Source organism: Rhinoderma darwinii, chromosome 7, assembly GCF_050947455.1.
Source record: "Rhinoderma darwinii isolate aRhiDar2 chromosome 7, aRhiDar2.hap1, whole genome shotgun sequence".
NCBI classification, from domain to species: domain Eukaryota; kingdom Metazoa; phylum Chordata; class Amphibia; order Anura; family Rhinodermatidae; genus Rhinoderma; species Rhinoderma darwinii.
The window spans coordinates 41384451-41456539 of NC_134693.1; the positions used below are offsets into that span (position 1 = coordinate 41384451).

A 72089-nucleotide genomic window follows, 5' to 3' on the forward strand; every position below is an offset into this window, starting at 1 on the left:
AAAGTCAAATAAAGTGCAAAAAAATTTTCCCCCGCCAATCATTGTCATAACGGCAGCCCTGACCCATTTACCCTAAAATAGACATGTAATATATCAAAATTTGCGGTAGACAATGACGATCACAAATAAAAGGTCTATTCTAGGGTAAAACTATGTTATTACCAGATAAAAATAGCTGGAAAGTAAAAAAGAATATTTTTTAGTTACTATTATTTTCAAACTTTAAGGCCTAGAAATACTAAAATAGCAAAAAGGATGAGTACAAAAATTATAAAAAAAAGAAACCTGCATTGTCTACAAAAAAACATTGCAAAAAACACGTTGCTAGCCCAACAAATAAACAAATAAAAAACGTATAACCATTTAAGTAACGAGTGCTAAAAATGGCTAAACGGTGCTGGTCCTGAAGGCCCAACATAGCCCGGTCCTGAACTTGTTAAAGGATTTGCTAACATTAGTCTGATGCTAATTTTAACATCCAGAATAAGTCAATATGTAGAAAAAGGAAAGTAATATTTTAATTGTTAAAGTTTTTTGCTGAGTAACATAGTTATAACTTAACTGTGACTGTATAATGTGTTCTCTTTATTTTCTTAGCATAGAAAAACTATTCCACTAGAAGAAATTTATATGAAATGAAAACTGAGATTGCTGAGTTCAATGGGAGAACACTTTTTTGAAGTGGGATAAATATTGATATCAATAGCACTGATTTCCATTGAGTAATCCATGGAGCTCCCCTATATCAAGTTCTGGGCATGGTCTGCTTTTAGTTTGACCTTGCTCTCAGTAGTATGCATGTAAATGAATACTCTATCACTCCATAGAGATCAATTTTCATTATTCATGTGTTTGGAAAAATTGAGCAGATGGACAAATTTATTAATGACCATATGAAAGTTGCATTCTTAAAACAGTCCCAGAAATGCTAGTAGAGATTAAAGAGCTGTACGTCCGGACCCTATGGATGTTCCGGACAGGAATATAATTAGGCTTTCTACCCCTTTTGCTACCATCCCAACAAGACTGAGCTAACATAATTATTACATTCAGTTATTGCTACTAGTGCAGCATTGCCGTAAGTCAAGCTATTGTTTCCTTATGTTAGCTTGGTATTCTAAGGTTCCTAAATGTAGTTTTGTGGATGGTCATTTTACACCCCTCTAGGGGCTTTCCATCACCTTCTCTGGCATAGGAGAAAATTTGGATTGTAGTTTCTAGCTAGGTGGAAATCCCATCTAAGCTAAGAGCAATTTTAACTTGGAGGCTTGCCTTAGTGAATCATGGTTCCAAATTGTGAACCAATTGAGGACTGTAAAAAATTGTATTTAGGCAAATTTGTAACTTTAGTCCTGTCGCTGTATTTACACATGGATGTTTATATGTCTTAAGGGGAGCTAAACATTTAGAAGTAGGCATTGTTTAATGATATATAGTTATTGTCACAATTCTCAAAAAGCAAATTTAACGACCTCGTCTGTGTTCACACTGCTATCAGAGACCATTATGAACAAGTTATGACGTATATGTAAACAGCCTAAGGATCCTTTTCTACTGGCCAATTTGGGCCATAAAAATGATCGGCGCATCTTTGCTCCTTTCACAAGGAGCTATGATCAGTAATGTATGATGATGAGCGATCGTTACTACGATCGCTCGTCTTTGTACATTTCCATCATGTTGGCAGCACATCTCCCTGTTTACACAGTGAGATTTGGTGCCAACAACAATAATATTTTGTGCTGCATAAACAATACGATCAGCTGATGAATAAGCGTTTGCTCGTTCATTGGCTGATCGCTGCCCTGTTTACACAGGGAAATGATCGGGAAACAATCATTCATAGTAACACTCATTTGCCCGATCATTGGCCCATGTAAAAGAGCCTTAAGATAGCCTTTGGAAAAAATCCTATAAGGACACGTTAAAGTATCATGCCACGTTCAAACATGGCAGATTTGTTGCAGAAGTCCCACTGAAAATCCACAATAAATTATAGCACGATATATGTGAATAGGGTTTTTAAAACTCCTTTCCTTCAATAGAAAAAAATCAGCGTACACTTTGGGGCATGCTGCGAATTTTAAAACTGGAACACTTCCGTGGCCAGAAGGGGCATTTCTGATAATAGCATTATGTTAGTGAATTGCTATTTTTCCAATTTATTTCTATATTATTAAAAGTGCCTTCAAAGATTTGGACTTCTCTTTAGACTAGATGTAAAAAGCAGAATGCACAGAAGAATGCCGTACATCATAATTTCCTTGTTTTGATGCAAAAATGTTGAGATATCCGGGTATACAAAATGGTATTAGATTCACTCATAACGCGGTGAATTGGCAGCGATATTACCACATATCCAATGTAGAAATCAACAGGTACTTTCAATAAAGAGAAATCATTGGAAAAATAAAAAAAGGCCCTTTACACGTATCTCTCCCGTGTAACTTCATAAATACCGCATGGCAGAATGTTGTTCTCTCTGTTAAATTATGTGGTGATATTTGAAATTAACACCATCCTTCAAAGCCATACATTTTGTGATATCCTGTGCAACAATTCAATATGTGTTATCTGGGGACTAGGACTACATCTGTTACCTAAATATGAATACAAATGAAAAATTTATAGTGAACAACTTTTCTATAAATGAAACCATTTTTAGTAAAATAGCTTACAATATATTACCGGCCCCTTCAGCTATACCTTGATCTATTTATGAGAGAAATACAATTAAAGTCTGGAGAGAGTATGTTCTCAGCAGAACTACTTGCATCTTCTTTAGTGTTTAATGACATACTTGTCAAAATTGTCTATTTTTGTCCTTGCGGTATAGTTCTACTGAGTGTGTCGGAATCGCACAAAATGATACAACTTCAGCATACATCTTAAAAATGGCACATTTACCTTCTAAGTCTCTGACACTTCTGAGCATCCATCTTGCCCATGCCAATAGAAACAGAGAAAAGAGGCCAAACTGTGTCCTCCACTAAGGTAATTCCAAAATTGTGGCATTCGGAAGATATATGGTCAGTTGTACTGTGCAGGAGACCATGGGAGGACTAATAAACTGTACCCATTGTTATAAGAAATAACAATCCCTTTTTAGGCAGCTGTAGATATACAATTTTTTGCAGCATTTTTTGCCCGCGGTCCTTGCATTAGCTTCATGGCCGCGGGCAAAAAACACCATGAAAACCGCAGCAAAAAAGCGCACGCAGGGCAAAATCTACTGTAAGGCCTCATGCACACGACCGTGGTGTTATTCTGGTCCGCAAATTCCAGGACCGTGTTCCGTGGAATGTCATCCGCAGTTCATCCGTATGTAATCCGCAGTTCATCCGTATGTAATCCGCAAAAATGCGGATGAAAAAAAAAAAAAAAAAAAGGACTTTTAAACAGGATGCCAAAAGCTTGGTCAAACCCCCTTTAGAAGGTCACATGATCCGCAAATCCGCAAACTGCGGATGACACACGGCGGTGTATCCGCAATTTCCACGGGCCCATTGACTTCTATTGGCATGTCCGCAACGCATTTGCGGCCCATAATAGGACATGTCCGGAGTTTCTGCGGCACGGATGTGCGGACATGCGGAGAACCGTGAAAACACGGATAGTGGGTATGGCCACATAGAAATGAATGGGTCCGCAATTAACCCGTGGATTTGCGGTTGAATTGCGGACGCAAAAACACGGTCGTGTGCATGAGGCCTAAAACTCCTGAGGTAATTCTGAGGCAGAAGTGTGAATAGAGACATTTTCCGTTTTTTTCGTTTTTCACTCTCCGCTTTCCAAGGACCATAACTTTTTTATTTTTCCGTCAATGGAGTGGTGTGAGGGCTTATTTTTTTGCTGGAGGAGTTGTCGTTTCTATTGGCTCCATTTAAAGTACCATATAATGTACTGGAAAACTGAAAATAAATAATTTGTGGGGAGGAATTGGAAAAAACTGTGATTTTTTTTTTATTTCCTTTTTCACGGCTTTCTCTGTGTGGTAAAAATGCTTTTTTTAAATGTTTTGGTACATACGAGTTTTAATAATTTTTTCTAACATTTTTTTTAGAGCTAAGTGACCAAAAAACAAAGATTCTGGCGGTTAATTATTTTTTTTATATACGGCGTTCACCGTGTGGGTTAAATAATGTTATATTGTAATAGTTCTGAATTTTACCTACGCGATGATACCATTTTTGTTTATTTTGTTATTTTTTACATGACTTTAGAGGAAAAATTGAAAAAGGGGGGTTTTTGAACTTTTAATATTTTTTGTACACTACTAAAAACTTTATTTAACAATTTTTTGCATTTTTTATTAGTCCACCTAGGGGATTTGAACCAGCGATCATTTATTGTCATTTTTACAGGCTGCTGCCAGAGGCAGGGCTTAACAGAGGCAAGGCCTTCATTAGGCCCCTGGACTGCCATAACAACCTTCGACACCCTGCGATCGTGTCGCAGGGGGGGGGACGACGAGCTGTTGGAGAGGGTTGCCCCCTCTTTCTAACAGCTTAGATGGCGTGGTCACTATTGACCGCGGCGTCTAAGTAGTTAAATAGCCAGGATCAGAGCGCTCTCTGTTCCTGGCCGTTAGTGCGAGGTGTCAGCTGTAATACACAGCTGACACCCACAGCGTATGGAGCATGCTCTGCGCATGAGCCTGCCCCATACTTTACACCCACCCCATGACATATAATTTAATCATGAAGCGTTAAGGAGTTAAAAGCTAGCATGTGTGAAAAGCAAATACTGTAAAGAGTGCGTAACTTTATTAATTTCAGAGGTCCTCTCATACCTGGCACAGGGGCAGACAGAAACACAGCTGTGATCTTATAGCAGCTTTTCTGACTGAAACCCACCTACGATGTCACAGCAGCTTCTAGTTGTGATGTCACAGCTACTTACCTGACTCAAACACTCTTAAGCTATGTTTACACGGGTTGGATTTCCCACATCAATCGTAGGAAAAATGTTTGAGGGGCTATTGAGGGACTATATACAGAATTGTGTGACAATAAATAGTATTACAAGTGACAGCCAGCACGGTTTTACTAAGGACAGAAGTTGTCAAACCAACCTGATATGTTTTTATGAAGAGGTGAGCAGAAGCCTAGACAGAGGGGCCGCTGTGGATATAGTGTTTTTGGAGTTTGCAAAGGCATTTGACACTGTCCCTCATAGACGTCTAATGGGTACATTAAGGACTAGAGGTTTAGAAAGTATAGTTTCTAATTGAATTGAGAATTGGCTCAAGGACCGTATCCAGAGAGTTGTGGTCAATGATTCCTACTCTGAATGGTCCCCGGTTATAAGTGGTGTACCCCAGGGTTCCGTGCTGGGACCACTATTATTCAACTTATTTATTAATGATATAGAGGATGGGATTAATAGCACTATTTCTATTTTTGCAGATGACACCAAGCTATGTAGTATAGTTCAGTCTATGGAAGATGTTCATAAATTACAAGCCGATTTGGACGCACTAAGCGTTTGGGCGTCCACTTGGCAAATGAGCTCTAATGTAGATAAATGTGAAGTTATGCATCTGGGTACCAACAACCTGCAAGCATCATATGTCCTAGGGGGAGCTACACTGGGGGAGTCACTTGTTGAGAAGGATCTGGGTGTACTTGTAAATCATAAACTAAATAACAGCATGCAGTGTCAATCAGCTGCTTCAAAGGGCAGCAAGACATTGTCGTGTATTAAAAGAGGCATAGACTCGCAGGACAGGGATGTAATATTACCACTTTACAAAGCATTAGTGAGGCCTCATCTAGAATATGCAGTCCAGTTCTGGGCTCCAGTTCATAGAAAGGATGCCCTGGAGTTGGAAAAAATACAAAGAAGAGCAACGAAGCTAATAAGGGGCATGGAGAATTTAAGTTATGAGGAAAGATTAAAAGAATTAAACCTATTTAGCCTTGAAAAAGACGACTAAGGGGGGACATGATTAACTTATATAAATATATGAATGGCGCATACAAAAAATATGGTGAAATCCTGTTCCATGTAAAACCCCCTCAAAAAACAAGGGGGCACTCCCTCCGTCTGGAGAAAAAAAGGTTCAACCTGTAGAGGTGACAAATCTTCTTTACTGTGAGAACGGTGAATTTATGGAATAGTCACCGCAGGAGCTGGTCACAGCAGGGACAGTAGATGGCTTCAAAAAAATGCTTAGATCATTTCCTAGAACAAAAAAATATCAGCTCCTATCTCAATGCGTAGAAATTCTTTACTTCCCTTTTCCCGTCCCTTGGATGAACTTGATGAACATGTGTATTTTTTCAACCGTATTAAATATGTAACTATGTAATAAGCAACTGCATGATATCCAGAACGTGTGATGTCACAACTGCTTACTTGAATAAAACTGTCTGTGATGTCACAGCATTTTACCTGTCTGAAACCCACTTGTGATGTCACAGCAACTTCGCTCACTGAAACAGTTTTGATGTCACAGCAGTTACCTGCAAAAACACAGTTGTGAGTTTTTTTTTTATTTAACCCATGAAAAATAGACACTAGAAGCAAGTGATTGGCTCCAAAATTAGCTTCAAATGGGGTTTTATTCTGCTGGACCCATGTGGCCCTGTTCTAGTAGGGGTCCCTTTATTGTGTTTGAACCAGGGCCCAACAAAGCATCCTCTATACTGTGGTGTGCCAGTCCAACCTTGCTTTTTTTGCATACTAATACTGATTGGATGCTATACTTTTTTGTTTGAACTAGTTTTCCTGGATAAGGCCCAACATAAGTAATTTGTAACACCATTCAATGGCTTGAGGCCCTTTAACACCATCGAATTATCGGACAAAGGAGCATTCATATAAAGGCTCGCTCCCGATCATTGTCCTGTGTTTACAGGGCAATGATTAGCCGATGAACCAGCAAACGATCGTTTATCGGCTGATTATATCATTTATATAGCACAAAATATTATCATTGTCGGCAACACATCTCCCTGTGTAAACATTGAGATGTGCTGCTGACATGATGGAAATGTATGGGGGCGAGGGATCATAGTAATGATTGCTCGTCCCCATGCATTTAGCGCTGATCAACGAGCTGTCTCGTTAGCCGACACTCGTTTTTACACGGCCCATGTCGGGCCATGAACAAGGACCCTAAGGCCTCATGCACACGACAGTATTTTCATCTATCCTGAAATCAGTAGTCATCCGTATTTCATCCGTATATATGGAAAGGGTGTTCGTATATACGGATCCGTACAAAAAGAGGGAGGTTGCAAATGATGTCATCAACATGTTGCCTAGCAATGCTTCCGCAAATACGGACGGTTTACGGATGCAAATCAGTAGCCGTCCATATTCACGGAAGCTCCCATAGGCTTCTATGGGAGAGTCCTTGCCGGAATTACGGACAAGAATAGGACAGGTTCTATAATTTTTTTCAGCACGGACACCCATCAGTAAAAATACTGAAAGGTGTCCGTGGCCAATAGAAATGACGGGGTCCGTAATTACTGATCAAAAATACTGTCATGTGCATGGGGCCTTAGGCTACATTCACACGAGCCTGTCCGATTTGCGTGCGCAAAAAATGGACCGTATTTCCTGCACTAAATGTCCGTGTGCCATCAGTGTGCATTGCGTATGGCAACAGTGTGCTTTGCGTGCGGCATCCGTTTTTTACGTCTGTGGTTACCCTCTGCAAGCACTTCCTTTTTTTTTTTTTTATTCTCTGCATTACTGTATTAACTGATGCCTAAAACACAGACACAGATGTTGTCCGTGTGCTGTCCGTGTTTTTCACGCACCCATATACTTCAATGGGCAACAACGTCTTCAAAAACGCACCAATATAGGAAATGCAGTGAGTTTCACGCAACGGACACTCACTGCGTGAAAATTCACACATGTCTGAATAACCATATTGAAATACATGAGTCCGTGTGCTGTGAGTTATTTCAACGCACAGAACATGGATGAGGAGCACGCTCGTTTGAATGAGCCCATATGCAGAGGATCTATCGTAGAGCATGATACAACCTTATCTCATAGGAGCAACAGGTAACATTGGAGTTATCTTAGGATTCGTTCACATCTGCGTCAGGGTCCCATTCTGACATTCCGTCCGAGCTTCCCATCAGAACGAGACCCTGCCTGAAGCAAACGAAAACCATATGTCATGTGACGGAATCAGTACTGTAGTCGATTACGCTATTCATTCCGTCAAAACAACGGAACCCTTGCACAACTGACACAAACGGAAACCATTGGCACCGGATCAGTCACTATTGAAATCAATTGTGATGCAAACGGAAACCTATGGTTTCTGTTAGTTTCGGTCAGGGTTCCGTTCTGACGGGAAGCTCCGATGGAACGTAAGAACGGGACTATGACGCAGATGTGAACGAAGCCATACAGAAGCTCCATCCTCTCTCTTTCACACAATGGGAAGGAACAGTAACATGAACCATGTGACTACATACAAAGTTTAGCAACTGAAACTTTTTGATGATCCTATTGTTTCTCAGAGCAAATATTATCGGGAATGCCTTTATTAGTACATCTCTAATAGAGATGAGCGAACTTATGAAAAGTTCGGTTCGGCTAGTTCGCCGAATTTCACGAAAAAGTTTGATTCGGACCGAACTAGTTCGGACCGAACCTGTAATTTCTGTGCGCCGAGCATGGTACTGTCCAGGGTGCTGAAAGAGTTAATGGGCTGCACTAACTCTTTCAGCAACCTTGACAGTACCATGCTCGGCGCGCGGAAAATACAATTTTAATGTAATAAAAAAAAATAATACGTTCATACTTACATTCCTCCAGTCCGGCCTCCAGCGATGACGTTTCATCCATGTAGCCGCTGCAGCCAATCATAGGCTGTAGTGGCGGTCACGCACATCACGTGACCGCCTCTGCATCCAATCACAGGCTGCAGCGGCCTCTGCAGCCAATCACAGGCTGCCGCGGCCGCTGCAGCCAATCACAGGCTGCCGCGTCAGGAAAAAATGTCGGACTGGAGGAAGAAGAGGGACTCGTCACCAATACAACAACCGGGTACGTATGAAATGCTTTTTATTTTATTTTTAATCAGCAGCCCTTTTTCTCTATCAGTGATTGATAGAGACAAGTGGCTGCCGATTAGTATAATATTTTTGTAATGTTTTTTCTGCCCGCCCGGGTTCGGTCAAAACGTGTTCGGCCGAACCCGGTGAAGTTCGGATTCGCTGCGAACCGAACTTTTCGCGATGTTCGGACCGAAACCGGGTTCGGTTGTCCCGGTTCGCTCATCTCTAATCTCTAATATAAATTTTTCATTAGAATCAAAATTACAGGTGGAAGTGATCCAATAATATTCCCATTAATGGGGAGTTCAGATTACCCGCTGTTACTTTGCAAATACTGTCAGCAGAATAAGGGGTTGGTAGGTGAAAACGCATCAATATAGAACAGGCAGTGAGTTTCACGCAGCGGACTCTCGCTGCATAAAAACGCCTGCATGTGTGAACCGCCCCATTGAAATCAATGGGTCCATGTGCTGTGCGTGATTTCCGTCACAGCACACGGACGAGATTCACGTTCATGTGAATGGGCCCTAAAGGTAGTGGCCTACAAAGAAAAGAAGGGTCCCTAGCAAAGACTAAAGTAAGGCTACATTCACACGAGCATGTCCGATTTGCGTGCGCAAAAAACGGACCGTGTTTCCTGCATTTCATGTCCGTGCGCCATCAGTGTACTTTGCGTGTGGTACAACTTGATAGGTTCGTTTTCGTTCTGTTAAATTATAAATTTACTGCCTGGTATGAACGATTAAAAACAATTTTAATAAGTATTCATTAAAATGGGCTCTTATAGCCAAATATAACAGGCTCAGTTATGAGGTCAGCAGCAGAGATATGGCCTATATGGTAATAGGTATCATTCACCCCTAGACCCTTCTCTCCTCTTATTTTATACTTGCTGATCCAAATTAACTGAATGGTTGTTGCGCTGTACCACGCTACTCCTGGCGCTACACCGCGCTACTCCTGGCGCTACACCGCGCTACTCCGGCTTTCAAAGCCAAATACAACAGGCTTAGTTATGTAACCAGCAGCAGAGACAGGGCCTATAAGGTGATAGGTAGCATTCACCCCTTGACTCTCCTCTACTCTTGTTTTAAACTTGCTGATACAGACTAACTCAATAATTGTTTGCGTTATACCACGCTCTTCCTTGCGCTACACCGCGCTAATCCAGGATTAGATTAGATTGGATTTGGATTAGCGCGGTGTAGCGCCAGGAGTAGCGTGGTACAGCGCAACAACCATTCAGTTAATTTGGATCAGCAAGTATAAAATAAGAGGAGAGAAGGGTCTAGGGGTGAATGATACCTATTACCATATAGGCCATATCTCTGCTACTGACCTCATAACTGAGCCTGTTATATTTGGCTATAAGAGCCCATTTTAATGAATACTTCTTAAAATTGTTTTTAATCGTTCATACCAGGCAGTAAATTTACTTTGCGTGTGGCATCCGTTTTTCAGTCCAACAGGACTGAAACATCGCATTGGGTGAATAAAAAGTTCCTATTTTGGATGTGCTGCCTCGCTTCTCGTTTCATCCCATGTGACTGCTGCAGCCAATCACAGACTGCAGCAGTCACATGGGATGAAAAGTCATCCCAGGCCTGCAGGACATCAGGACGTCGGAGGGATGCGTTGCCATGGTAAGTATCCATTTTAAATTTTTTATTTATTCATTTATTTTTTTATTTTTTTCAGTGCAGGATTTCGCAGCAGGCATTCCGGACGAAATACTGCACCACAAATTGGTGCTATTTTTCAGCCAGAATTCCCTGCGCCGCTGTGTGATTTTACGCAGCATATCTGCCCTGTGTGAACATACCCTTATATGGCACGATACGATCTGTGAAAACTACCGCCTATCAACGAGGCAGCTCGCTGATCGGCGCTCGTTTGCTCCTTTCACAAGCGATCGTTACTTCGATTGTTCGTCCCTATACATTTCCATCATGTCGGCAGCACATCTCTCTGTACACAAGTATATATGCTGCCCACAATTAAAATATATATTGCTGCATAAATGAGCAGATCAGCCAATGAACGGGAATTTTCTCGTTCATCAGCTGATCGTTGTCCTGTTTACACAAGGCAATGATCAGTAACGAGTGTTTATATGAACGCCCGTTTGTCCGATCATTGGCTTTGTAAAAGAGCCTTTACTCTGGAGGGAGGAGTCCTGGACAGGTTCTTGCCAACCAGTGCCAAAGGAGATGGAATTAACCAGGGCTGTGCCCCTTCCCTATAAGGCCCCCATAGAATCTGCATGGACTTCTTGTGTGGTATCGGTGGCATCTAAACAATTTGCCAGCAGACAAAGCAGGGAAATGTTTTTCTGTTTTTCCTCTGCTGGTACTCAGTCAAACAATATAGTAAAGTAACACCAACCGCAAACAATGGCGTATGTATCTATGCCTATTAATTGTTCTAGCCCTCCCTAAGCTTCCTCCCTGAGTCAAGGGCCATATCTGAGGCCCCATGCTTTAGTCAACAGCCTGACTTTATTCACAGCCATTGGGGGACATTTATAAAGCTTTTGCTCATTTGTCGGCTAATCACATTTTTAATGCCAATATCAAAATAGTATTTTGTCGGCAGCACATCACCCCGTGTAAACAGGGGATGTGCTGCCGACAAGATACACACTGAATGAGATGAACGATCGTAGTAACAATTGTTCATCCCCATACCCCCGATCATTGCACCATGTAAATAGAGAAGACGAGCGCCAAACTTCTGTAAAGCATATCTGTGAACGCTGTGGAGGAGGTGAGTATTTAGATCTCTTAAGTGAGGTAAAATAAAAATGTTCTTTAGGCCAGGATCACACACGCAATTTTGATGCAGTTTTTGGCTCAGCATTTGGCTCAGTTTTTTTAGTCAAACACCGGAGTGGATACAAAAGAAAGCATCATTCTTTGCATCAGTCTTTTCATTATACCTTTTCTTCCTATTGGATCCACTACTCGGTTTGGCTAAAAAATCTGAGCCAAAAACTGCACCAAAACCTGTGCGTGTGATCCTGGCCTTAGGCCACGTTCACGGCAGTATTTTGGTCTGTATTTATAAGCCAAAACCAGGAGAGGGCACAAAACACAGAAGAGGTAGAATTTTTTAAATACTGTATTTTTCGTACTATAAGACGCACCCAGGTTACGCTGTTTCCGTAATACCCATAGTAGTGAATGGCAGTTACAGAAGCAGTGTAGTATGCTACGCTGTTTCCGTAAGTACTATTCAGTTCTATATGAATTACGGAAATAGCGTAGCTCAGCGAGTTACGTTGTTTCTGTAGCTCGACAATGTACGCTGTTTTCGTAGCTACTGAGTTACGGAAACAGCTTAGCTTGTGGTGCTGTGCTGTTTCCGTAACTCCTATACACTTCTATGAGAGTTCCGGAGCTCAGCGAGCACTCGGCTGTTTCCGTAACTCCCAACCACCTAACCAGGAAGTGGCCGGGAGACAGAGGTGGGACCTACATCTATCTGACATTTATGACATATCCTGTGGATATGTCATAAATGTCCTTCATGGGAAGACCCCTATAAATGCTGCGGTCGCTGTTGACCACGGCCAGGAACAGCATCATCACTGTTTCTGGCCGTTAGAGCAGCGTGTCAGCTGTAAAACACGAAGAAGAGAGACGAGGCAGCACATCCAAAATATAAAGGGAATTTTATTCACCCAAATATGCAACGTTTCAGTAAGCAGGACCTTTCCAAAGCATGAAAAACACAGCTGACACGTGCAGTGCATGGAGCGGGCCCAGTGCGTGATCCCGCTCCTCTCCAAACATCATCCCCTCCCCGCTCCATGATGTGTCGGCACATCATGGGTTGGGAAGGGGTTAAGTAAGAAGCGGTCAGGGAGCCCGACGCTGCCGGGTCCCTTGACTGCCGACTATAAAGATGCAGGGACTTTTTAGCAAGATTTATTCTTGCTAAAAACTGCGTCTTAGGGTATGTACACACGTAGTGACCAGAAACGTCTGAAAATACAGAGCTGTTTTAGGCTATGTTCACACGGAGTATTTTGGGGGAGGAATATCTGCCTCAATATTCCGTTTGGAACTTTGAGGCAGATATTCCTTTCCCTGCACGCCGATTTTCGCGGCAATTATCGCAGTTTTTCGCCCGCGGCCATTGAGCGCCGCGGGCATAAAACAGCGAGATATACGCTTTCTCCTGCCTCCCATTGAAGTCAATGGGAGGTCAGAGGCGGAAGCGCCCGAAGATAGGGCATGTCGTCTAGGGAAAAAGACGCCGACGCCTCCCATTGAAATCAATGGGAGGCGTTCTCGGGCCGTTTCTGCCGAGTTTTGCAACGCGGTTTCCGCGTCAAAAAACTCGGCAAAATACCCCGTGTGAACATAGCCTAAAAGGGAAAACAGCCCCTGATTTTCAGACTCGCGTTTTTCGCGGCGTTTTTCGCGCCGTTTTCGCTGCGTTTTTTACGTCCGTTTTTGGAGCTTTTTTCATTGGAGTCTATGAGAAAACAGCTCCAAAAACGTCCAAAGAAGTTTCCTGCATATAATGTATATAAGTGTCCTGCACTTCTTTTGACAAGGCTGTATTTTTACGCGTCGTCGTTTGACAGCTGTCAAACGACGACGCGTAAATTACAGGTCGTCTGCACAGTACGTCGGCAAACCCATTCAAATGAATAGGCAGATGTTTGCCGACGTATTGTAGCCCTATTTTCAGACGTAAAACGAGGCATAATACGCCTCGTTTACGTCTGAAAATAGGTCGTGTGAACCCAGCCTTATAGTCCGAAAAATACGGTATATTTTTCTCTGTTTGGCTGGGTTCACACGACCTATTTGCGTATTATGCCTCGTTTTACGTCTGAAAATAGGGCTACAATACGTCGGCAAACATCTGCCCATTCATTTGAATGGGTTTGCCGACGTATTGTGCAGACGACCTGTAATTTACGCGTCGTCGTTTGACAGCTGTCAAACGACGACGCGTAAATTGACTGCCTCGGCAAAGAAGTGCAGGGCACTTCTTTGCCACGTAATTTGAGCTGTTCTTCATTGAACTCAATGAAGCACAGTTCAAGATTTACGAGCGTCTCAGACGCCTCGTAAATTACGAGGAGCATTTACGTGTGAAACGAGGCAGCTGTTAACAGTCTGTCTTTTCACACGTAAATGCCTCTCATCGTGTGAACATACCCTTTAGGTTCCTCTGCTGGTTTTGGCTTACAAATACTGACCGAAATACTGCCGTGTGAAAGAGGCCAAAAGGTGTTGCGAACTAAGAAAAAAAGCGTAATATAAGAAATTATGGGGGGAATTTATCAAACGTTTTACGCCTAGAATAGTCGCAAATGCTGCAAAAGTTGCAATTTGCGCAATATAATGTCAGTATTAATATGTTCCTCGTATGTGTTTTGGATGGAATTGCCTGTCTACTTTGTAAAAGGGATGATTATACCTCATTCTATACAAATCATAACATTGAGGGGTATCACGGCGATAATAATGACATGTTGTAGGTGCCGGTTTTCCAGTTGGTGTCTGTCATCTGTACTGACATTGCACTGGTGTTCTCTGCCATCTGCTGGTAGTGGAAACACATTGCAGCCTTCTGCAAATGAAAAGTGCTGGAGTCTCACATTACATCCAGTTCAATGGCTGCTTAAAATTTCCAAGCTGCACTGAATAAATTGCAACTGTTATCTAATTTATTGCTATATCCAGCATCACTCCTAACCAAAAGAAAAAACAAAAAAGCTTCTGTAAAGTAGAATCTACATAGCCACCCTGTTAGTCATGGTCTCCCTCCAGAAGGAACATAATTTAGCAACTATAAATGCAAAGTGAAACAAACCCCTCTTTGAGAAGACGATCCCTGATCTACACCAGATTTGTATCTATGTAGAGAGATTTCCCCATTATTCTGCACTCAATAACACATAATGACAAAGTGAAAACAGAACGTTAGTAATCTTTGCTAATTTATTGAATAGGAAAAACTAAAATATTGCATTGACATAAGTATTCAGACATTTTACTCAGTACTTAGTTGAAGCTCCTTTGGTGGTGATAACAGCCTCCTGTCTTCTTGGGTATAATGCCACAAGGTTTGCACACCTGGATTTGGGTATTTTCGGCTATTCTTCTCTGTAGATGATAGATAGATAGATAGATAGATAGATAGATAGATAGATAGATAGATAGATAGATAGATAGATAGATAGATAGATAGATAGATAGATAGATAGATAGATAGATAGATAGATAGATAGATAGATAGATGATAGATAGATAGATAGATAGATAGATAGATAGATAGATAGATAGATAGATAGATAGATAGATAGATAGATAGATAGATAGATAGATAGAGATAGATAGATAGATAGATAGATAGATAGATAGATAGATAGATAGATAGATAGATAGATAGATAGATATGAGATAGATAGATAGATAGATAGATAGATAGATAGATAGATAGATAGATAGATAGATAGATAGATAGATAGATAGATAGATAGATAGATAGATAGATAGATAGATAGATAGATAGATAGATAGATATGGCAAATTATTATTCATTATCAAGCTAGTCAATTAACCTCCACATGCTATACAGAGGTGTAAAAGCCTTCACGTGCTGCTGTACAGGCTCTGTCGGATGCCATATATACATAGATATTCTCGGATGCGATAGATAGATAGATAGATAGATAGATAGATAGATAGATAGATAGATAGATAGATAGATAGATAGATAGATAGATAGATAGATAGATAGATAGATAGATAAATCAAGACAAATGATAGATAGATAGATAGATAGATAGATAGATAGATAGATAGATAGATAGATAGATAGATAGATAGATAGATAGATAGATAGATAGATAGATAGATAGATAGATAGATAGATAGATAGATATGAGATAGATAGATAGATAGATAGATAGATAGATAGATAGATAGATAGATAGATAGATAGATAGATAGATAGATAGATAGATAGATGATAGATAGATAGATAGATAGATAGATAGATAGATAGATAGATAGATAGATAGATAGATAGATAGATAGATAGATAGATAGATATGGCAAATTATTATTCATTATCAAGCTAGTCAATTAACCTCCACATGCTATGCAGAGGTGTAAAAGCCTTCACGTGCTGCTGTACAGGCTCTGTCGGATGCCATATATACATAGATATTCTCGGATGCCATATATACATAGATATTCTCGGATGCCATATATACATAGATATTCTCGGATGCCATATATACATAGATATTCTCGGGTGCCATATATACATAGATATTCTCGGATGCCATATATACATAGATATTCTTGGGTGCCATATATACATAGATATTCTCCACTAGAAGTAATGTTTTATGAGTCCGACCTAACATGTCACGTTTTTTTCTGTCGAATTTGTATACAATCCAACAGAAAAAGCTCTGTATGTTTCCGTATGGATTCGGACGCATACGGAGCTACAGAAGAAGCCTTATGGACCTCCATTGCAGCCCTATTACGGCTCTTTACAAAACTGAGCCACAATACAGTGGTGCGCTTCAGCCCTTAAAGTAATATTGTTACCACCATGATACAAATATTTACTGTAAACTATTTCTCCCTTTATGTAGAACACTAATGAGATATTAACTGGAATAACTTATAGTGTTACTGTTAGAATAAAAAAAGTACATGTTTAGCACTATGATTACTTCCTTTCTGTAGTTGTCTGTTACAAATTGAATTATACATAATTATGTAATTAACCATGCATTGAATAACACATTGGCTAAATGGCAAACATTTTCTTTATATTTGAAAACAGGTGAATTAGCCAAAAAGAGACTATAAATAAGTTTCCAATAATCATGGGTTGCTGCTGCCCCCTGCTGGATGTTTTCTGTTCCTGTAGTTATTTTTATGAAGCTGTCATACACAGGTAGTAAGATAGTTTGCTTTATAAAACTAGATTCACCTTTAATGAAACAACACTTTTAACCCCTTTGAATCTACAATCTATATATTAAAGTTGAATGGCTGCTTTTAATAGCACACTGACATTCCCTGGAACATACTGTCATGTGACAAAGAACTGAACAAGTCATGTCCTTATCTCTCAAGCTGCAAAAATGGTGCCGATGGTAAGCACTATGTTCCTAAATTCAGAAATAAACCCTTTTCTGCTTCACATAAAAAGAAAAATCATAAAATAGAAAAAATGACAACAAAATCAAAGCTTCACACTTTCCAGTCCAGGCACACATTTAGGGCAGGGCCCCACGTGGCGGAATTGCTCTGGAATTCCGCTGCGGACACTCCGCAGCGTTAATCCGCAGCGGACCCGTTTCTCCATTGCCTTCCACTGCTTTTAGTAGTGTTCGTTTAGACGATGCGGAAAATTCCGCTGCGGAGCATAGGCTGCGGTGCGGAATTTGGTGTCCGCAGCATACAATGGTTGTTGCGGACGTGTGGCGGACTGGTTGCGGACTCATTGCGGAAGTTCTCCATTGACTTCAATGAAGATTCTAAATTCCGCAATGAAGTTCGCAGATGTCATGTAGATGTTATGTGTGCTGCGGAGCGTATTGGTTTTTTAACATGACATTTCTTCATTCTGGCTGGACCTATGTATTTCTAGGTCTACAGCCAGACTGAGGAAGTCAATGGGGCTCCCGTAATTATGGGTGACTACGTGTGTGCACCCAAAATTACGGGTGACTACGTGTGTGCACCCATAATTATGGGTGACTACGTGTGTGCACCCGTAATTACGGGATCGTTGCTAGGCGACGTCAGTAAATAGTCACTGTCCAGGGTGCTGAAAGAGTTAAGCGATCGGCAGTAACTGTTTCAGCACCCTGGACAGTGACTACCGATCACAATATACATCAACCTGTAAAAAAAATAGAAGTTCATACTTACCGAGAACTCCCTGCTTCTTCCTCCAGTCTGGCTTCCCAGGATGACGTTTCAGTCTAAGTGACGGCTGCAGCCAATCACAGGCTGCAGCGGTCACATGGACTGCCGCGTCATCCAGGGAGGTCGGGCTGGATGCCGAAAGAGGGACGCGTCACCAAGACAACGGCCGGTAAGTATGAAATTCTTTTACTTTCACTAGGGAAAGTGCTGTCCCTTCTCTCTATCCTGCACTGATAGAGAGAAGGGAAAGTGCTTTCACCTCAATACGCAGCAGCTAGTCCGCAACAATTTACTGCACATTTTGGGCAGATCCGCAACAGAATCTGCAACGCAGATTCTGTGCGGCATTGATGCGAACAGTTGCGGAAGAAATACACCACGTGGGGCCATGCCCTTATCATGCATCCATCATGGGTGCCCTGTCCAAAATGCCATTGTGTTTTGCCATATTATGCCCATAACATGCTCACATCATGCAAATCCATTGAAAATAATCCTTGTCCCCTATTTTTTCACTTGCTAGAACCCCAAAAAATTGTACACCCATGTACAGGTGCCACATACATTAAAAGAAAGGGGGACATAGGTAGAACCTTAATAGGGATCTCTGTTGTGGACTTTAATGGCTACGTCAGGCGCCAAACATCATGCACATATTTAGTAGCTTTCTAATTAGGATAATTACCATTATTACCACAACTACCATTTTGTGTATACAGCCCCTATGAAAACCTATGTGTCTCCAATCTTTTGGGGACACATAGGTTTTCATAACACACCCTAAGTGTAGTTTGATCCTGCAGCTGTGTTGTGCCACTTCCTCTGCCCCATCTAAAGCTCTGTCAGGTGTTCTGTCTGCATTGTCAGTATTTTTGCTATATTGCCATTTTTGCCCTTAAAACTACCAGAACCCCAACAGAACCTTGATGGACCCCACTAAAGTCAATGAGTTCTGTCAGAGTCAATTTGATCTGTTAGAAACTGAAGCCATGACCAGGGATGCCAACCTCCACTTCAGTAATTTCCAGACAATTGAGCTAAAAATCACGGACAGACTAAATTTTTTACGGACACATTACAAAATCATTGCCTGTGCACGGTGCAGTGTCCTAGGAGTGACTCACCAATCACAGCCTCGCTTGTAGCTTTCCCACGCTAAGTTAGTGCTTGAAAGCTGCAAGCGGGGCTGTGATTGGTGAGTCCGACTCACTCACCACTCACTCACTGACGTGAGGCCAGGTCCACTCCCAGCACCGACCTCACTCAGACCATCATTCACCTGGCTCCTTCACCCTCCTGCTGCTCCAAAATGCATTTGCCGCGGGCCGCAGCCTTCTCTTCCCTTGTTTGCACTGCACTTGTACATTTTGGAGCATGCGCAGTGCAACGTTTCGGGGGATGGAGACTAAATCATGGACAGCGGTTTTTTTCTGCCAGACACTACGGACGGCAGAAAGAACACGCGTGAACAAAGCCTTACTTATAGAGAAGCAATGGAAAGGGAGCAACACATAGCACAGGCAATGGTAGCATTTATTTCCTATGTAAGTGTAGGTATGCATAGCAATAAAAGAAAAGTAGCAACTTAGTGGCCAATTGACTTTACTCTAATATGCATTGACTTTATGAACCTCCAGTAACATTCTAAACTATATATCCCCAGCCGCACTACTAGCCCTTCTTCCATAACTGACAGGGGCGTAACTATATGGGGTGCAGAGATTACAGTCACACCCATGCCCTTGAGCCTGAAGGAGCCCAAAAGGTCACTCTGCCCCATATGCTGACGCCAACACTGTAAATTACACTTTTGAGGTGGGGGGGCCGTGTTACAGATTTTGCATTGGGACCCAGGAGCACCGCTCTTGTCTTTCTAGCAATCTACCAGTAATTGTGAACTATGAAATTCATAAGCTCAGTCCCTTATATACAGCCTAATAGATACTAGATAGCTGCCTTCAATGTGTCAGAGGCCCCCCTTACTAGATAGATATGAGATAGATAGATAGATAGATAGATAGATAGATAGATAGATAGATAGATAGATAGATAGATAGATAGATAGATAGATAGATAGATAGATAGATAGATAGATAGATAGATAGATAGATAGATAGATAGATAGATAGATAGATAGATAGATAGATATGAGATAGATAGATAGATAGATAGATAGATAGATAGATAGATAGATAGATAGATAGATAGATAGATAGATAGATAGATAGATAGATAGATAGATAGATAGATAGATAGATAGACAGATAGATAGATAGAATTATTATTTTTATTTATTGGTCCCTTAGTCTAAACAACATGCTGAACGCAGACTTTTCATTCTGAATTTATAAATACAATGTATCACATTAAACTACTTTTAATGACTGTGAGAGAAACAATAGAAAACAGACAGTTTGCTTCTTCAAAATACTCAAATTTATCACGGCTTCTGGGCATATAGCTAGACAATATGTTCCATGTTAGGGGATGTTTGCAATTGTAGATCTGGGACCTCATTGTCATATCCCAGATGTTTCATGAGGCTGGAAGAGAAAGGGAAATTTACGACAATTGCAGAAACAGAGAAGCGCGTACCAGGTATCTGTACTACTGGGACACTGTTGACTTTAAATCTGCGCGCATAATGCAGGCGGAAAATGCAGACAATAATGTCAAGGGAACGCTGTAAAAGCAATAGGACATGTTGGAGAAATCTCTGAAGATTAGATGTAACAGTTATTAAAGAAATGTACCCTGTTATTGTAGGCACTGAACTCCATCACAAGGAAAGATGTAAGGGATTTCCAGCAAGACATCTGTCATTTAGCAGTGACAGTAACCCTGCAACTGACAATTCAAATCCCTGATGATGGAATTAATTAACCTGTGGACACAAGCAGTTCCCACACTGATTCAAAGGCAGTTTTCTTTTCTTCTACCCCTTTGTGGCTCCTGGACCAATATGACATGAAATACTGGTAGATGGAATACAGATCATTCATATCTCATCGCTGTCTCCAAACCTCTTACTAATGTCTTCAAGGAAGCTTTGAGTCATTCTAATTATTACTCTTATCAAAATGACATACTACACATGTAAAATGTAAAAGTTTATCTTAAACTATCCAATATATTTAACGTATTTGGTGAATTTGGAATATAAGATTGTTTTGTTTCTAGGCAGAAAAGTGGGATTATACATCAAGTAAATTTTTTACTATGACATACATATGTACTATATTTTCTAATAGAAGATTTGGACAAGGATTGTTTTATTCTGAGACAACCTTTTTAATTAAAGGCTATGTCCACCATTGGAGCACTTTTTAAAATTTTTTTTTATATATATACACACACACACACACACACACACACACACACACTACCGTTCAAAAGTTTAGGGTCACTTAGAAATTTCCTTATTTTTGCAAGAAAAGCACAGTTTTTTTCAATGAAGATAACATTAACCCCTTCTCCCTGCTGGCATTCTGGGCCCTAATGTCCAAGCCATTTTTTAGATTTTTCCATTGTCACATTCGAAGAGCTGTAACTTTTTTATTTTTGCGTCGGCATAGCTGTATAAGGTCTTGTTTTTTGCGGGACGACTTGCAGTTTTTATTGGTACCATGTGAGAGTAGATGCGACTTTTTGATCACTTTCTATCACATTTTTTTTAAGTCAGGATTAACAGAAAACAGCAATTTCTCCATTGTTTTTTATTTTATTTTTTACGGCGTTCACAGTGCGGGTTAAATAATGTAACAGCTTTATAGTCGGGGTCGTTACGGACGCGGCGATACCAAATATGTGTAACTTTTTTGCTTTATTGTAGTTTTTTTTAATAGTAAAGCATTTTGTAAGGGGAAAAGCTGGGTTTTTCATTTTATTTTTTTTCACTTTTTTTTTTTATTAACTTTATTCAACTTTTTTTACTTTTTTACTAGTCCCACTAGGGGACTTCACTATCCTCCGATCGCTATTATAATACACTGCAATACTTTTGTATTGCAGTGTATTACTGCCTGTCCGTTTAAAACGGACAGGCATCTGCTAGGTCATGCCTGCGGCATGATCTAGCAGGCATTCGCTGCAGGCAGACCTGGGGGTCTTTATTAGACCCCCGGCTGCCATAGAAGACAGAGACACTCGGCGATTTTATCGCCGGGTGTCAGTGAGATGAGAGGGAGCTCCCTCCCTCTCTCCAAAACCATTCAGATGCGGTGCTTGCTATTGTGCACCACATCTGAAGGGTTAAACAGGTGAGATCGATACTAATATCGATCTCACCCGGCAGAGCAGGGACGCCCCCAGCCCTCAGCTGCTTCTGGCAGCTGAGAGCAGGGAGATTTCACGGCTCCCTGCTCTGTTTACTTTATTCTACAGCAGCGACGTAGTTTGGCGGCGCTCTAGAATAAAGCCCACTAATGACCGCCGTAAAAAGACGTATCGGCGGTCATTAAGGGGTTAAATTAATCAGAAATACACTCTATACATTGTTAATGTGCTAAATGACTATTCTAGCTGCAAACGTCTGGTTTTTAATGCAATATCTACATAGGTGTATAGAGGCCCATTTCCAGCAACCATCACTCCAGTGTTCTAATGGTACATTGTGTTTGCTAACTGTGTTAGAAGGCTAATGGATGATTAGAAAACACTTGAAAAACCTTGTGCAATTATGTTAGCACCACTGTAAACAGTTTTGCTGTTTAGAGGAGCTATAAAACTGACCTTCCTTTGAGCTAGTTGAGAATCTGGAGCATTACATTTGTGGGTTCGATTAAACTCTCAAAATGGCTAGAAAAAGAGAGCTTTCATGTGAAACTCGAAAGTCTATTCTTGTTCTTAGAAATCAAAACCTAAAGTTTGGAGTCTGACACACCAAAGTAGTATTAAAACAAAGTAACTTTATTAAATCAAATAAAAAATAACACATATATATATATAAAAACAGAGATGATTTCCACAGTGCGGAAAGACAACCAGATTAAATAGACATATTAACTACAATCACATAGGTAGTGGGTGACACAGTATGATCCCAAAAATAATAATTTAACAGCACATAGCAGTTATATAATGTATATACTCGAATGCATGAAAACAGCAAGAGAACCTGTTCAGCAGTAAATAAATGGATGGTAAATCAATACTCATAGATAGAGCCAGATGAAAAAGCACTGATAATATAGAGAGAAAGGACATATATAGCACAATTTACTAAGTAAAAACATATATCACATGGTAAAAACAGGGTAATACCTGTATTATTAGCCAAAACGTTCTTACTCTATAGGTTTGCCAAGATAGAGGAACCTGTATACTGAAGAGAATTTCCTATGCTGAAGAGGGACTCTTACCCATCATGACAGTCACCGTCTCTGGGAAGAAGCAGGCAGCTGGTATTCTATCTGTAATGGAGTGGCCAGCGCAGTCACCAGATCTCAACCCCATAGAGCTGTTGTGGGAGCAGCTTGACCGTATGGTACGCAAGAAGTGCCCATCAAGCCAATCCAACTTGTGGGAGGGGCTTCTGGAAGCATGGGGTGAAATTTCTCCCGATTACCTCAGCAAATTAACAGCTAGAATGCCAAAGGTCTGCAATGCTGTAATTGCTGCAAATGGAGCATTCTTTGACGAAAGCAAAGTTTGAAGGAGAAAATTATTATTTCAAATAAAAATCATTATTTCTAACCTTGCCAATGTCTTGACTATATTTTCTAGTCATTTTGCAACTCATTTGATAAATATACACTACCGTTCAAAAGTTTGGGGTCACCCAGACAATTTTGTGTTTTCCATGAAAACTCATACTTATATTTATCAAATGAGTTGCAAAATGACTAGAAAATATAGTCTAGACATTGACAAGGTTAGAAATAATGATTTTTATTTGAAATAATAATTTTCTCCTTCAAACTTTGCTTTCGTCAAAGAATGCTCCATTTGCAGCAATTAGGGCGGGTTCACACATGGCGGATTTTCACTTAAATTCCGCTGCGGACACTCCGCAGCGTTAATCCGCAGCGGAGCCGTTTCTCCATTGACTTTCACTTTAATTTAGCAGTGTTCGTTTACACGATGCGTACAATTCCGCTGCGGAGCATAGGCTGCGGAGCGGAATGTGGTGTCCGCAGCATGCTCTGTCTGTTGCGGAGCAGTGGCGGACTGGTTGCGGACTCATGGCGGAATTTCTCCATTGACTTCAATGGAGATTCTAAGTTCCGCAATGAAGTCCGCAGCTGTCATGCACATGTTATGTGTGGTGCGGAGCGTATTGGTTTTTTAACATGACATTTCTTCATTCTGGCTGGACCTATGTATTTCTAGGTCTACAGCCAGACTGAGGAAGTCAATGGGGCTCCCGTAATGACGGGAGCGTTGCTAGGAGACGTCAGTAAATAGTCACTGTCCAGGGTGCTGAAAGAGTTAAGCGATCGGCAGTAACTGTTTCTGCACCCGGGACAGTGACTACCGATCCCAATATACATGTATCTGTAAAAAAACATATAAGTTCATACTTACCGAGAACTCCCTGTTTCTGTCTCCAGTCCGGCCTCCCAGGATGACGTTTCAGTGTAAGTGACGGCTGCAGCCAATCACAGGCCAAGCACAGGCTGCAGCGGTCACATGGACTGGCGCGTCATCCAGGGAGGTCGGGCTGGATGCCGAAGGAGGGACGCGTCATCAAGACAACGGGCGGTAAGTATGAATTTCTTTTACTTTCACTAGGGAAAGTGCTGTCCCTTCTCTCTATCCTGCACTGATAGGGAGAAGGGAAGCACTTTTCCCGCAGTCCGCAGCAGCTAGTCCGCATCAATTTTCTGCACATTTTGTGCAGATCCGCAGCCGTAATCCGCAACCCGGATTAGGTGCGGCATTGATGCGGACAGTTGCGGAGGAATTCCGCCATGTGTGGTCATGCCCTTACAGCATTGCAGACCTTTGGCATTCTAGCTGTTAATTTGCTGAGGTAATCGGGAGAAATTTCACCCCATGCTTCCAGAAGCCCCTCCCACAAGTTGGATTGGCTTGATGGGCACTTCTTGCGTACCATACAGTCAAGCTGCTCCCACAACAGCTCTATGGGGTTGAGATCTGGTGACTGCGCTGGCCACTCCATTACAGATAGAATACCAGTTGCCTGCTTCTTCCCTAAATAGTTCTTGCATAATTTGGAGGTGTGCTTTGGGTCATTGTCTTGTGTGTAGGATGAAATTGGCTCCAATCAAGCGCTGTCCACAGGGTATGGCATGGCGTTGCAAAATGGAGTGATAGCCTTCCTTATTCAAAATCCCTTTTGCCTTGTACAAATCTCCCACTTTACCAGCACCAAAGCAACCCCAGACCATCACATTACCTCCACCATGCTTGACAGATGGTGTCAAGCACTCTTGCAGCACATTTTCAGTTGTTCTGCGTCTCACAAATGTTCTTCTGTGTGATCCAAACACCTCAAACTTCGATTCGTCTGTCCATAACACTTTTTTCTAATCTTCCTCTGTCCAATGTCTGTGTGCTTTTGCCCATATTAATCTTTTCCTTTTATTAGCCAGTCTCAGATATGGCTTTTTCTTTGCCACTCTGCCCTGAAGGCCAGCATCCTGGAGTCGCCTCTTCACTGTAGACGTTGATACTGGCGTTTTGCGGCTACTATTTAATTAAGCTGCCAGTTGAGGACCTGTGAGGCGTGAGCTCCATAATTTGTCTGCTGTATGTTACGGCTCTCAGAATATGGCTTCATAGATTATAAAAGGTGAAGTTGACGGCCGCATTACTTTAAAATTTGATACATTAAAAAATTATTGTTAATCAATGTTATTTGAACTACTATAACAATACTACATTACTATAATGCTTTCTCCACGTGCTTATTTTAAAAATCCAGTTTAAGTGTCACTAAATGCAGTACAGTGGCTCAGTTGGCAGCGTTTTGGCAGACACACGAATGTCAAGATTGGGCAGCCCCTTTTTAGATACTGCCACAGTGCCCTCTGTAAATACTGCACACACCCACCCGTAGATAATGCCACAGTGCCCTCTGTAGATAATGCCACAATGCAATCTTTAGATAATGCTACGCCCCCCTAGATAATGCGCCAGTGCCCTCTGTAGATAATGCCACAGTGCCCTCTGTAGATAATGCCACAATGCCCTCTAGATAATGCTACACCCCTTAGATAATGTGCCAGTGCCCTCTGTAGATACTGCCACACACCCACGTGTAGATAATGCCACAGTGCCCTCTGTAGATGCCACTATATATGGACAGTGTTGTCAGGGCATCCCCACAGCCGGAGTCCCAGGCAGAGCGCTCCTAGTGCTCTGCCTGGGACTCCAGCTCTGCTCCTGACATCACTGTCCCTATATGCACAGTGATGTTAGGGGCAACCCCAGAGCCAGAGTCCCGGGCAGAGCGTTACTGTGGGACTCCGGCTCTGGCGAAGCCCCTGACATCACTGTCCATGCATGGACAGTGATGTCGGGGGCTTCCCCGACTCCTGGAGCAGAGCCTATACTAGCTCTCTTCCCGGGACTCCGGCTCTGGGGAAGCCCCTGACATCACTGTCCATGTATGGACAATGATGTCATGGGATTCCAGTCTCGGAGCACAGCCTATACTAGCTCTCTGCCCGGGACTCCGGCTCTGGGGAAGCCCCTGACATCACTGTACATATATGGACAGTGATGTCGGGGGATTCCACAGAGTCCCGGAGCAGAGCCTATACTAGCGCTCTGCCCGGGACTCAGGCTCTGGGGAAACCCCAGACATCACTGTGGAATCCCCTGACATCACAGAGTGCCGGAGCAGAGCCTGTACTAGTGCTCTGCCCGGGACTCCGGCTCTGGGGAAGCTCCTGACATCGCTGTCCATATATGGACAGCGATATCAGGGGATTGCACAGAGTGCTGGAGCAGAGCCTATACTAGTGCTCTGCCCGGGACTCCGGCTATGGGGAAGTCCCAGAAATCACTGTACATATATGAATGGAACAACAATACTGGGTGGAACAATCTGCGTTAAGAGCCTCTCATATGAGATGACAATCACCCAAACGATCGTTAGATCGAACGAACGTCCCCAATCATTGTCCAGTGTAAACAGCAGCGATTATTTGCTCGTTTGTCATTGATCGCATCTTTTATTTTGACTTAAAAATTGTTGTTTAGTAGTAGTACATCCACTCGTATAAGCAGGCATCTACCGGTTTGTAATGGATACTGCTTAAGAGAAAGAAAGACAAGCGATCACACAAACGACTGTGGTCACAAAAAAAATATATTATTGTAACATATGAATGCAAGTCTTGGGAACATTAATGACTTGCTAATATTTGCGCTTGTTTTAGCAATCTTTCTTTCCGTGTATAAGGACCCTAAGTGTCATTTGTAATCCAGAATCTATTGACTTTTTAGACTGTTAAATACTTCTGAAATCACTATGTGTCATGCAGTTCTAATTTATCTGTGTGTTATATTGAATGACAGTAAGGAAATATGCATACACAGTTAAATAAAGCGTAGGGAAAGATTGATTTTCCCAAATGATACACCTGCTAACTATGTTTTGCTAATTTCCAAGATGAAAAAGTCAAAAGATATCGGTGTTACTGGATGATATGTAACACCCTTTTGTTTGGAATTTTGTTGAATAATCTCCAGTGATGAGTAGTGACAGTAGGGTAGTTTTGTCCAGACTCATAGACTACACCAATATGAAAAATAATTTGGACCAGAAAGCAGTGCACAAAGCTCCGTGTTAACAGTATTATATGCAGGATGCATGCAACGGGAAGTCTGTGTGATGCAGCTTCAGCTCATAGCTGCAGAGCGCTGACTGTACAGCCCAGTAACGTACTACAGTAGTTGTTGTTGCCTGTGGGAACATAAACATATAGGGGGAATTTCAAAATACTGCTTCGCACGCCAGTCTAAATATAGAGAAAGTGGTCATAAAACGCTTCTAATTCATTAAGAGCCACACGCCTCTTAATATATTAGGCTTATTTCTAGTCATCCGTGTGGCACAAAGTGGAATCTATGCAAGGCATGAGATTTGCACCGTAATTCACCAAAGTTTCTGGTGTCAATTATTAGAAATTTGTCTTTTGTGCCGTTTGTGACTTTTCTATGCCAGAAAATAGTGTAAAAAAGGTAATAAATGGGACTACTGTATGCAACACATTTCTACCAAGGAAACACCTTGACTAGAAGGAAACACCTTGACTAGAAGGAAGCTGGGATGTGTAGGTTCTAAGAAAGGTATGCTGGGGAAATCAGGTGACTATCCATTTTGGTATTAGCTGAATGTCCTTTAGTGGGACCCCAAAACTAAACTAGAAACTGGGCACACTTTCCCCAATCCTTAGTGGCCTCCATCTAATGGATGAGACACCTCATCTTAACAATATAAAGGACCTTTTTTCATTTTTGGGGTTCTAACAGAAAAAGCGGAGAACCATCTCTTGTTAGCGATGAAAATTTGACACGGCTTTAGGTAGAAAAGAAAGATCTAGTCTAATTATCATCCAGTATGTTAGCGTATGGTTGCTTGGTATCTCCCCCATTATCCTAGGGGAAAAATTCCATCTTGAAATAAACATTTAAATGGTAAATCATACATGAGCCCCCTGAGGGCAATAATATATATGCAAACATTGTATAGTTAAATATAGTTTAACGAGCATGTTCGGTCCGTAAAGGACGGAATGTATTTCGGCCGCAAGTCCCGGACCGAACACACTGCAGGGAGCCGGGCTCCTAGCATCATAGTTATGTACGACGCTAGGAGTCCCTGCCTCGCTGCAGGACAACTGTCCCGTACTGCAATCATGTTTTCAGTACGGGACAGTAGTTCCACGGAGAGGCAGGGACTCCTAGCGTCGTACAGAACTATGATGCTAGGAGCCCGGCTCCCTGCAGTGTGTTCGGTCCGGTACTTGCGGCCGAAATACGTTTCGTCCATTACGAACTGGACATGCTCGTGTGAATCCAGCCTTAAAGGCCTGGGCTTCCATAACACCTCAGCAGTGCCACAGGCTGATAACCTCCATGCCTCGCCACGTTGACGCAGTGCTTTATGCACAATAAGCCCCAAAAAAATATTGAGTGCACGTACTGTACATACTTTTCAGTAGGCCTACTTATTGGTATTAGAAATCAATTTTGACATAGCGAGATCATAATATTTTTCCGAGACTAAATGTTGGGTTTTTATTAAGAGTATGTTCACACGGCCTATTTACGGACGTAATTCGGGCGTTTTTGCCCCAAATTACGTCCGAAAATAGCGCCGACAAACATCTGCCCATTGAAAGCAATGGGCAGACGTTTGTCTGTTCACACGAGACGTAATTTACGCACCGCTGTCAAAAGACGGTGCGTAAATAGCCGCCCACGTCAAAGTGACCTGTCACTTCTTTGGCCGTAATTGGAGCCGTTTATTCATTGACTCCAATGAATAGCAGCGCCAATTACGTCCGTAATTGACGCAGCGTTCAAGCGCCTGCACAGGCGGTACGGCTGAAATTACGGGGATGTTTTCAGGCTGAAACATCCCCGTAATTTCAGACGTTACGGACGCCCTCGTGTGAACATACCCTAAGGGTATGTTCACACGCTTAACAAAAACCGTCTGAAAAATACAGGCGCTGATTTCAGAGAAAACAGCCTCTGATTTTCAGGCGTTTTTGAAGCGGAGAATTAAATTTGGAGCTTCTTTTGAGACTTCTTTTCAGACGTTTTTTGAGGTGTTTTTCATAGTGTTCAATGGAAAATCAGCTCCAAAAAACACCTCAAGTGACCTGCTACTTCTTTTTACGCAGCATCTTTTTACGCTCTGTTTTTTGACAGCGAAGCATAAAACGACAGCTCGTCTGCACAGAACATCGTAAGACCCATTGCAAGCAATGGGCAGATGTTTGCCAACATATTGGAGCCGTCTTTTCAGGCGTAATTCGAGGCGTAAACCGCCTCCATTACGTCTGAAAATAGGTTGTGTGAACCCAGCCTAAGAGTTAGCTGTAATCAACATTAGATTGAGGGAGAAAAAAAAAAAAGCTGACAATAAATCACAATGCCCATGGCACTCAACCGCCACAGCTGTAAAACGTGGCAAACGGCACGCAGGTCAAAATCTGCCTCAAAATTGCAGATTCTTCAGCCTGCAAAAACCGGTGTGAACAGGGCCTAACTAAACTTCCGACATAATTCAGAAGTTGATTGGTGGGTCTAAGCACTGACACCCATCAATCGCTAAAAACAAAGTGGCAGAAGTCCCCGTGTGAGCGCTCAGCCGCTTCAGCGTTTTCCGGAAATTAATGTAGCGGCGTACGGTCTCAATAATAAGTCTTTGAGCCCGCACTCTGATAAATCAGCTTTCCGGAAAGAGCCGAACAGGAACGAAGCGGCTCGGTGCTCACACTGGCGTTTCTGCTGCTTTGTTTAAGAGATTGGTAGGGGTCTCAGTGCTTGGACCCCCACCAATCAAAACTTCTATGGCAGAAATTTGTGGAACATTTAGTTATCCTTTAACAGCTTGAGGTATTAGTCTTCAGGGACACAAACTGGGCACAACATATTGTGCACTAAAATGGCATCAGTTAGGGCTGGGTCATTAATTGTAAAAAAAAAAAAGAGGGACACAGAGTGATGCTGCATCTGACAGTGGAATGGCGGTAAACTGACAGCCATTTAGAGCTCAATTCTTTCCAAAAGGAAACGGAAAAATGAATTTTGAAACGGCACGTAGCTGGTTAGGGTACTTACATCCCTTGCACGAAATCTCCTTACTCATTTTGGTTTGGGCACCATGAGCTCCATAAGGGTGCGGCTTCCAGAGAATGGGTGATAAGGTCACATGTTACAAACTATATTTCTGATAGAATGCATTAAATTAACACCTGCACGGTGTTTGTGGTAATTGCAAATCCTGCTCTGGTTCTGAACCAGATATAGCAGAATAGTGTGACTGATCCTAGAAGAAGTTTCTCCATTGACCATGCTAACAGGAACCCTAGATGGGCACTTAGTTTTTCTCTGGTATTTCTGCACTTCACAGGTTCTAAGCAGATTGTGTAGTATCCATGGCAAAGGGCAGGACATTGAACTAAGTCGCTATCTGGGAAAGTAGGCATTTCAACCATGGTTTTGGCGAGGCCAGAAACATTACCAAAGACCTGAGCAAAGGCTCAGTGAAGGGGTGCCACTTCCAGGGGAACCAGGGTTTGCTTGGAAACCAGGAGCAAGCAAATGGAGTGAGACTCAAGACGGATGTAAAGACAGTGGAGTAATTGCTCAAAGCAACCAATCCGGTTGCTGCTTTCATTTTTCAAAGCCTCCCCAAAAAAAAAAAAAAGTTATCAGATTGGTTGCTATGAGCAACAATTCCACTTCTCCTTCAGGCCTCGTGCACACTTCCATCACCGTTTTCACGACCATTTCTCACAGATCAGTGTGTCCATGATTGGAAGTGTGCTTGGTATACACTTCCGCGTTTCAGTTTACAAGAGGAAACAAACCCGTTCACACTATGTACACGATATGGTGGGTGCCACACATGCTATTCCCTGTCCAGCGGTACTCACTGTCCAGGTTGCTGAAAGAGTTACTGCTGACCAGTGCAGCCCTTTAACTCTTTCAGCACCCTGGACAGAGACTACTGCTGGACAGGGAATACCATGGGTGGCGCTCACAATATAGATTAATGGTCCATTTTATATATAAAAAAAAAAAAAAAAGAAGTTACTTTTCCCTGCTTCTTCCTCAGGTCTGGCCTCCTGAGATGACGTTTCAGACCATGTGACCGCTGCAGCCCATCACAGGCTGCAGCGGTAACATGGACTGCCGCATCATCCAGTGAGGTCAGATCCCATATTGCTGCGTTCCAGCCGATTAGGGCAGTGCAGTATCTGTCTGTATGTGTACCTCTGTCCGCCCGGCTGTTGCTAGGCACACGGAATCTCGGACCAAAGTAGGACATGCTCTACTTTTGTCGCAACACAGCATTGGGACAGGACCGTCAAAAAAAAACAAAAACTGAAGTGTGCATGGTCCCATTGAATGGAATGGGTCAGGGTGCTAGCCGTCTGAAAAACAGCTAGCTCCCTGAAGACTGAAGTGGGCATGAAGCCTTAAACCGATTGAGAAATCTCCTTTGCATTTCAATTACTCACCATTTTCATGATCTGTTTGTGCTCCGAAAGAACAGTGTTGGGGCACAAACCTTTGAACACAGTAATATTGCAGGGTACCAGGACCTTATTGTTTGGAGGTTTTTCCCCATAGGGAAACGGTCATGAGTAGAAATAGTTTCCACCATAGGAAAACCCTAAATTAATGGTAGCACATGACCTAAGGAACCCTAGACCAGGATGGACTTCAGGCAGAAACATGGCTTCAGGACGAGAGACCAATTGTACAGGTTTATCTCAGAAGATTGACTAAACTGAATGCCATTTTATCCACCTCAGCTAAGAGTAGGACGAATTATGTATGGGTTATTAGCCTTTATGTAAAAACAAACATTTTCATCCAATAAGCAAATAAAGATCTGAAAAATGGCAAGGGATTGAAACTGAAAAGTGGACATCAGCAAGCAGCATCATTTCTTTACACAATAATTCAACTTTATTTACATAAAAGCCCTTCAAGTTCTACAACACAGGTCGAGGTCCCAAAGATAGAAAGGACTTTAGACACAGGAAACTGCAGACCCAGAAAATGCTGGTTTTAGGATTTTTATCAAAGGCTTTAAGATAGTGAACAGTTTGAGATTTATTCAGTTATCTGAGACAAGGATGTAAGAAGCAAAACAAGAAAAATAAAAAAAATAAAGTTTACAATGCCACAATATTTTGGTGTCACAAACTACAAGATAAACACTAACTGTCCAACATTGTACAAATACATTCCAAGACTTCACAGCATTTTTAGGATAAAAATATAACAACCTAGAATAGAAGACTGAAAATAAAACTGACATGTTACCAGGATGGGTCCTGATCAATAAACATAAAAAAAGATTACCAGTTTAAAAAAAATCATGAGAAGATAAACTCCTTGTATGAAGATACAACATTTGAAATTTTTTTTGTTCTCTTTTTTTTTTTTCAACTTTTGCAAATACCAAACTTTAAATTTATTGCCCACAAAGCCAAGGTTTAAAAATATGATGGCACAACAGTTTTAAAAAGAAAAAAAGATCGCTATGCCTTTGTGCCTACTGGCACAACTAGTTTTCATCAGTAGAGGCAAGAGGGTCTGCGGTGAAATCTTCTGAACAAGAAGCTGCTGCAGAATCATCATTTGCACTAACACCACATTCCTCGGCAGCAGGTACTCCAGTTGCGTCTTCAGCAACAGTTTCTGGGTTAGAGTCTTCAGGTTGAGCCTCAAAAGGATTTTCACCCTTAAAAATAAAAAAATATGTATATTAAAAATAAATAAAAAAACAGACATAGTAAACAGGTGAAAAGACAATTTTCTTAATCACCTGCTTGTAGCAGTTCTACCAACCACCAGAACGTTTCAAAAACTCGATATCTAGTCCCCATATACACAGGCACATTTCTTTACAAAACACCAAGGATTACTATCCTGACCATTCTGGTCACTTAACTGGTTCCTGACCGCTGGCTGTGTTTTTACGGCCAGAGGTCAGGTTCCTTAAAACCCGCGCCATAGACTTTACGGCACAGGTTTTAACTTGCTGCCCGAGCGATCGGGCAGCTGAATGTCGGGTCTCCGGCTGTCAGTGACTGCCGGGGACCCTGAGGAGGATAGAAGCAGCTTTCGCTGCTTGTCTGCTCCGATCTTTTACACAGCGCTTAATGAACACCGTGTATAGGAATAGAGGCAGCGGCCACACCGCTGTCTCTTTGGTCCCGGTGTTCATGTGACTGGTCACATGATCGCCGGGTGCTGTTAGTGGCAGACTGCTGCTGGGTCTTACTAGACCCAGCACAGCCCTATTCGTGACAATCGGCTGATTTCCCCTGTAACAGCTCCAGCTGTGCAGCGCCAGTTACAGTGGAAAAGCATGGTGTAAAAGAAAAAATATATATAAAGTTCCCCAAAGTAAAGTGCAAAAAAAAAAAAAAAAAAAAAAAACACAAAATACCCACCCCAAAACCATTCAACCCCTGCCAATCATTGTCATAACGCTAGCCCTGAGCCAATTGCCCTGATATAGACAGGTAATATATTAAAATTTACAGTGGACAACGACCACAAATAAAAGGTCTATTTTAGGGTAAAAATGTTATTACCAAAAAAAAAATTGCTGAAAAGTAAAAAAGCTTTTTTTACTATTGTTCTCAAACTTTAAGCCCAAAAACGAAAAAAATAAATAAATTGAAAATCGCAAAAAGGATGTGTATAAAAATGATTTAAAAAAAAAAAAAAAAAAAAAAAAAAAGAAACCTGCATGGTCTACGGAAAAACATCGCAAAAATCATGTCGCTAGCTCAAGAAATAAAAGTTAGCCATTTAAAGAGGCTCTGTCACCACATTATAAGTGCCCTATCTCCTACATGATCTGATCCACGCTGTAATGTAGATAACAGCAGTGGTTTTTCTTTTGGAAAAACTATCATTTTTGAGCAAGTTATGATCTAGTTTAGATTTATGTTAATTAGTTTCTCAATGGACAACTGGGCGTGTTTTTACTTTTTACCAACTGGGCGTTGTTCAGAGTGTATGACGCTGACCAATCAGTGACTAATCAGCCTAATACACTTCTCATTGTTCCAGCCCAGCATGATCCACAGCACAGTGTGATTGTGCAGTGACAGAAGTAAACACGCCCAGTTGCTAAAAACACAAAACACGCCCAGTTGTCCATTAGAAAGGCTCATTTGCATAAATATAAAATTGCTCATAACTTAGCCAAAAATGATCGTTCAAAAAATAAAAAAACGTTACTGTTCTCTACATTGCAGCGCCGATCACATGCAATAGGAGATAGGGATTTGATAATTTGGTGACAGAGCCTCTTCAACTAACGTGTGCTAAAAATGGCTAAACTGTGTCTGGTCCCGAAGGCTCAAAATAGCCCGGTCCTGAACTGGTTAATTCACCATATAAAAACGGCATGAGCAAACTCAAATGTCTGGAACAAGAGACTGGAATTCAACATAAGAAAATGTGTGGTTTTTAAAACCCACCTGCTGTTTTTCAATTACAAAGTAAGGGCCTGTTCACATCAGCATTGACTGTTGAGGGGTACCTCCGACGGAACCCCTCAACGGAAAGTCAAACGGAAACTTTTGATCTCAATGGTGATGGAAACATTGCTAATTGTTGCAGTTTGTCACCGTTGTGACAGGGTTCCGTTGTTTTGACGGTAGCGCATTCGGTGATTCAAACGGAAGCCAAGAATTCCGTTTGACTTTCCGTTGAGGGGGGTTTCCCCTGACAGAAACCCCTCATCGAAAAGTAAATGCTGATGTGAAACAGCCTATAAACATTGCATATTTTTTTTGTTTTTTTTAAGAGGTGTTTCAACATTTAACACCTGCATACAACATTCGAAACTATATACCCACCCATCGTGGCAAAAGAGCCAGGGGAACTCTGCATAGCATGCAACCAGTTAAGGTACTGCATGACCGTTTAAAAAAAAACAAAAAAACAGCCAAAGACAACATTAAGGCCGGGTTCCCACAGGACAGATACGCAGAATAAAAATCACGCAGCGTGTCTGACATCGCACCCGCAGCACATTCCATCTAAAAATGATAAATGGCACCACATTGTGGTCTGGTTTTTCAAACTGAATTTCTACTGTGAAAGAAGGCCGTTCATACTACCCCCTCGTCTTCTCTGCACGTAGTCTGGCCTCCTACAATGACATTGCAGGGCATGTGCTGCTGCAGCCAGTCATTGGCTACAGCGGTCACATGGTATGGAAAGTCATTGTAGGAGGCCAGACTGCAGGAAGAAAGAGCATTCTGGGCAAGTATGATTTTTTTATTTTTATTTTCTGGAGTTGCAATTCTTGCAGCAAAAGTTGTAACACTTTGCCGTCTGTTGCTTGGAAAACCCGCAACTGAAGATATGCTGCATTCTAGTTTAAGTTTACATGCTGCAGATTTAAATCCTGCACCGCAGGTCAATTTATTAACGTTTACGCTGCGTTTTTTCGGCAGCGTGGGAATGAGGTTTTCTAATTCTCATTCACTTTGCTACTAAGGTAAACGCTGTGAAATTTCTGTACAGAATTTAATTGCGTAAATTCCACAGCGTTTACACTACGTGGGAACCCGGCCCAAGTGTCCACTTGCACGTTGCGGTTGAGTTGCACCGAAAAAAAAATAAAAAAAATGGATGTGTTTTGTTTAGGGTATGTTCACACGGCCTATTAACGGACGTAATTCGGGCGTTTTTGCCCCGAATTACGTCTGAAAATCGCGCCTCAATAGCGCTGACAAACATCTGGCCATTGAAAGCAATGGGCAGACGTTTGTCTGTTCACACGAGGCGTATATTTACGCGCCGCTGTCAAATGACGGCGCGTAAATAGACGCCCGCGTAGAAGAAGTGACCTGTCACTTCTTTGGCCGTAATTGGAGCAGTTATTCATTGACTCCAATGAATAGCAGCGCTAATTACGGCCGTAATGGACGCTGCGTTCAAGCGCCTGCACATGCCGGTACGGCTGAAATTACGGGGATGTTTTCAGGCTGAAACATCCCCGTAATTTCAGCCGTTACGGACGCCCTCGTGTGAACATACCCTTACAGCGATTTCTTGCATTTTTTTAATGCGGCAAAAAATACCTGCCAAAGTGTGGTAAAAATGCATGTGGTTTTTCTGGATGCGGTTCTAACCGCATAACAACCACAACGTGTTCATGGACCCTTAGGCTGGGTTCCCACGTAGTGGAATTTCCATAACCGTATTCTGTGTGGAAATTCTGCATCATTTAAAGTAGCAGCAAAGTGAATGAGAAAATCTCATGCACACGCTGTGAAAAAACAAAACACAAAAGTAGAGTGGAAAGTGTTCTGTGGTGCATTTTTCAATTCCGCAGCATGTCAATTCATGCTGCGTGTTCTGTGCGGAGATGCTGCGGGTTTTGCCCATAGACTTCAAAGGGGAGCAGAAATTCCGCAACAGATTTAGGTTTTGGTTTTTACGCAATGGAAATGCAGTAAAAACTGCTGGAAATCAGCATGTGCACGCTATAACCAATGTTTAACACCACAGGTAAAAACAGTTGGGGGAAAGAAAAAAAAAAATTGAACGTTCCTGCAGCAATGAGCATGGAAAAAAAAAAAACACCCATTTGGTATGGAAAATCTGCAGCAGAATCTCTAGAACACTGGCAAATCTGTTGCAGAAAATCTGCAGAGTATCCTGTGTGTGGGAACATACCCTTAGGCCGGGTTTTCATGTAGCATAAACGCTGCAGAATTCCTGCAACTGAATTCTGTGCGGAAATTCTGCAGCATTTACAGTAGCAGCAACGTGGATGACATTTAGATAATCTCATGCGGCAGAAAAAAAAAAAGCCGCACTGTAAACATTAATACATTGACCTGTGGTGTGGAATTTAATTCCGTAGCAGGTCAATTTATGATGAAGAAATGAAGGGAGGAAACCTCCAGCTCACCAGTTAAGTGCGTCTCCTGACTCTCCGCTCGGATTCCCGCTACGGCTGGCGGTGTGTAATGGAAAAAACAGAGGAAGTAATCCAGCGCTGAGTCCAGTTGTGAATTAAAAAGGAAGCGTTGTTCCCATCTTTATTCGAGTAATATAATTAAAAATCGTAGGGAGACGCAGTCCCAGAAAGATTGTGAGTAGGCGGTATGCCCTGGCCTATGCGTTTCGAGCAGCTCCTGTGCTCTTAATCATGGCAAAGAAGTTCGCGTAGGCCAGGGCATACCGCCTACTCACAATCTTTCTGGGACTGCGTCTCCCTACGATTTTTAATTATATTACTCGAATAAAGATGGGAACAACGCTTCCTTTTTAATTCACAACTGGACTCAGCGCTGGATTACTTCCTCTGTTTTTTCAATTTATGATGCATTTGTTTATGGTCGTGGGTTTTCCCCGCAATTGAAAGCCAAGTGTTGTGATTTTTGCAGCATAATCGCTGCAATTCTGAAGCAAAAGTCACAACTCCGGAAGATATTCCTACTTACTTGGAACGCTCTCCTTCCTGCAGCCCAGCCTACTAGAATGACATGCTGCAGTGTCACATGGCCTGCAATGTCATTTGTTGGAGGCAGGACTACATGCAGAGATGAGGGAGGGGGTAAGTAAGAACAGCTTTTTTTTTCCCCACAGCGGAAATTACATATGAAAAAAAAAAAAAACGCACCACAATGGCCATTTTTTCAGACTGATTGTACTGAGGGTTCCAGGACTGATATGCTGCGTGATTTTTACACAGCGTATCTGAGCTATGAGAACCCAGCCTTAAACTACATAGACTAGCATTAGCCATCATCTTGGTGGTTTTACATGAATGCAGGGGAGAAAAGACAAAAAAACATGGTCACGTATGAACTACGAATACAATATTTGTATCCTCTACTTGTTTAGCTTACCTTCAAATAGAGCTCATATCTTGCCTTTACAAGGGGATTATTTAAGATGCTTGTAGCTGTCAAAATGCTCTCTCGTTTTATTTGATCTTTATAGGCCTGGGAAAAAAATAAAAATTTTGCTGTTGACCATTTAGCACTGAATGCTTGTTACAAGCGATATCTGTAAAGTGTTTCCATTGAGAACACAGCCATAACAATGATTATTATTATAATACAATAGCTTTTAGACTCACAAGTGTGGTTGTTCAGTTGAAACTATACACACTTTTGAAGGAATTTTTATTTTATTTTTTTCAAAGGAACACTCTGGCCAAAACAAACTAATGAATCGAAATGCTATAATCGTATAAAAGCATAGAAGCCTTCATTCCAAAAGCTTTTGATTCTGTCATAGAGGGGTTCCCTAACTGGGTGACTGGACAGGGGCTGTCCAGCTGGGGCAATCCCTTTAACAGTTGAATAAAACAGTTTAGATTATATATAGAGGAGGCACATTCTTACCAGTTTACTCTTTGAATGATCAGAAGACTTCAGATGCAGTTGAACAGAGCTATGCAGTGCAGGAACATACACACTACAAGCACTGCAATGCACAGTTTCGACTTTTATCATATGGTCATCTGGAGTAACTCCTAAAAAGACAATATTCTTTAAAATATATACAAACAAAGTGCCACACATACTTTAGTAGCAGCTGAGGAATTTACTTCTCAAAATCAAAATTGTTGAATCATATAGCAACAAGGATTTGAGAAGAGTTGCTGACTGAAAGGGTTGCCCTACTGATGCTTTCTAGGACTGTAGGTGCAGTGAACAGTACTAAATTGGATTTTAGTTTCACGCCTGCTTTTTTCACCCCTTATGGTCATTACATAAAACAACCTTCCAAAAATTCTGCTGCCATGGATATGGACAATACCAGGGGGTCAAGCAGCAGCCATTAGCTATTGTCACATGACAAGTCATTTTAACCTTAGAGGGAACCTGTCCGGTTAAGCATGCTATCGAATCTAGTTAGCATGTTAAAGAGCAGTAGGTGCTGAGCAGATTGAGAAAAGCTTCATTATAAATAAAAATGTATTCACTTAAATCAATGCTCATTCTAATATTAGGAGTACAGTGCACGGTCCTACCCAGTGATTAACATCTATCTTTGAATCCACGCTCACATGGAAGCCAATCACTGATTAAGACTACTGACTGTACTCCCAGAAGTAGCAAGGTACAAGTAATTATTAATCTGGTGTCACAAAGCTATATATCAATCTACTCAGCTCCTCTTGCTTCAGAGATTGTGAATAGACATCCCGTGGAAGGTCTATTCACTGTCTAAACACTTCAGTATTGTTAATGTATTAGTATAAGACAGCACATAGTGATCTAGCAGGATCCCTATGCGCTGTGTAAATGAATGGAGAGGAGTGCATGACGCTGATTGGTCAGCGTCACACTCCCCAGCACAACACCCACTTGGTCTAAAGTAAAAATACGCCCACTTGGGCATTAAACAACTCATTAGCACAAATCTAAAAATCGCTAATAAAGTGGTAAAAATGTCTTTTTTTAAATAAAAAGCATTACTGTCACCTACATTATAGCGCCCATCTCCTTATGTAGGAGATAGGGCACTTATAATGTGGTGACAGAGCCTTTTTAAGAAAGGGCCCTGTATCCCCATAGGGTCACAGAAGAGATTACAACAGGCTGTAATCTTTCTGCCGTCACTTGCATAAATAAAAAGTTAAATTAAAGGGGCACCAAGACAGCTAGTCAGCCAATTCAAAACAAACTCTTCAGGTCAGCCCTATTAGCTTTACATCTAAAAATAAAATACAACACACGACATTACCTTCCATGATATCCTTCTCTGGAGATTTTGCAGCTTCAGTTTGGACAGATTGTGCTTTACGTGCAGCTGTTTTCTTGTACTTGTTAACTATGCATTCCTTTAAAAAAAAAAAAATTAAGAAATCAAATGCTATACCAAGAACCCAACAACTGCCCCATAAACATACACGTGTTTTGAATAGTGATAAGGGAGCTGAGAAAAGTTTGTGCCAGACTTCTGGCAGCAGCTCATTTCCAAGTGAACAAAAGGGTCGGCATGTTGAAACTCAACATGCTCAACCCACCCATCTCTCCATCTGCAATCACGGGGTGGAGGAGGCAGAACGCAATACATATTAGATGGTCAGCCAGTCCAAACGAAATAGGCGGGTTCGGTGACATCGGTGTATGGCCAGGTAAAGTAATTTCTAAGATAGTTCAGATTTACTTCAATGAACACTCCTGAAAATTTTCCAATGCCAATCATAAATAAAGTGGAAAAATCTTGCACCTTGACTTTACATATTAGCTCTGACAAACGAGGGTCAAGGTCAGTGCTGTGTAACTAGCCTCAGGTAGACCAAGTGCCTAAAAACTTGCCAATGCCACATTTATGTTACTTTCTATTGAAGTCTGTTAAACTAAGCATTTATATTCTACTTACATGCAAGAACTCCATGACTGGTTTATCAAATTTAGTTTGTTTCTGAATATGATCCAACATCTCTTGATGAGCTGGACTTTCCAAGTGTTCTTCAATACCTTTTTCATCAAAAGATCTGAACTTGCAGAAGGAGCATGTGAAGGCCATTCTAAAAAACAAAAAAATAAATAAAAAATATGTCAAGTTAAAAATCAATCTCCAGTAAACATGGAAATATTTTTGCAATATGGCTAATAGGAACAAGGAAAGACTACACCTGACTCCCACATAGGATTCTGTGGTCAGTACTATTTTCAAATACACCAGTCACCACTGGGGAGTACAGAGAAATCGCTTTTCTCATGAATACTCTGGACTTCTAGTAGCATCACTGGCAAGTTATTTGACCACTTCTATTAGCCAATATATTTATTTTGTGCCTTATGGAAGAGCATACCTATCCTTGTAATATGCTGCCCTTGCATAGGGCAGCATAGTCAGGTGACAGATCCATGTTAAATAAAAAAAAACTCACAAGTGACCAAAAGTAGACCCGTACCCATCTCCGTATTTTTCACTGTTCTTCTCTCTTCTGCGCCTCTGTTTTTCTCTTCTAGCCTCTGTGCGGCGTTTCTCTTCCTCTTCTGGATCAAGTGGCTCTGACAAAAAAAAAAAAAACAACATAAGTAGAGCACACAATCATAGCAATATTCAGTCGGGCAAATTTACTAAGCTGTCTAAGATTTAGACCGTATAAATCTAGACCAGGCAATCTGAATGTACACCAAATCTATCAGTGGCTAAACCTTTAGGATGAATTTGACACATATTGCTATGCACTTCTTTATACTAACTTAGTCTGTTTACTTAGTATATAAAAGGGACGTCCCTTTGAAATGTTTCACTTTAAAAAGTATCTGAGGAGCAAAAACCTTTTAAATTCATAGGAAATGCACTAAAATTGTATGCATTTTTTTTTTTACACATCCTAGATGCAAACCGTTGTCAATCTGCCCAAGTGACTTTAAAATAACCCATTATAACGGAAGAGCCCCACTTAATAAAATTCAACTGGTTCTATTTGCCAGTCAGGATAAAAAAAAATGCCCTCCTTAAAAAGGGGCAGTCTAGTTTAGAAAGTCTTTTCTTATGGTCCCCACTCAAGACTCCTCTAGTAGCTAAAACTGCTACAAATTGAGTGAGGGGCTTGTGTTCCAGGCACATCTTACTTAGGAAAATGGAGTCCTTCGCAGGCAACTTCTACAATCACCACAAAAGAGGAAACAATCACAGTAAAGGAATTGTTCAAAGCGAAAAACCAAATCGTACCATCTATTCTATTTTCTCCTTGGTTGAACTTGGACCCTTGTCTGTAGATTAAACTACAAATCCTCATTGAGATTTCTTAACCATACCTGAACATTTTACAACATTTACAGTATTGTACTAATTACTATATGGCAAGTTTTACATTCAATGACAGTACCTGGTACGGGAGTATTTTTGGCATTTTGGTTTCCTCCAGATTTAGCCAGCTTTGCTTTTTTGCCAAAACCTACGGGTGACTTGAAAGGTTGGCCCATTTTTCTCTTAATTCCTCTTGACATACCACCAGGCATAGGCTGGTGCTTAAAGTCCACCATTCCAGGTCTGCGCATACCTCGGCCAAGCTGCTAAAATTAGTGTAAAGAACAAGTTAAACTACTGAGAATACCCAAAGCTTTTTTTAAAATAAATGTATCCCTTTACAAACCAAGCAGCATTAGGAATGTACAGAACCACATTGATCAGTAAAGAGCTGTGGTTCAAACGTAATATAAATAAAGCCCAGAATGTAATTTCAAAACATGCCCCGCCAAAATATAACAAAGAAAACTTAACACATTACAAATTTCGCAAATACTCATTAAAGGTGCAATGCATTTTTTCAAAATTAAAGGTATTAGTAAGAAATACTATATATATCTACGCTTAAAACTAAAAGCTACCTTTGTAAAAAAATAAAAAATAAATAACTTAAAGGGGTTGCCCGAGATTTAATGACTAGAAAATGTAAGTATATTACAAATGTATTTACATTTATAAATTGCAAGCATTAACAACGTGGCCCCGTTTCCAGATCCTGCCGTGGGGAACTTGACGGGTGACGTCACACTGCACTGGCCGCTTTGTTGAGCTTGAATGATTTCTTTGCTGAGTATACGACACGTCACTTGTCACGTGGTGTATATCGGCTTGTTCTGCTTCACAGCCCGTAACGTGCATGCACTGTCCCTGCTGTTCTCTAAACAGCAGGGGGCCGCGCATGCGCGTTACAATAGAAAAAGCCGATATACACCACGTGACAAGTGATGTGTCGTATACCCGGCAAAGAACTCAAGATCAACAAAGCAGCCAGAGCAGAGCGTGACGTCCCCGTCAAGATCAGAAAACGGGGCCACTTTGGAAAATTTATTTACATTTATAAATTACAAGCATTAATAAAGTCATTAAATCTCAGACAACCCCTTTAAGCACTTGCTACTCTGGAAGGTTTTTGAATTAATTTATTCTAGGTTGAGTAATTACTGTAAAGGATTAAGGGGGTTTTACAATTATCGGGCAGATGAGCGCTCATAGGGGGGGAGTTCAGAGTTTGACGCGGAAACCGCGCCAAAAAACTGCTCCCATTTCAATGTGTAAACAGGGAGATGCGCTGCCGACACGATAACGTATGGGGACGAGGTGTCCGAGTAACGACTGCTTGACCTCATACATCGCTCCTCGTGAAAGGAAAGAAGAGCGCTGATGAACGAGCTGTCTTTTTCCGCGCTCGCTGCAGAGGCCAAAATCGGCCAGTGTAATAGGGGCTTTAGTAAGAACTAAGGAATTTAGAGCAACTAATAGTCATTTAATGTGTGAAAATTCCTGTACAGTGGTCTCCCTCCAGTAATGAAACATGGATAAGTTTTCTTTAGACCGGTGACTGTCAGTCAAAAAAATCATGTGTTACAACACTCAGTGTTTACCTACAGAGAAAGACACAGGCAATGACCACAAGAAATCGGATGTCGGAATTCTTGCGATTGTGCACAAATTAAATTCTATGCTGTAGCAATAAATATGTAAAACAGCATAGCAAATCAAGTAATGGCTCATAGCGCCACACAGAATTCACACCTATTACCTATGAAACTAACTGGGCAATTAGAAAGCTTATTGCTTTTAGAGGGGAAATGGTCTTAAGTACAAATGTGACTCAACCAACTGTACTAAACAAATATTAAATTATGAAGATACATTTGACTAATACATTGCACCTTTAACCTACTCAGAACTTCAAAAAGGTCTTCATGTAACCTTTTGCAATTTGTTTATTTTCTTTAGTTATTGCTTCAATAAGGCCAAGGAAGACTATTTCCTTATGAACAGAAAGAACATGCCATTTAAATTATATCATTACTTAAATTTTCTTTCACATGGAAAGAATTTAGAAAAATGGGCAAATCCCCAGTTGAACTTTTAAAGCATTACTTCTTTAAAAGTTAGTTTTCATACTGGGAGTACACAAACCTCCAAGCAATATAATATGATGGACAGTATGCCATTTTAAAGTTCTGGTCTTTAAATAATTCAAAGTGACTATCAAAAAGAATCTGAGAAGATTCTGTACTTACTCCTCGGCCACGGCCTCTGCCTGTTGCTGGTCCTCCAAAAGCATCATTGCTTCTGCCGCCATATGCACCGTCGGGGTAAGCAGGCATTCCTCTTCCCCGAGAGCCTACTGCTGCAGGCTTCATATAGGGCGAAGAAAAACCGCTGTAGGAAGAGTAAGTGTCTCTTCCTCTGTCCTCCATAAACCCAGTCCTCACTTTTGCTCGTGTGAAAGACGGATCCCAGCTAGACCCGCCCTGGTTTCTACCTTCATAAGAGTCAACGCTATTCCGGTATGGGTTCTCATATCGACCATCATAACTATCTCCGTAGCCTTGATCGGATTCATTATAACCATAGCCAGATCTGTACAGATCTCGCCCACCCACAGAAGACCTGGAGTCAAAAGACTCATAAGGTCCAAACCTGGAAGAATTGACGTGAGGAGAAAAATAGAGGTAAGCTTTCCAGAAAAAAAAATACAAAACAAAACATCAAGCATCAGTTGACATTTATCAACTTTACATTAAAATTTCAGACAATAAGTGCATTAGCTAACCGAATATATTATAGTAAGATAGGTTATAAAAGGAAAACCGTCCATAAAGCTGGATGGTTTGGTCAATAACATTGAAATAATCAATAAAATCTGGCATGCCTGGATGTACCTTCAGCTCAGGCAGCTTTGTCTTTTTTATTTAACTGTTTACTGATGTTAATAGAATGCTCAGGTTTTAACCAGTTGGGCCCTTTCTAAATGTACCAGCGGTATACAATTTCAGATATTAGTTTAGTTTGCATTCTATCAAGAGCACTAGAGGCTCAGTTTCCCTAACAGTAAAAAACAAACATTACATTTTAAAATAAATTTTGTTAAACATATAAAACCAGTCTTAAAGAAAAAAAAAAGTTTTAAACATTCCTTCTATAACTAACCGAACCAGGGCCAAGTGTTGCTTCAATTTTCGGATAACAATTAAAGTGTAGCTAAACATTCAAACTTCTGACATGTCATAACTTTGGATTGGTGGGGGTCCGAGCACGGAGACCCCCACCAATCGCTAGAACAAAGCACTCGTGTGAGCGCTCAGCTGCCTAGTGTCTGTTCGGCTATTTCCGGAAATAAATGTATCGGTGTACGAACTCAATACAAAGTCTATGAGCCTGTACTCCCATACATCGGCTTTCCGGAAAAAGCCAAACAGACACAAAGTAGCTGAGCGCTCACACGAGTGCTTCAGCTGCTTCGTTCTAGCGATTAATGGGGGTCTCAGTGCTCAGGCCCCCAGCAATCCAAACTTCTGACATGTCTCTATGGCATGTCAGAAGTTTGTCGAACTAAACTACACTATAAGGATATCAAAAAGGCCACTCGTGGCCCTGTTCACACTGCAGAATCTGCCGCAAAATTCCACCTCCCATCCATTTCAGAGTGAGTCGGACAGCGGGAGTAATTCTGCAGCGGATTTTGTGCGGGGACAATTTTTAGGAGATTAAGAATATCAAAAAGGCCACTTAAAAAGTTAAAATATTTCAACCTCAGCCTTTGATTAGCAGGCTGCCACAATTTACATGACTGAACTGTGCTGAATGTCTCAGCACAAAACTAGGGTCTCACATTTACAATTAATTACAGTAAAGGTTTACATGTGATTAGAACTGTAAAGTTAAAGAGTGGGTATATATAAGTGGGGGGGGAGGCACAGTTCAGTTTTTTTGGAACCAATTTTGACATGGAAACCGGGCAAAAAAAAAGCCAAAACCACCTTCCGTTTTATTTCAATGGTAGGCGGTTTATTCCATTGACTCTTTTAGCCAGAACAAAAAAACAAAACAGCATGTTCTTTGAGGTTCCGCCTCTGACTTCCCATTGATATCAATGGAAGGCAGAGAAAGTGTTTTCACCCGTGGCCACAGGCAAAAGACACCAAAGGAAGAAAGAGCAGGCATGTCAAAATCTGCCTCATTCATTAAAGGAATGTAAGATTTATTTTTTTCTGCCTGCTAAATCAGGACCTAACAGTTTAAAAATAAACAAAAAAAAAACAAAACACTTTTGCTGCTATTTTTTATTTTTAGCCAAAATCAGGAATAGTGAATTAGACTAGGGCACCACAGCAATTTATGCCACACCATGAGACTAGCACGGTGTACAAAGTAAATCGGCATATTTGGTGGGATCAATAGTTTGGCACATTTTGTATCGCAACTTAAACAACTCAATGAATTCCAGTGGATGCTTATGTTGCATGACAAGTCCCTGTGGCCCTAAAAAGAGAAGTCTAAGGGCAATAGACGTGCATTAGGCCTCTTCTGTACCTCTGTATGCATACAGAGGCTTATTGTGAGAAAAGAAAAATGGCGGCCTGTTCCATCAGATGCCATATGTAGGGAGCTGTTCTTCCATAGAAAATTTTCTTCTAGGGTAGAATGTGCATGAGCCTTATTTGGAAAATGTATATTTATAGCCAGTCTGTTGTGAAAAAATGTAACTACATAAAAAATATAATCTATTGAACACAGCCTTATAGCTTACGCAGCCTATGATGAAACTTGCATTTAGTTATCAAAGAAATCTATAACCCAGTTAGACTGCTCTTTTTAGCTCTATGCTGCCACAAGATAAACCGTAATTTGCCATAAAAACTTTGATCGTGTGGCACACTACTGGTAACCATTGAGGTTTTTGGAGAGAGGAAACCACAACAGGGGAAAAAATAATATAAATAAATATATATATATATATATATATATATATATATATATATATATATATATATATATATATATATATTACATGTGTGAAGATACCATGGCTAGTAGACTTGGTGAGTTGACAAATAAAACAGTCATGAATAAGACCCCAAAAACAGACATTAAGTCGTTAAAAAAATAATAATTCGTTAGATGGTCATTTATATTTTATGCCTGGAGAGAATGACTGATACGCCAGTAATACCTCACAGTGCACCCCTGGTGCCACGTAGGGTATTACATAAGGGATCACAAAAGTATGCCGAAAAGCTCAACTTCCTAGATCATTGGAAATGTAAGCTCTATATACTCAACTGTAGATCTATTTTCCACTTTGTCCAATGCAGAAAAAGCTGAACTACTGCATATACACTCCCCTAGAGGGTTGGGCTGAGGTAAGCAGGGCATTATTGCAAACTACAAAGCTTGGTACTTTAAAAACTCAAGGAATCACTCAAAATATTTAAGTAACCAAGCTGCTACAAAAACCGCTTATAGGAGGATGGTGAGATTATATCACATGCAAGCTCAAAAAGTGTACAGAATAAGAGCCAAATAAATATAATGGAGGAGTTACAAAGCAGTTATTTTTTTGGGGGGGAAAGTAGTATAATCCATCACCATGGTTGAGTGCTTTCCTAGCAAAACAATTAGAAAATGGTGCCATATTTGGCGTATTAAAGAGAACCGAGTGCAACGATCAGTAATTCAATAGTTTGTTAGTTGTAAAACTTGTCAAAAAAAGTTTTTTTGTTTCTTTTTCTTTTAAAAAGAAGATCAATATGCAAGTAACTGAAATGTCAAACATAAAACGTAGACCATTTACCTCTCGCCAGCACTGTCCATCGCAAAGTTCTCCATTCCACGACCATATGCTCCATGCCCATAATCTCGTTCCATGCCTGAAAGATTTGATTAAGAAATGCAATGCAGTTAAATATGCCAGGTTCTTAGGCTTCGTTCACATCTGCATTAGGGTCCCATTCTGACGTTCCATCTGAGCTTTCCGTCAGAAAGGGAACCTGGACAAACAAAAAACAGAGGTTTCCATCACCATTGATTTCAATGGTGACTGGTCTGGTGCCCAAGGTTTCCATTTGTCTGCTGTACACCGGATACGTAGTTTGGCCAGAAGCAATAGAATAGTCTACTATATAAGCATAGAATAGGTATTGGTTTTTTATTTAATAGGAAATTTCATTGTAAAACTACCTCCATTGGAAAAAATATAAATAAATATGGGTATAAAATTAAAGCAGCACTCTGGAAAAACGCTATATCTTTGCAGAGTACATCTGTAAAATGTTAGTGCAGTCAATCCTCTTACAGGTCAGTCAAATCCTCTATTCTGGTGGCCGTTTTGTAACAGGACTCATTCGGACTAAATGAAACAGCCTTTTCTGCGTGGACTAGAAGTCTCTCTCTCTATGCATTCTCATGAGCCGCTCAAGGCAAGTCTCAAAGGAATGCATAGAGAATGACTTCCGGTCAACACAGAAGATGCTAGAAGATTCAAAGTCACAACTTTGGTCAGGTTACAGAATGGCAGACCACAACATTGAGTATTGGACAAAGCACCCTGTAAGCGGATCGACTGCACAAACTTTCTCCAGATGTGCTCTACAAATGGATGCAAAGACCACAACATTTTCCCAGAGGGCTGCTTTAGTGCAATTCCTGATCAGCATCTTGGTTCCCCTTCAGCAGCCTTGCTCTGATTTATACACTCTGCAGTGATATAAACCGCATATGAACAACCAAAACACCATCAACTAGCAGAGTTATGTATGGCAGAGGCATAAAGTGGAGGTCTGCCTTAGACCCCTTTGTGCAACACCTGCTGTCCTCCACCCCTGGTAGTTCCACAAGGTGAATGTAAAAAAAAAAAAAAAAAAAAAAAAAAAAAAAATGCTCTGTGCAAGACTGTTTCACAGCAGGGGGCTTAATTTTATGCTATAAACAGCAGAGTAGACCAGATAAATAGTAAATAGGATAATTTCTAATGGAGTACAGTAAAATTGCTTTCCCTCCGCCCGCTTTTTAAGGGAACTCACATTCACAATAAGTTATTTTCTGTCTCAATGGATCTAACATGAAAAAAAACTTGACAGTGTTAGGAATATTCTACGGATTTGTGTCTAGTTTCTATACATACATTTGTTTACATAACAGACTAAAAACCAACGCTGTAGTCTGCTCCTGTAGTTTTGCTCCCTTCCATGTATCCCCTATAGTTGTTACCCAGTTACATTAGGTAGGTTAGCAGTACGTAGGGGAAAAGGCAGGTGGCAAAACGACTGCAGGGACTACACAATCTGTTACCATAGAAACTACAAACCCTCAGGACACAGCAATAGAGATCTTTAGGACTATTTAACAAGTTTCACATTAGATTAAACAGAATAAAAAAAAAATATAATCTGAACAAACCCCATTGATTTTTATTTCTAAATTGACTAGGCCAACCATACACATTCCTATAGGCATAGGGTCAACTCCCCAGAAACACGTTTATTTCCATAAGAAAAACATACATAAGAGCATTGAAGTCAAACGTGCCCTGGTGGCAATTGTGGAGCTGCTGCCATACACATTGTATATAGTCAGCAGATCCCACCAGTAGACTGAGATTGTGCGCATGTACAGCTTTAGGGTATTTATTAGCTGGAAACAGCACTGTGAACCGGGCCTAAAATGTTTAGAGGGGCCCTCCCTAGTTGTTAGAAAGGTCCCTGGACAATAATCTGATCACAAGGCGTTCCTCAGCAATCGATAGGGAATCCCGGTAGTGATACATTTCCCTGGAGCGCCCCCACAGGAAAAACTAAGAATTACAGTACTTATTGATGTAATGCAGGTCTAGAAATAAGCAACAAAGGCCATTTCCTGTTATAACTATGTTACGTCCCCCACTCTACAACAAAAGCAGACGGCTGAGGAGGGTCAATAATAATTTTATTTATAGGAAACCGTTAATAAATGAATAGGGCCTCTACCCAATAATAACAAAAAGCTCTATTACCAGCAGACTTATGAAAAAAACCGCGGGTTAAACCAAGAAAGCACTGAGGAAATAAAGCAGCAACATGACCGAGGCCTCCAGAATAAACCTAGGCAAGGCATAATGAAAGAGAAAGGAAACATGCTAATTGCGCAGCGATGAAAAAAAAAAAAAAGTCGCCATCTTGAGAGCGAGACACCGCCCGTCACGAGGAGTCGTTTGTTAATGAAGAAGGCCTCAGCAGTGGCTGCGTCATGGCGGGGCCTCGGTACATATCGTTCGCAGCAAGTCGAAACATTGCCTCGCTTTCGCTTAGGATACGCGCAGAGCGGCTCGTATACAGAGAGGCCCGTATAAAGGCAACGCGCCAAAACGAACAAAGGAGCGGCCGCCATGTTAGGAAAGACGAGCCCGCCACAAACAGCGCTGATGTCACACAGATTAACTGATCGTTCACGGATCAACAAGTAACTCGTTCTCCTACCTGCTGTTAACGTTGAACTGGACGACTGTGAAATAGAATGTGAACAACCGGCCGTCTGTTCCTTCCTCTGCGAATGTCTGCGAAGACTCAAATGGAGAACTCCTCAGTGCTTCAGAAATGGCCGTTGCCGGGAGTGACGCCTCTTGGTTCCGCCCTTGTCGCTATTGGCCGGTTGCTAATAATTGCGTGCTATTTCTTTCCACGCCCCGCCCCCTGAGCGCTTCTCTTTTGTCATTGAAAACTCACCGCTGCCTCTCCCTGAGAGATGAGTCATGTGAGAGGAAATGGCTGCGCCGCCATAGCCACACTATGTGATAAAGAAGGGAGGATGCAGCTCTGTGTAGAAACACTGACACCAAAAACCTACATCTGGAGATCTGTAGTGTGGTCTTAAAGGGGAGCTCCACTTTTGGCACCACGTGTAAACACGAGCAATTCACAAAAAACACTGTTTAGAATTGTGAGCAATTCAGATATAGGAGAAAAGCAACTGAGCCATGACAAGAACACATTTACATTTCTTGCATTCTGTAAATCCAGTCATAAAGGGCCATTACCATAGTCCTCTCATAAACCTGTATAATACTGATGGCGGCAAGAAAGCAGCCACACGGAATTTCAGTCCTGAAGAGTCCGTGAAGTGACAGATGGTCCAAGTGTCCGAGAGAGATCTGCTCAGTTGTAGTACAAGTGTATGTGCCCTTACTGTATCTCCGCATGCTCCCGCTTTAATACAGAGGTTTCTTCCGTCCATAAACCTTCATTCTAGGGGGGAATCATCTGTTTGCCTAAGTATGAAATTAGGGGCATATGGGGGTACAGTATGGTATTATAGACTTGTATGGGTCTAGTGCCATATTACAGCTCTGTACAACTCCGAACTTAAAGAGGCTCTGTCACCAGATTTTGCAACCCCTATCTGCTATTGCATGTGATCGGCGCTGCAATGTAGATAAGAGTAACGTTTTTTATTTTTAAAAAACGAGCATTTTTGGCCAAGTTATGACCATTTTCGTATTTATGCAAATGAGGCTTGCAAAAGTACAACTGGGCGTGTTTAAAAGTAAAAGTACAACTGGGCGTGTATTATGTGCGTACATCGGGGCGTGTTTACTACTTTTACTAGCTGGGCGTTCTGACGAGAAGTATCATCCACTTCTCTACACAACGCCCAGCTTCTGGCAGTGCAGATCTGTGACGTCACTCACAGGTCCTGCATCGTGTCAGACGAGCGAGGACACATCGGCACCAGAGGCTTCAGTTGATTCTGCAGCAGCATCAGCGTTTGCAGGTAAGTAGCTACATCGACTTACCTGCAAACGCCGATGCTACTGCAGAATCATCTGTAGCCTCTGGTGCCGGTGTCCTCGCTCGTCTGACACGATGCAGGACCTGTGAGTGACGTCACAGCTTGATCTGCCAGAAGCTGGGCGTTGTGAAGAGAAGTGGATGATACTTCTCGTCAGAACGCCCAGCTAGTAAAAGTAGTAAATACGCCCCGATGTACGCACATAATACACGCCCACTTGGACTTTTACTTTAAACACGCCCAGTTGTACTTTTGCAAGCCTCATTTGCATAAATACGAAAATGGTCATAACTTGGCCAAAAATGCTCGTTTTTTAAAAATAAAAACGTTACTGTAATCTACATTGCAGCGCCTATCTGCTGCAATAGCAGATAGGGGCTGCAAAATCTGGTGACAGAGCCTCTTTAAGGGGGTTTCACACTGGACGATTATCGGGCAGACGAGCGTTCATAGAACGCCCATTTCTGATAATTGCCCTGTGTAAACAGAGAAACGACTCGCAGATGAACAAGCAAACACTCGATCATCTGCTGGTCGTATCGTTTTAAAAAAGTGAAATATTATAGTTGTCAGCAGCGCATCTCCCTGTGTAAACAGGGAGACGCTGCCGACATAATAATGTATGGGGACGAGGGTTTGGAGTAACGATCGCTCATCCCCTTCCATAGATCCGTGTGACAGGAGCAAGCGAGCGCCGATCAATGATGTCTCGTTGATCGGCGCTCGCTGCACCGGCCGGTGTAAAAGGCCCTTTATACAGGGCAGTGTATATTGCAGGCACTCCTGCTCTGTTGGATGCCGTATGTTGTGGATATTCCCACATATGGAGCATGACACGGAAACCAACAGAATACAACCTCCATATGAAGTTGGAGGCCTATAGAGGTAAAGTAATGAACTTTGGATCACCTATAAAAAAAATGCTGCGTATACGTTAATAAATTGACCTGCGGCGGAATTGAAATCAGCAGCATGTCATTTTATGCTGCGTTTTCTTGCGGGTTTTCCCCATTGAATTCACAGGCTGCAGCGGTCACATGGGACGCAGCGTGATCCAGGGAGACCGGACGGCAAAGGAGGGACACGTCCCTCCTTCAGAGGAGCAGAACAAGGGAAAACCGGAAGCGACGGTTCTGTTGCGCCATGGACACCACTGGCGGCCGCGGAACACATTGACTTTAATGGGTCCCATCGAGTTTCCGTCTGGGTGTCCAGGGTTTTACCGGAAACAATAGCGCAGCATGTTTCGGTATTGTTTCCGATATTCTTGGCCTCCAACGAAGATGTGAACCGGGCTTTAGGGTGCATTAACATGGGTAGTTTTTTGGCCGCATTGTAAAAAAAACATAAAAAATCTAAGCAGAACTGTATGCAGTTTTACAGCGATTTGACGTGGTTTGCAATGCGGTTTTCGTTTGTCTAAAAACGAAATGTGTTTCACTTCTAAACACCGCGTGGCCAAAAGTCTTAATTAAATGCACCCTAAGGGTATGTTCACACGCACTAATTACGTCCGAAAAATGCGCCTCGATAGCGTTGACAAACATCTGCCCATTGAAAGCAATGGGCTGACGTTTGTCTGTTCACACGAGGCGTATATTTACGCGCCGCTGTCAAATGACGGAGCGTAAATAGACGCCCGCGTCAAAGAAGTGACCTGTCACTTCTTTGGGCGTAATTGGAGCCGTTATTCATTGACTCCAATGAATAGCAGCGCCAATTACGTCCGTAACTGACGCGGCGTTCAAGCACCTGCACATGCCGTTACGGCTGAAATTACGGGGATGTTTCCTCCTGAAAACATCACCGTAATTTCAGCCGTTACGGACGCTGCCGTGTGAACATACCCTAAGGGCTCATGAACACGACCATAGTGTTTTTACTGTCCACAAATATGGATCCGTAGTCATCCGCATCTTTATATACGGCACGCTGTCCACATATACGGTCAGTAGTGTATCCGTAGTGCGTCTGTATTTACGGATCCGCAAAAAAAAAGCCACAAATGATATGAAACATCTGGAAACCCAAGACACATGTTCACTAGGCGCCACTTTCTCTGACATTTCTGCTTTGTGAGCGCTCTGTTGGATTCCTCGGCTGATCTAGCTTTGGTCTCTGGTGTTTTTTTCTCTGCAAGGATGTCCTACAGTCATGTGGATCATGTTCTTCTGGTCAGGCTCGTCTCTCGGCAATTCGGATAGCAAGCTATGCTGCAAAAATAAACGAAGAGGAGGTACTGGGGTCATCCAATTGTGCCCCAACGGACCAGGAAGGGCCATTTGCACACTCTCTACACTGACCTGCACCCGGACAAGTTTTACAGCTTCTGACGCAATCCATGGCGGTGGATAGTTTTTTTTTTTACAGTTATCATTCCGGTGATTTATTCTGGACTGTAGTATTCCGTAGCTAGTGGGTTTTTCATGGTTTTACTTATTAGTTAGGGACTCGCAAGAGAATGAGAACCCTTGACGTGGTTTGCAAGCTTAAATGGGTTTTCCCATGAGAGACATTTATGACATATCCACAGGATATGTCATAAATGTCAGATAGATGCGGGTCCCGCACCTATCTCCAGAACGGGGCCCCCTAAACCCCCCGTTCAGCCGCTCTGTGTTGCGGCTGAATGAGGTGAATTCCGTCCATGAAAAAGGTTATATGGCCGTGAGTTAGTAAACAGCGTAGCTCGCTGAGCTACCCGGTTTCCGTATGTCCCATAGAACTGAATGCTAGTTACGGAAACGCGTAGCTCGCATGCTACTCTGCTTCCGTAACTGACATTCACCACTATGGGAGTTACGGAAACAGCGTAGCTCAGCGAGCTACGCTGTCTTCCTATCTCTCGACCATATAACCAGGAAGTGGCCGGGAGTCAGCGAGACCACACAAAGCTAGACCGGGGTTTAGGGGGCTGCAGATAGTTGCGGGTCGCAGAGGTGGGACCCACATCTATCTGACATTTATGACATATCCTGTGGATATGTCATAAATGTCTCTCATGGGAAAACCCCTTTAAGTTTATCAGAATTTTTTTTCTTCTTTTAAAATAGTTTTTTTTCTTTACTTTTATATTTTTAAAAAGGGGTTTTGTGCAGAAATGCAAACCAATACCTCATTATATATGTGCATTTCATTCCATGTTTAGTGAAGGAAAATACTAAAAAATGTGGGTTGTTGTTATTCATGTCTCCATACATCCCACATCTGCCACACGTACCCATGCATTCCACATCCGCCACACGTACCCATGCATTCCACATCCGCCACACGTACCCATGCACCCCACATCCGCCACACGTACCCATGCACCCCACATCCGCCACACGTACCCATGCATCCCACATCCGCCACACATGCACACATATTCCACATCTGCCACACATACCCATACATTCCACATCTGCCACATACCCATATATTCCACATCCGCCACACATACCCATATATTCCACATCCGCCACACATACCTGTGTATCCCACATCTGCCACACATACCCATAAATTCCACATCCGCCACACATACCCATATATTCCACATCCGCCACACATACCTATGTATCCCACATCTGCCACACATACCTGTGTATCCCACATCTGTCACACATACCCATACATTCCACATCTGCCACACATACCCATGTATCCCACATCCGCCACACATACCCATGTATCCCACATCCGCCACACATACCCATGTATTCCACATCCGCCACACATACCTATGTATCCCACATCCGCCATACATACCCATATATTCCACATCCGCCACACATACCTATGTATCCCACATCTGCCACACATACCCATACAACCCACATCTGCCACACATACCCATACAACCCACATCCGCCACACATACACACACATATTCCACATCCACCACACATAGGCCCTGTTCACGCAGTTTTTTTGCCGTGGTTTTTGCCGCGGTAAAAACTGCGGCAAAAAAAAACAGCCGAAATTGACTCCCATTGATTTCAAAGGGAGGTGGAGGCGTTTTTATACCACAAGCAAAAAAAAGCGCTCGTGGGAAAAAGCAGCGACATGCCCTATCTTGAGGCGTTTTCCGCCTCAAAAACCCCATTAAAATCAATAGGAAACGCGTTTTTTGCCGCAATTTTTCAGCAAAAAACTTTCGCGGTTATCACATCTTTCTGTTGAAGAGATAGCTAAAAAAAAAGCCTAAAAAAACACAGCAAAAAACGCATAACAAATTGCGGCAAAAACCGCATCAAAAACCACGTGTGGTGCAAAACCACTTAAAAACAAAAACAGAGCTGATTTTTCCAGGCAGAATTTTCTACCTGCAAAAATCTCTGTGTGAACAGGGCCATGCACACATCAGAAAAAGCAAAGACTCGTTTAAGCTTTAGAAAATATTTGAATGAATTCTATATTTTCTTTCACAATAAATAAATAACAATATAAATTTAACATAAAGAAAACAAGAAATAAAAAAAATAAAACAACAATTCCAATAAGTCCTGTGACATAGCACCTCCAACATTCGCGCCTGCATGTCCCCCCCCCCTCCCCCCCCATGCCCTTAACTGAAGTGTGGGTATGTGTACTGGACACTGGAGAAAGACTGGCTGGGGGGCTGATGCATGGCCCTGTCCTGTGAGTACAGGGGCTAGGAAGGCTCATAGTATCCCATGTACTGTGGTGGCCTCGCTGGTGATGTTGGAGGGTGGGATGGTGTTTGGCCACACAATCTGCTCTGATGGAACTCTGGCATTACAGAGTTCTACCGGAGCGGGATTGGAGGCAAAAACCTCCACGAGCCCAAGAATTGCTGTCTCACATATGATGAGGCTGCCCCGGAGCACCTGCCTCAAATGCATGGTGAGGGTTTTAGCAAACAGGTCTTCTACTGTTTCCTCGTTACGGCATGTAAGATGAGCCAGCACTTGGGCATTAATCTGAGCCCTTGTATCTTCCTGCCTTCGTTTTCATCCTCTTGATCTGGCCGGTTGTATGTTAATTGGAGGGTCATCTTGCCATTCTTCCTCCACCACAATAGACTGTGATGCTGGCTGTAATGGTCCGGCAGATGCTGATTCTATGGTGGTGTCATCTGACTCCTCTTTTGGAAGACAGTCGCATGTTCTAGGATTAAAAACATAATATATTATTAAGAACAGTTAAAGAGGCTCTGTCACCACATTATAAGTGGCCTATATTGTAGATGATGTGATTGGCGCTGTAATGTAGATTACAGCAGTGTTTTTTATTTAGAAAAACGATCATTTTTGTCGGCGTTATGACCTATATTAGCTTTATGCTAATGACTTTCTTAATGGACAACTGGGCGTGTTTTACTTTTTGACCAAGTGGGCGTTGTACAGGAGGAGTGTATGACGCTGACCAATCAGTGACCAATCAGCGTCATACACTTCTCTCCATTCATTTACACAGCACATAGCTATATCGCTATGTGCAGCCACATAAACACACTGTAACGTTACTGCAGTGTCCTGACAATGAATATACATTACCTCCAGCCGGGACGTGATGTGTATTCAGAATCCTGACCACTTCTCTGTGATTTACAGCATAGCAGGCGTAGTCTCGCGAGATTACGCTGTAAACTGTCATTCACAGCGAGATCTCGCTGTGCTGTAAATCACAGAGAAGTGCAGAAAAGTGGTCAGGATTCTGAATACACGTCACGTCCTGGCTGGAGGTAATGTATATTCATTGTCAGGACACTGCAGTAACGTTATAGTGTGTTTATGTGACTGCACATAGCGATATAGCTATGTGCAGTGTAAATGAATGGCGAGAAGTGTATGACGCTGATTGGTCACTGATTGGTCAGCGTCATACACTCCTCTGTACAATGCCCACTTGGTCAAAAAGTAAAACACCCCCAGTTGTCCATTGAGAAACTCATTAGCATAAGGGCAGATACAGACGAACGTTGCGTTTTTGCGCGCGCAAACAACGCTGCGTTTTGCGCACGCAAAAACCATTTGACAGCTGCGTGTGTCATCCGTGTCTGATGCGCGGCTGCGTGATTTTCGCGCAGCCGCCATCATAGAGATGAGGCTAGTCGACGCCCGTCACTGTCCAAGGTGCTGAAAGAGCTAACTCTTTCAGCACCCTCGACAGTGAATGCCGAACACAATATCGAAAAACCTGTTGAAAAAAAAGAAAAAGTTCGTACTTACCGAGAACTTCCCGGCCGTTGCCTTGGTGACGCGTCCTTGGTGACGCGCCTCTCGACATCGGGCCCCACCTCCCTGGATGGCGCGCCAGTCCATGTGACCGCTGCAGCCTGTGCTTGGCCTGTGATTGGCTGGAGCGGTCACTTGGACTGAATTGTCATCCCGGGAGGTCAGACTGGAGGAAGACGCCGGGAGTTATCGGTAAGTCAGAACTTCGTTTTTTTTTCTACAGGTTCATGTATATTGGGATCGGAAGTCACTGTCCATGGTGCTGAAACAGTTTAACTCTTTCAGCACCATGGACAGTGACTATCCTGACGTAGCGTACCGATAATTTTTTTGCCGGGTTCGGCCAAAACGAGTTCAGCCGAACCCGGTGAAGTTCAGTTCGCTTGTCCGGCTTCGCTCATCGCAAAGACACTCCGTTTGGATGTTCGGAAACAGAAAAGCACGTGGTGCTTTTCGGTTTACATTCATCCTTTTGACAGCTGGTGCGCTGTTTCAGTCGGTTCGCAGGGAAGTGCTTCCGTGCAACCTGCGTGGTTTTCACGCACCCATTGACTTCAATGGGTGCGTGATGCGTGAAATACGCAGAGTTATTAAACCTGTCGCGCTTTTTGCGCAGCAAACGCTGCGCAAAAAGCACGGACTGTCTGTACTGCCCCATAGACTTGTATTGGTCCATGCGTGCCGCGTGAAAACCACGCGGCCCGCACGGACCGAATACACGCTCGTGTGAATCCCCCCTCAAGCTAATATAGGTCATAACTCCGTCAAAAATGATCGTTTTTCTAAATAAAAAACCCTGCTGTAATTTATATTACAGCACCGATCACATCATGTACAATATAGGGCACTTATAATGTGGTGACAGAGCCTCTTTAAATATTAAATTAGTTTGCAAAAATAAATATAAGTACCTTTAGCAACACACCTAGCAACATGCAATCGTGTGATAAATGGAGGTATGCTATGTCCCACAGGACGTAGCATTTATTTAAAATAAAAAATATATATATACTTACGGCCCAATCTCCATTACATCTTTCAGGAACTGTAGTTGTTCCGTATACATATACGGCTTATTTTTGCATGTGCCATCACCGCTCCGGCTCTAGGACATCAGTTCCCTGCCAAATTGGTCACGGCGGGTATTCCAACGTGACTTGGCATCGCTGACTTGCCAGCTCCTTTAATAAATAATAAACTGTCTTTATATTCATCAATTCTTTTATCCCATATGACTGGGTGGTCCTAAATATTTAGGATTAGGGTCTCCACTTGAAATTTTGTGAGAGACATCTTCACTGCTGCCGTGTGGTAATCTCACATCTGGCTTTGGCCTGCACCTTGGGGAAATCCCCAGGCGTCGCATAGCAACGGTTCTGCATTTACAGACGGCTACGGTTGCACATCCATAGCCGTTCACAATTGCGGAAGTGCCCATAAACTTCTATGGGGAGTCTGTGCCACAATTGCGGACAAGAATAGGACATGTTCTATATTTTGCAGATCATTTCTACGGCACGGACGCACATCTGTAAAAATACGGAAAGTTGCCCGTGGCCAATAGAAATAAATGGGTCTGCAATTTCATCCGCAATTACGGATGAAAATTACCGTCGTGTGCATGGGGTCTAAAACATACATAAAGGGAAAACAGTCTCCGATTTTAAGGCGTTTTTTGAAGCTGAAAATTAAGCTTCTGTGTCCCAGTTCACACATAGTTTTTTGGCGTTGATTTTGACGCAGAAACCGCTCACTGAAGTCATGGATTACGTTTCTTCAATAGATTTCACTGACCTATAAAGGATCTGACTGGAAAAAGTAGCACTGTCAGGCCGGGTTTCCACATAGCGTAAACGCTGTGAAATTTCCATGGAAATCTGTGTGGAAATTCCTCAACATTTACAGTAGCAGCAAAGTGGATGAGATTTTGAAAATCTCATGCCCACGCTGCGGGGAAAAAAACGCAGTGAAAACGTTAATAAATTGACCCGCGGTGCGGAATTTAAATCCCCAGCATGTCAATTTATGCTGCGTTTTCATTGCTTTTCTGTTGCAGGTTTTCCCCATTGAATTCAGAGAGCCAAGTGTTGCAACTTTTGCGGCGGTTCTTCCTCCGGTCCGGCTTCCTGGGATAACGTTTCATCCCATGTGACCACTGCTGTGATCACATGGGAGCTACGAAAAACAACAGTCAAGAATAAAACACATGAATGAAAACTGTTAAAAAAAAACAAAAAAAAAACTATCCACCGCCATGGATTGCGGCAGAAGCTGTAAAAGTTGTCCGGGTGCAGGTCAGTGTAGAGAGTGTGGAAATGCCCGCCTGGGCTCTTGGGACACAATTGGATGACCCCAGTACCTTCACTCCGGTTATTCTTGCAGCATATTTATTTGCACGCTGCTTACCGCATTGGAAATTCCGGGCAAAAAACCAGCGTGGTGCGTTTTTTTGGAGGGAATGTGCTGTGGGTTCCAGTTCGGATTCGCTGCGTGGTTTTTACACAGCGTATCTGACCCCTGGGACCCAGCCTCAAAGTGCAGGAGAAAGCAGACAGAAAGGAAGAATGTTGGAACATTGCATGAGGCGACATGGCTTGTGTTTATATCTATTATGCTGTGACGGACCAATCATCCAATGGATTAAAACTATCACTAATTGTCACAATTTTTTTGGGGTTTCCATAATTTTGATGGCAAGAATAGCGCTACAATACTCTTGTCTTAAAAGGTAACGTAAACAGAGGCTCTGAACACACATGTGAACAGTGCCTTGCTTTATTCATTCAGGAAAAACTAAATATATTACACACATAAATTCAGCAATTGTTACACTCCCCACAAGGTGGCACTGCAAGCACGATAGACGATTGGAGAGCGTTGGAAGGAGATCCTAATATAAGCCGTCAAGGCCACTTCACCCATGTTTAAACTATCCGGGAACAAATCTTTATTTATTTAGTGGCTACATATTTCTCAGCACTTTAAAATTGGGAAACAATCATTCTCGGTATTATCTGTAAAATTCTTGAAACTTTTTTTTTTTTTTTTTGCAACTTCACAAGATTCCTGCCAGGTTCTTCTCTAACTCCCTTCAAATACAGAATCTAAAAAATACAAATACAAAACCAAATACAAACATTGCTGTTTAATGTTCCCTATTACTGCATATTTGTCACACTAAGGCCAGGTTCACACATAGCGTAAATACAGCAGATCTTCCGCAACGGATTTCATTGTGGAAAATCTCCAGCATATTACAGTAGCAGCAGAGTGGATGAGATTTGAACAAATCTCATCCACACACTGCGGAAAAAAAAAACTGCCGAAAACCGGATGTAACATACCCATAATAAATGCAGGAGAAAACACAACCAATGTCCACCCCAACGCGTGTTTCGGCGCAAATGCCTTCATCTGGGGGTCACTTATTTTTGGTATGTTACATCCCTTTTGATATGCTTTGTTAACCGTGCACATGATTGTTCTTCCTTCAGCTTATATTGACCACATACATGTTTAACCCCTTCAGGACTGAGCCTGTTTTGGCCTTCAGGACGAAGCCGATTTTTAAAATCTGACATGTGTCACTTTATGTGGTAATAACTCCGGAATGCTTTTACCTATCCAAGCGATTCTGAGATTGTTTTCTCGTGACACATTGGACTTTATGTTACTGGCAAAATTTGCCCGATAGATTCAGTATTTAATTGTGAAAAACACCAAAATGTAGCGAAAAATTTCAAAAATTAGCATTTTTCTAAATTTAAATGTATCTGCTTGTAAAACCGATAGTAATACCACACAAAATAGTTACTAGTTACCATCCCCCACATGTCTACTTTAGTTTGGCATCGTTTTTTGAACATTATTTTATTTTTCTAGGACGTTACAAGGCTTAGAACTTTAGCAGCGATTTCTCATATTTTCAAGAAAATTTCAAAAGGCGATTTTTACAAGGACAAGTTCAGTTCTGAAGTGGCTTTGAGAGTCTTATATATTAGAAAGTTCCCATAAATCACCCCATTTTGAAAACTGCACCCCTCAAAGTATTCAAAACAGCATTCAGAAAGTGTATTAACCCTTTAGGCGTTTCACAGGAATTAAAGCAAAGTAGAGGTGAAAGTTACAAATTTCATTTTTTTTATACAAAATTCATTTGTAATACATTTTTTTCTATACCACAGAAGGTTTTTCCCAAAAAATGTAACTTATTATTTATTGCCCAGATTCTGCAGTTTTTAGAAATACCCCACATGTGGCCCTAGTTCGGTCATGGACTGAAACACCGGCCTCAGAAGCAAAGGAGCACCTAGTGGATTTTGGGGCCTTCTTTTTTTAGCATATATTTTAGGTACCATGTCAGGTTTGAAGAGATCTTGTGGGGCCAAAACAATAAAGACCCCCAAAAATGACCTCATTTTGGAAACTACACCCCTCAGGGAATTTATCTAGGGGTATAGTTAGCATTTTGAACCCACAGCTTTTTTGCTAAATTTATTTGAATTAGTTTGTGAAGATGAAAATCTACTTTTTTCTGAAAAAACATAGAAATTTTTAATTTTTTCAAGGTATAAAAGAGAAAAAACACCCCAACATATGTAAAGCAATTTCTCCTGATTATAGCAATACCCCATATGTGGTAATAAACTGCTGTTTGGACCCACAGCAGGACTCAGAAGGGAAGGAGCACCATTTGGATTTTGAAATTCTTATTTTGCTGGAATGGTTTTCAGTGCCTTGTCGCGTTTGAAATGCACTGGAGGAACCAAAATAGTGGAAACCCCCGGAAAGTGACCCCATTTTGGAAACTACACCCCTCAAGGAATTTTTCTAGGGGTAAAGTTAGCATTTTGACCCCACGGTTGTTTTGCTGAATTCATTGGAATTATTCTGTAAAGGTAAAGATCGACTTTTTTTCTGAAAAAAGGTAGCCATTTTTAATTTTTACAAGGAATAAAGGAGAAAAAGCACCCCAACATTTGTAAAACAATTTCTCCCGATTACGGAAATATGCCATATGTAGTAATAAACTGCTGTTTGGACCCACAGCAAGGCTTAGAAGGGAAGGAGCGCTATTTGGCTTTTGGAGCTCAAATTTAGCTGAAATGGCTTTTGGGTGCCATGTCGCATTTGCAAAGCCCCTGAGAGACCGAAACAGTGGAAGCCCCCCAAAAGTGGAAATTACACCACTTAAAGAATCTATCTAGGGATATAGTGGGCATTTAGACCCCACAAGTCTTTTGCAGGATTTATTAGAATTAGGCCGTGAAAATGAATATCGACATTTCTTCCACTAAAATGTTGCATTTTTTTCAATTTCACAAAGGATAAAGGGGGTAAAAGCACCCCAACATTTGTAAAGCAATTTCTCCCGAGTACGGCAATACCCCACGTGTGGTCATAAATGGTTTTTCATTAGAAAGTAATTAACCCTTTCTGGAGTGATCCATTTTTTTCTTTTCCTTCTTAGTTTTTTCCTCCCCGCGTTCCAAGAGCCACAACTTTTTTATTTTTCAGTCAATAGAGCGGTATAAGGGCTTATTTATTGAGGGACGAGCGGTCGTTTTTATTGGTGCAACTTTTTGGTACATACAACTTTTTGAGCACTTTTTATTACATTTTTAGGTAGAGCCAAGGTGACCAAAAAAACAGCGATTTTGCCGTTCTAAATTCTTTATTTTTTACGTGAGACGCTCCATACATCACCCCCCACACTAAGACATGCTATGTCATGGTGCGCGCAGGGGTTAATGGGCAGCGCATGGTGCGGAGTGAAAATTACAATTTTCCACTCATTTGCCATTTTAGTGCACTATATGTTATGCCCAGTTTGTGCCACTGAAGACAAATAACTCAAAATATTAACCGGGTTCTCCCGGGTATGGCGATGCCATATCTGTGGATGTAAATTGGTGTTTAGGCACGCTGCAGGGCTCAGAAGGGAGGGAGCGTCATTTGGCTTTTGGGGCACAGAGTTTGCTTGGTAGTTGTTCTGTTTGGGGTTTTACTGGTGTTTCAGTTTATAATGTGGGGGCATATGTAATCTGTGCGGGGTACATCAGGGTACATGTTATCTGTGCGGGGTACATCAGGGTATAATAAGAGGGTATAATAATGCAGTAAATAAATAATAATCCGCAGATGTGTGGCCGGTGTCGCACTTATAAATGGTGCCCAATCTTATCTGCTTTTGGACACTCTGCACATTTTGCATCGCCATATTCTGAGAGCCAGAACTGTTTTATTTTTTCTCCACCGGAGCCGTGTGAGTGTTTATTCTTTGCGGGACAATCTGTAGTTTTCATTGGTACCATTTTGGGGTACCAGAAATTTTTTTGATCACGTTTTATTCCATTTTTTGGCAAGCAAGGTGACCAAAAACCATCAATTCTGACAATGTTTTTTATTTGTTTTTTTTATGGCCTTCACCCTGGGCTATAAATGACCATTATACTTTATTCTGCGGGTCGATACGATTACAGCGATACCAGATGTATATAATTTTTTTATGTTTTGCAGAGTTTGTGCAATAAAATCACTTATTTATAAAATAAATTAATTTTTGTGTCACCATATTCTTAGAGCCATAACGTTTTTATTTTTCAGTCAAAAAAGCGGTGTAAGGGCTTGTTTTTTGCGGGACGGGATGTAGTTTGTATTTGTACCATTTTGGCGTACATGCGACTTTTTGATCACTTTTTTATTGTATATTTTGGGAGGGTTGGTAACCAAAAAATTGTGATTCGAGCACTGTTTTTCGTTTATTTTTTTCGCGGTGTTCACCGTGCGGGAAAAATAATATTACAGTTTTATAGTTGGGGTCGTTACGAACGCGGCGATACCAAATATGTGTACTTTTTTTAACGTGTTAATTTTTTTCCTATAATAAAAGTCTTATTATAGGAAAAAAAGCATTCTTTGTTTATGTCACTTCTAACTTTGATTTTTACACTTTTTCAAAACATTTTTATTATTTTTTTTTTACTTTTTTTACTTGTCCCACTAGGGGACACTTAGACTTGCAGCTCTGATCGCTGCTGGAACACATTACACTACACACGTAGTGTAATGTGTTCTAACTGTCATTGTGACGTAACTGTCACACTGACAGGAAGCAGAGGAGGAACGGCCGGAGGCTGATCCTCCGAGGCTTCCGTACATGGCAACCCGGAGGTCATTGTCTGGCCTCTGGTTGCCATGATAAGGATCGCCAGCCCCCGCAAATACATATGGGGGGCTGCCGATCCGCTGTAAACCTCTTCGATGTGGTGATCGCAATCGACCACCGCATCGAAGGGGTTAATTGCCGATTTCAGCGGCGACAGGCCGCTGATCGGCAACGGGGAGAGCAGGGCTGACACCCTGCACAGTTAACCGCCGCTGCGGTGTAGCGCCGCGCGGCGGTTAACTTTTAAAGCGCGGACGTAACTGTACGCCCAGGTGCGCGAAGTTACTGCTTATCTGGACGTACAGTTACGCCAAGGTGCGGGAAGGGGTTAAATATTGTGAAGGATGATTTATTTGCTTATATTCTCTGTATGAAATTACATTGTGAATTATCAAGCAGGAGGCCGAATTACTAAGATATGTAATATGTGAAAGTGATGATAATGTTTAAAGAGGCTCTGTCACCAGATTTTGCAGCCCCTATCTGCTATTGCAGCAGATCGGCGCTGCAATGTAGATTACAGTAACGTTTTTATTTTTAAAAAACGAGCATTTTTGGCCAAGTTATGACCATTTTCGTATTTATGCAAATGAGGCTTGCAAAAGTCCAAGTGGGTGTGTTTAAAAGTAAAAGTACAACTGGGCGTGTATTATGTGCGTACATCGGGGCGTGTTTACTACTTTTACTAGCTGGGCGTTGTGTATAGAAGTGTCATCCACTTCTCTTCACAACGCCCAGCTTCTGGCAGTGCAGATCTGTGACGTCACTCACAGGTCCTGCATCGTGTCGGCACCAGAGGCTACAGTTGATTCTGCAGCAGCATCAGCATTTGCAGGTAAGTAGCTACATCGACTTACCTGCAAACGCCGATGCTGCTGCAGAATCATCTCTAGCCTCTGGTGCTGACACGATGCAGGACCTGTGAGTGACGTCACAGTGTGATCTCTGGAGAACACGGCTGTGTCTGCACTGCCAGAAGCTGGGCGTTGTGAAGAGAAGTGGATGACACTTCTATACACAACGCCCAGCTAGTAAAAGTAGTAAAAACGCCCCGATGTACGCACATAATACACGCCCAGTTGGACTTTTACTTTTCAACACGCCCAGTTGTACTTTTGCAAGCCTCATTTGCATAAATACGAAAATGGTCATAACTTGGCCAAAAATGCTCGTTTTTTAAAAATAAAAACGTTACTGTAATCTACATTGCAGCGCCTATCTGCTGCAATAGGAGATAGGGGCTGCAAAATCTGGTGACAGAGCCTCTTTAAATGATTTAGTTTTGTGCAGCAGCCATCTTGTCTGGAGTTCCCATTTTGGTTTTATTGTAGTGAATAGGAAAGTCATTGTTCCTTTAATACAAGTAATGTTGATTTCGTATGTTTTATCTTTGATCTTGGCTCCCATGCGAAGTTGGTAGAGAATGGACAGGGAGGGAGATGGGAGGGTGGCAAGTATGCGTGAAGGAAGGTCTCCCCCATCTCCACGAGGACATTCTGTCCAAAAGAGAGATAAGAAACCTGTAAACATAATGTGTGAAGAATTATAATGATGTATCTGGGATGTATGTTATTGTATGCTTTTTACTGAATAACAAATATTGTTACATTGTCTCTGATTGGTTTACCTCAAGCCGACACCCCTTCTGAATTTCAGTTTAACAGTTTGAGTTTGGTAATAAATCCTTCAGAGGAGTATTTTGAACATTTCAGCGTGTCTGTGTGTTTTCTTCTCCTCTCTCGATATATATCGGTGAAATATCCTAATTAGGATACTGACTAATGGAGTCTGGCCTTGAGAGTCTGTTTGTACTCGTATAAATTTCAGTCTAATATATTTTCAGCGATGGATTTCCACGACAATATACATTGACTATACACATGGCTCATTAGCATTGTTACATACATTTATTGTGTTCATGTAGCATACTGCTACACTTATATATGGCCATTATATTATCTCTATACCATTCCATGGTTTGTACTTGTATTCTTCTGAAGGTTTGCTATGGATACAAATTTGTACTCTGTGTTTATTTGGTAGATACACAGCTCCTTGTCCCTTTTTATCTGTCGGTTGATGGATTCCTCGTTTTATCTATTGTTTATGGTCTTTTATTATGTATTTCAATACAGTATTTTCTATTTTCATAATTTCTCTTGTTTTTTCAGCATCTATTCTTTCTAGGTTATATATAGCATGTCAATTGTATTTGCATAAACGCTGCTTATTTGCTGCGAGTTTTCCCCACTGAATTCAATGGGGAGGTAAATCCTGCAACAAATAGCAGTTGCGTTTTTTACAGCAGGTTCGCAGCGATTCCACCGCAAAAAACACAACTCAGAAAAAATAAAAATAAATGGGGACATTGATATACTCAAAAAAACACAGAAAAGGCCATACTTACTAAATGGGTTGGTAGACACCAGTTCCCACCAGGAATCAGACAAGTAAAAAACGCTACAGAGGGAAAGGGCTCAGGTGCATTAAATAGTAATATCCACTCCCACTTTCCTTGAGTGGCCACTCAGTGTTATCACTACACACAACCAAAGCTTCAAATAATGTGCCAGTTTGCAAGGCGCAGTGTATCTTGCCAGATCACAGCCTATTAGCCACGCCCATACGATTAGATTAGGCGGGCTGCCCTGCACGCCACACCAAACAAAGGCACCCTAAAATCTCCCAACATCATAAGACCTGGCTGCATCCTAAAAAAAAGTGTATACAGTAAACATATCCATGAAAAACATGAGGTATTAGTGGTTATTTTGGCCAAAATACGCAAGCAATTTTATTCCACAGCATGTCAATTGTATTTGCGTAAACGCGGCTTATTTTCTGCGAGTTTTCCCCATTCAATTCAATGGGGAGGTAAATCCCGCAACAAATAGCAGTTGCATTTTTTGCAGCAGGTTCGCAGCGATTCCACAGCAAAAAAGACAACTCAGAAAAAAAATCTCATACTTACCCAGAAGTCTGTGTTCCTCCCTCCAGCATGGCCAATCACAGGCTGTAGCGGCGGTCACATGGAATAAAACATCATCCCAGGAGGCCAGCCTGGATGACATGAGAGGGACGGCCTCCTGGGATGAAACGTCATCCCAGGAGGCCGGCTAAGTGCTGCAGTTTTTCGCAAACTGCACCACGGTTTGGCTTCCCTGCAACGCGCAGGGCGGATACGCTGCGTGCTATTACACAGCTTATCCGCTCCGTGTGAACACAGCCTAAGGCCGGATTCACACGAGCGTGTTTTGCGCGCGCAAAAGGTACATAACAGGTCGGTGTGTCATCAGCGTATGATGCGTGGTTGCGTGATTTTCGCGCAGCCGCCATCATTATGACACTGTATGTTTGTAAACAGAAAAGCACGTGGTGCTTTTCTGTTTACATTCATAGTTTTTACTGCTGATGCGCGAATAACGCGCGTCACACGGAAGTGCTTCCGTGTGCTGCGCGTGATTTTCACGCACCCATTGACTTGAATGGGTGCGTGATGCGTGAAAAACGCACAAATATAGGACATGTCGTGAGTTTTATGCAGCGGACACGCTGCGTTAAACTCATGGACTGTCTGAACGGCCCCATTGACTAACATATGTCCGTGTGAGGTGCGTGAAAATCACGCGTGTTGCGCGGACGTATATCTTGTTCGTCTGAATAAGCCCTAACCGTAGACTTTCTAATGCAATTTAAAGTGGATAAACACTTGTTCTCTATTTCTAGGTAATATTCATTTCAATTTATTTTCTCCAGTTTCCAAAGTCCCCCAATCGGACACTGTGGCCCTTTTTATATTGTTACATGGGCACTACTATATATGCACAGGGGCTGACTCTATTATATATGTACTGTCTATGTGGAGGCACACTAGTGAAATGGGCTGTGCATACCATTATTGAAGTACACTATTGAAGTACTCCGCTGATATTACATACACTAAAATAAAGGGGCTGCTTCAAGTTTTAAAAAAAGAAAAAGACCCGTTAAGCCAGCTAATAAAAATGCAGCATTCGTTTTGCGGTTAGATAATTGAATGGTCTCACCACGTCATTAGACAAATGGATTTTGTGGCACTTTGCCACTAAACACTCAAACAGCTTGAATTGTCAATTGAGAGAGCAGGCACTACTAAACCGAGATGATCGCTCACCTACATGGCGCTATAATAGCACACTGCGCCATAATCTGGGTGTGTGGGCATGCCGATGTATGCCAAGGTATAATATGTGAAGATTTGTACTGAATTCTGAATGTTAACTAACTTGGTTTTCCCACTAATCAAATTGTAAATGTATGATCGCTGAGGGCTGACCGATCACTAGAACTACGCGGTTGTACTGGTAAGAAGGAACGGGGAACTCGGGACTCTCATTCTAGTGATCGTGGGGTTCTGACCAGTGGAGCCCCCAGCGATCATACATTTATCGCATTTTCTATGCTGTGGATAGGTGATAAATGTCATTGGTGGAAAACCCCTGCAACGCATTTTCAAAAGATCTCAACGGAAAAGCGCGGAGTGTTACATTTTGTTACCCACATGGTAGCCCATACATGTGCCGCAATAGACGAGCCACGTATGTGCATGTGTGTATATATATATATATATATATATATACATACATACAGCTCCTTCTGTGCAGGCCATGAGGCTCTATCACCTATAGAGGGTGAACATGTGTATCAAAACACGCTGCCCATATACAACTCTCACATCTGCTATACTTACAATTTGATAAAAAGAAAAGGAGCCTTCCTGATGCAGCTTATTGATTGAAAAAGTTATGCCGTTAATGTAATATTAGAAGGCTCGAGCCGCAATAACACTGCACAAAGCCAAGAACGATATTACTTTATTTTATTTCAGCCAAGTTGTGGAGACAGTCTCTGCATAGCAGCATATTGCAGTATACTGCAGGAGAGGCTTGGTCTTCAGCAGTCTGGTCAAATATTCCATTTCAAAATGACAGGACCACCAAACCAATATCCATGACTATCAGATACAGGATGCTCCACAATAATAATAACAACTTGTCCACCTTCCTATTGTCTTTTTTTTATTTAAATCAGATCTACAAAGAATTTTTTCTACCCATTGTAATTTTGCACTTGTAATTGGGATCAGTCCGTGGAATTCATAACAGCAAATATGGTGGGAAAGTCATGAACAGACCCAACAACATAACAAATACAATACATGTTAGCAGCATGGACCATTCATTAGGGATTATTCACACGAACGTTGAATACATCCATGCGACGGCCGGTAAAACAACGGCCACCACACAGATGCATGTATTTCAATGGGGCCGTTCACACGGCCGTTGTTTCAACAGACCGTGTGAAGGGTCCGTTGAAGAATAGAACATGTCCTATTTACTTCCGTTTTCACTGATCACTCCATAGACTTGAATTACGATCATTCGTCCCCATGCACTTTGCATCTTGTCGGCAGCACATCCGCTATTTACATGGAGAGATGTGCTGCAGACAAACTGGATATTTTACGCGGGCAAAAAAAATATACAATCAGTCGACAAATAAGCGCTTGCTCGTTTGGCCAGCTGAATGCTGCCATGTTTACATGGACCAATGATCAGGAACGAGTGTTCGAAAGTGCGCTCGTTCGCCCGATCGTCGGCCCGTGTAAAAGGGCCTTAACTGGTAACTGATAGGTGTTTACAAGATTCTAAACAAGATCCATGCACATGGGCGTATTATAGGTGCATGGGGCCGTATCGCACATCAGTCTGCAACAGATTTTATATGGAGGCATACATGTTTTTTCTGTCAGATTTCACGCCAGAAGCTTTGCTTTCAGGAGGGATGTCTCTAACATACAGCTCCAGATGGAGCACTATAGAGAGGCACTTGTACTATGGAGCTGCAGGAAAATCCACGTGACGCCGTAAAGCCTCCTGCACACCGCCATGTCATGTGCTTGAAACCTTAGGTTGCATTCAGGTGGCCAAAATACGTCTTAATTTGAAAGTCATAGATTCAGAATAACAATTGGAAACTATTCTGTAATGTGTAGTCAGGAAGTTCCAAGGCTTTCCTGATTAGACATAAGGGGATCTGATCTCTATTTGGTTCCAAACATAACACTCCAAAAGCAATCACGACTACCAATGGAATCAATGACACTTTATTTCAAGTACCGTTCCAAAGATAGATTTGGCAATTAATGGCAGTTCCAGTTTACAGACCCTCAACTTTATGTCATGCAGACATGTCATACAATAAACTGAGGTGAAACTCCCCTTTAATCTGTTAAGGACATGGCCTTTAGGACGCAGCTTATTTTGACACTTTTGTAGCAATATATATTTTTATTTTTTTCTCTGGATGTATTTTTTTTCCGTATTTTACGGTAACATATAACAGTAAGGGTATGTGCATACACACTAATTACGTCCGTAATTGACGGACGTATTTCGGCCGCAAGTCCCGGACCGAACACAGTGCAGGGAGCCGGGCTCCTAGCATCATACTTATGTACGATGCTAGAAGTCCCTGCCTCGCTGCAGTACAACTGTCCCGTACTGAAAACATGATTACAGTACGGGAC

The 72089-nt window shown here is 41.8% G+C and overlaps 1 protein-coding gene across 3 annotated transcripts; it reads right to left on the reverse strand.

Annotated features, from left to right (window-relative positions):
• Positions 1-32564: 32564 nt before the first annotated feature.
• On the reverse strand, positions 32565-51109 carry ZNF326 (zinc finger protein 326). Of its 3 annotated transcripts, none has more exons than XM_075833242.1 (10): positions 50860-51109; positions 48201-48276; positions 44644-45046; positions 42474-42657; positions 41523-41646; positions 41009-41156; positions 40367-40463; positions 39019-39149; positions 38518-38613; positions 32565-33368 (listed from the first exon to the last, which is right to left on the reverse strand). In XM_075833242.1, exons 2-10 carry the CDS (start codon positions 48272-48274, stop codon positions 33192-33194), a joined length of 1434 nt encoding a protein of 477 aa, XP_075689357.1. In that variant the 5' UTR covers positions 48275-48276; positions 50860-51109; the 3' UTR covers positions 32565-33191. The 3 variants fall into 3 exon arrangements, with proteins under 3 accessions (XP_075689357.1, XP_075689356.1, XP_075689358.1); XM_075833241.1 differs by having other exon boundaries at positions 42474-42660; positions 50860-51104; XM_075833243.1 differs by having other exon boundaries at positions 41547-41646; positions 42474-42660; positions 50860-51091.
• Between the last annotated feature and the right edge of the window lie 20980 nt (positions 51110-72089).

Bases quoted from the DNA above. Each gene is read 5' to 3' on its own strand.
- ZNF326 (XM_075833241.1), bottom strand. From the start codon at position 48,274: ATGGAACGAGATTATGGGCATGGAGCATATGGTCGTGGAATGGAGAAC. The intron at 45,047-48,200 runs GTAAATGGTCTA...CAATTCTTCCAG, and splicing joins ATGGACAGTGCTGGCGAGAG to GTTTGGACCTTATGAGTCTT. The intron at 41,157-41,522 runs GTGAGTTTTTTT...TTTGTTTTTTAG, and splicing joins GGGTCTACTTTTGGTCACTT to AATGGCCTTCACATGCTCCT.